The sequence below is a fragment of the Cupressus sempervirens genome, chromosome 1 (assembly GCF_028749045.1).
Source record: "Cupressus sempervirens isolate cs-2001-9-10 chromosome 1, ASM2874904v1, whole genome shotgun sequence".
Taxonomy (NCBI): domain Eukaryota; kingdom Viridiplantae; phylum Streptophyta; class Pinopsida; order Cupressales; family Cupressaceae; genus Cupressus; species Cupressus sempervirens.
Genome location: NC_143118.1, coordinates 796,919,759 through 796,991,847, shown reverse-complemented (window position 1 = coordinate 796,991,847; position 72,089 = coordinate 796,919,759). Strand labels below are relative to the sequence as shown.

The following is a 72,089-nucleotide window of genomic DNA, read 5'->3' as shown; positions in this document are numbered from 1 at the left end:
GACTTTTTATTTTTGATCTTGATGATGGAACAAAGTCATCATGAGTTGAATCTCAAAATCATGTCCCCTCTTATGCAAACCACAAATGGTATAGACTAAAACAATTCTTCTGTGGTTTGGGCATTATGTAAAACAATTGGCACATATGTCATGAACACCATCACTATGTGGAGTCAAAGCAGACAAATGGCATTTCATCGAGATAGCTGATTAAAAGGCCGGAGAAAGTTCCTTCTTCATGTTTGAAATTAATTACCAATTTGGGTTTGAGCCAACTATCTCATTTATCACCTACACAATTAAGGTCATGATAGATTGTTTGGTGGTGACACTTGTAGCCATGGGCCTCCATTGATGGCTAGGCCACTATGCTTTATCAAGATGGTCATGGCATGTTTGAATATATGTTCACTTGAGCATCCATTGGATTTTTTGCTTGAACCTATAGATATGAAGATGACCACACATTTGATGTTGGGAGGTTTACATTGGTCATGATTCAAATGTTTGAACTAACCAAATAGTCTCTTTCTCATACCAAACCAAGTCAACTCTGAACTATTTCTTCTAATCATCACTGACACTATGAGAAAGAGAGTCTTTACATGCTCATGAGCCTCCCAACTATCATAAAAAATTTTGAATACATCACATGCATTCTTCATTCATCTCTCCTTTTATTTGTGGTGGTCTATAATTTCTATGACATGGGGACCAAAATGACATTTGATTTGTCCATCCATATGGACTATGTAGATGCTTCATAAGTCAATTGGACTCAGTATGAGTATCTGTAACTCATATTGTTACTAGGGCCAAATTGGAATGTTACATTCAACATGGGTGTTTGAGTATTCAGGGGAATTCTCTATACTTTTAGCATGACGTTAATCTTTTCTAGCATGAACTATGATATGTCTCTGAAGTTGAGATCTTGATTTATGAAAGGATTGTTTCATTGAACTCTTCTCAAGACATCAACATTTACCTTAAAGATGAGCATGTTCTAGTGATTTGAATGTAATGTAATTCATGGGAGACATCTCAAATTGATCACTGAACTTATTAAAGGCACCATGATTTAGTACTCATTGATGATGCTTGAGATGGAACATGTCAAAATATCTCTTTAGATTCACGTCTTCCACATGAGTCACTCTAGATTTCTGCCTTGATGACTTTGAATCTAGGGTACTTAAATCAATTTGATCCAAAATACACATGCATATACCTAGAAAGATTCACATAAGATAATCTAAACCACATCATTTGGTTATGAGATACTATACTTAATTCAACTCAACCAGCTACAATACTAGTTCAAACTGGCCTTGAGGCTTCAAATTCACTATGTTGAGCCTCTATTCTCAAACTAATTCATATCTTCAACCCATGACCTTTGAGTTTTGAATTTGAGCTTCAATGTTGCAGATAATGACTAGCTTAATGAATTCTGAAACATGAACTTGAACCTATCACGTATTTAAAGTTTCATCTCTAAACGATGAATCTTATGAAAGCAATATGAACTAGTGAATTTTTGAACTTTGACCTAAAATTATTTCAATCTTTGGGCCATCTGAAACTCTAGATCTACACACATTTGTAATAGTGAATCTAAACTTTGCTTGTACATTTCAATCTTTGAACTTTGAACCACTAAACTTCTAAATCATTAAAATTGAGCTTCCAGAATTGGTCTCAAATAGTTCTAAAGTCTTTTGCAACTTGGTTCAAAGTAGGCCCACTAAACTTTGAACCACTTGTAATTAGTACCATTTTGAAACTATTTACTTGATCTTTCACTTTGGCGCATGCGTCCTTTGGTTCACTATTATGACAATTAATCTAAACATTGCCTTCATAAAATAAGACTTCACAAAGTGCTTTTCAATATAAATCAAAGCAGAATCATTAGGAAGACTGAAAATTCTATCAAGGGGACCAAGTTTCAAAATTTTAAAATTGGGGTTCAAAACATTGACTAACATTGGCTCTGACTAGGGAGTATGTGCATGAAGGCACATAAAGAATCCATCATTTCTGATCAAAAGACCAGTGCCTAATCTATTGGGTAGAAGAGTCAAAGGATTTGACAAGAAAAAGGTGTTTCTTGTGGGGAGAGTAGGGAAACAACCAAAACAAATGAAAAGAAAAACAAACTAAATAAATGAAAGCTAAACTATGCACCACAAAAACTTCATTTACAAAAGGATAGGCTAGCAGCTCGTACCTTTGAGAATACATCCATCTACTCATGGAAATCAATTGACTAGCTCAGAGAAATACATGTCAATGTAGAAAAGTGGTTACTATGCAAGATGCACCACCATTAGTAGACATTTTGCAACAACTGCAATGAGAGATTCAACAACTATGTGCTACAAAAATTCTTCCTCTTTGGGAATACCAATCAAGCCATTAATCAAAGAAAGATTCTGAGATTGCCCTATAAGGGTGTTCATATCAAAATCTGAAATCAAATTTTCTAGTAGCCTATCTTCTACTTATACATCACCAAATTCTTCATTACAATAGAATGCCTCCAAATCAAAGGGACCACTAATCAGTTCATCTTTTTTATCAAATGAGAAGACCCTCAATTCCACTTGTATTTTCTGCGACATGGCAGGGATGAAAGGCTTTACCATAGTTTGCAGTTCTACCCTATCAAGATTCATGGATGCTTTAACCTATGGAGACTCTTTGCCATCTGTGATGTTGACAAAATTGAAGATTGTATAGTCTGATCAGCCACATCTTTTGAAAGGTTTCCTTGCTTCATAACTATTTCAAATCGCAAGCATCCCCCTAGATGATATATATAATCAAATTGAAAATATTTGTAGAGGGGAATTTCACATTCTTCTTCACCATTCATCAACTTTAACTCTTTCTAACACACCACATTACATTGATTAGAATCAATAACCCAGAAGATATTAACAACTTCAAAAGAAAAGAATCCATGTTCTGGAAAAGAATAGTTGTTGATAACTATTCATTTGACTCATATACAAAAAGTCCTTCCCTTACAACTAGCACACTTAGGCTAGTCATTAGCTCATCTAGTTGAGCGACACAATATTTGTCATTTTCAGTATCTGAAAATTAAAATCCTATCATCTTTAAAGCATTATCTTTAGTTCTTGGAAATCTTCATCATTAAAAATAGTTAGATTCTAAGAAAGAGAGATACTGGGAGTGGATTTGGTTACTTTTAGAACATACCTCTTTTGTGTAGGTTTCTCTTCAATGTAATTTTGTTGTCCACAAAGGTAGTCTTTCATTTGTGGAGCCTTTGTAGACTTTAGACCACTAAGAACCAAGTCATCATCCACATTGATTTCTTATTTTTTTGCATCTACCAAATCTTGCACTCTAAGACATTTAAACCAAAACCTAACTTCAACCTCCATGATAGTAGTAAAGATGCCTAACTAATGACTTTCATTAGGTTGGTGAACTAGAGGAATTTTACTAACACTCAGTTGAATCTGTCAACAAACACCCTTACAGATTAAACTTCTTTGATCTAAATTTGAAAAAGATTTTCCAACAATTGATAGGCATCAATTGTGGGTTGAAACCTCAAAGGGAATCTTTCCTTAAGATCATCCCAGGAGGTGATAAATCCATCTTGTAGATTATGAAACCATTATGTGGCATTTCCCACAAGGATTTAAACAAACAGTCTAATGAATACATTTTCTTCCTACATGCCAAGAACCCTGCATGCAACAATGACTTCTTTGATATGGTCAATTGGATTCTCAGCCTTATCACCAAGAAACTTGGGAAGTTATTCCCATGATCTTTTAGGTAGGGTTGAATACTAGACCAAGGAAAATGGTCCAATCCAATCCCCCCATGGTTGACTAGCAACCACAACCATCATACATAGTAGAACTCCAAAATCAAAGATTCAATGGGTTTGAAACACATAGTCACCAATCTCTATTTACCAAGATAAAAAAAATTGCCAACGAAAGAAAAAAAATGATCTATTATTTTTGAGTCCCTAGTGGATTCGACAAAACAGTTTTGGTAAAAAAAATTGTCTTCACATGAAAATTTTTCAAGATGACTCAAAAATGTCCAAACTCGAAGACAAAAGTTCACCAATTCTTGGGTTGCGTTGCAATGAGATTATGTAAGCACCCTCTAAATTTTACATAGTATAGCTCCCCAATTGGATATACAAAGAGTGAAATTAAGAAAGCATGGTAATGGAAATATATAGTCTTTCCACATGTACTTGCATTTGGAATGATTGAGAAACAATTAAACAAACAAGAACTCTGTCCAATGTACAAACCCAGAAATACAAGATGACCCCATAACCCAATCTTGATTCAAATATAAAACACATACAAGAATTCAAAGTATACAATCTTTGAATAAGATATGGAGCTTTTCATTCATTTAAAATTCATTTGAACAAGTTAAACGACTGAACATTCTAAATACTTGCAGAGATACTAATTTTAAAATTTGTAGTATGATAATAATCAAAACTTGCTAACCTATATAATCTGATATGCAGCATACAATCTTCTTTTTCCCTTATCATGCAACATATAATCTATAGAAAAGTGGAACCTCAACTCTACCTTTTTCTAGCCTATTTAACACTTGGTTATTCCTGATAACCTACTTTTTAGTTGCGAGAACTAATTTCCTTTTTCTTTAGATTTATTTACCTTCTCAATATGTTGGGTATAGTGGTAGGCACGTGCCGTACATATATTGCTTCAAAGATTATGTGGAGTTTCTAGAGAACTCCCCATTAAATGAGGATCAATTACACTTGTGACTTCAATATTTCTATATTCATCTCTTGATGTCATGCCCAAGATGTATGCTTGACATGCTATGACATGGACACCATTTGTTTCCATTCCTCATTCATTAGGATCTACATCGAGTGGAGGCTCGAAACTTTGAAGTTCAGTGTCATCTTGTTAATACAATTTCCTTCAATTATGCATCAAGTTCATATGTGATCCAACATACTTCAGTTATGACTTGGGTGCTTCAAATTCACAAGTTTTTCCTACTTTGAAAGAAACTATCTAAAGCTCCCCCTCATCCAAGTATATTTACATTGACTCATCATTGGCAATTAATCATGGTGTAATAGATGCCATGTATAACATTCCTACACAAAATAACACTATCAATATCTCAACTTATGATGGACATCTACCAATCCATGTGTTCAATGTCTCCCATGTGATGGACCATGGTATATCATTTGAGAATCTATAGTTTTGTAGATTGGGTTTATTGATGAATACCTCAGATCTCTATTTTTATCTTTAATTAGGGTCTCGATCGACAATAAAGAGCTCTTTCCTTTTTCTATTGGGACCTTTTACCTTCAATCCTAATGATAGAACAGAGTCATCATGAGTTGAATCTCAAAATCATGTCCCCTCTTATGTAAACCACGAATGGTATACACTAAAACAATTCTTTCATGGTTTGGGCATTATCTCAAACAATTGTCACATATGTCATGAACACCATCACTACATGGAGTCAAAGCAAACACGTGGCATTTTATTGAGACAGCTGATTAAAACACTGGAGGAAGTTCCTTCTTCATGTTTGAGATTAATTACCAATTAGGGTTTGAGTTAACTATCTCATTTATCACCTACACAATTGAGGTCATGATAGATTGTTCGGTGGTGACACTTGTAGCCATGCACCTCCATTGATGTATATGCCACTATGCTTTACCCAGATGGTCATGGTATGTTTGAAGATGTGTTCGCTTGAGGGTCCATTGGCTTTATTGCTTGAACCTATGGCTATGAAGATGACCGACCATTTCATGTTGGGAGGTTTATATTTGTCATGATTCAAATGTTCAAACTGGCCAAATAGTCTCTTTCTCATATTAAACCAAGCCAACTCTAAACTATTTCTTCTAGTCATCACCAACACCATGAAAAAGAGAGTCTTTATTTTCTCGTAGGCCTCCCAACTATCATGAATTTTGTCAAATACATCACATGCATTCTTCATTCATCTCTCCTTTTATTTGTGATGGTCTATAATTTCTATGACATGGGGACCAAAATGACATTTGATTAGCCCATCCTTATGGACTATGTAGATGCTTCATAAGTCAATTGGACTCAGTATGAGTATATGTGACTTACAGTGTTACCAGGGTCGCATTGGAATGTTGCATTCAACGTGGGTGTTTGAGTGTTCAAGGGCATTCTCTATACTTTTGCATGAGGTTAATATCATCTATCATGAACTATTATATCTCTTAAAAGTTCAGATTTTCATTTAGAGAAGGATTGTTTCATTGAACTCTTCTCAATACATCAACATTTAACTAAAATATGAGTGTGTTCTAATGATTTGGATACAATGTATTTCATGGGAGACATCTCAAATTAATTGCTAAACTTATTAAAATCACCATCATTTAGTAATCATTATTGATGCTTGATATGGCACATGTAAAATTATTTCTCTTTAGATTGACATCTTCCACATGAGTCACTCTAGATTTGTGCCTTGATAACTTTGAATCATGGGTACTTGAATCACTATGATCCAAAATACACATACATATACCTAGAAACATTCACATAAGCTAATTTTAACCACGTCATCTAGGTACAAGATATTGTACTAAATTCAACTCAGCCATCTACAATATTGGTTCGAACTGGCCTTGAGGCTTCAACTTCACTATGTTGAACCTCTATTCTCAAACTAATTCATAGCTTCAACCCATGACCTATGAAATTTGAATATGAGCTGGAATGTTTCGGATAATTACCAGCTTAATGAATTCTGAAACATGAACTTGACCTCATCATGCATTTGAAGCTTCATCTGTGCATGATGAATCTTATGAAAGCAATCTAAACTTGTGAACCTTTAAACTTTGACCTAAAATTATTTCAATCTTTGGGCCACTTGAAACTCTAGATCTGCACACATTTGCAAAAGTGAATCTATATTTCAAACCATGAAACTAAACTTTGCTTGTACATTGCAATCTTTGAACTTCAAACCACTAAACTTTTGAATCAGTAAATCTAAGCTTCTAGAATGGGTTCCACATAGTTCTAAAGTCTTTAACAATTTGGTTCGAAGAAGACCCACTGAAATTTTGAACCACTTGTAATTAGTTCAATGGGTACAAACTGTTTCAAAAACACTTTGCATCATTGGAAACTATTTACTTGATCTTCCACTTTGGCGCATGTGTCCTTTGGTTCATTGTTATGATAATTAATTTGAACATTGCCATCATAAAATAAGACTTCACAAAGAATTTTTCAATATAAATTAGAGGAGAATCATTAGGAAGACTAAAAATGTTTTCAAGGGGACCAAGTTTCAAAGTGTTAAAATTGGGGTTTAAAACACCAACTAACATTGGCTCTAACTGGGGAATATGTGGACAAAAATGCATAAAGAATCTATTATTTTTGGTCAAAAGACCAATGCCTAATCCATTGGGTAGCAGAGTCAAAGCATATGATAAGAAAAAGGGGTTTCCTATGGGGAGGGAAAGACAACAACCAAAACAAACGAAAAGAAAAACAAACTAAATAAAGGAAAGCTAAACTATGTACACCACAAAAACTTCATATACAAAAGATAGGCTAATAGCCTATACCTTTGAGAATGTATTCATCCACCCATGGAAATCCATTGACTGGCTCAAAGAAATAAATGTCAGTGCAGAAAAGTGGTTGATATGAAGGATGCACCATCATTAGTAGACATCTTGTGACAACTGCAATGAGAGATTCAACAACTATGTGCTACAAAAACTCTTCCTATTTGGGAATACCAATCGATCCATTAATAAGAAAAAGATTTGGAGATTTCCCTTTAAGGGTCTTCATATCAAAATCTAAAATCAAATTTGCTAGGAACTTGTCTTCCACTTGTACATCTCCAAATTCATCATTACAATAGAATACCTCCAAATCAGGGGGGCCATTAATCAGTTTGACTTTGTAATCAAATGAGAAAAACCCCAATTCTACTTGTGCTTTTTCCAACATGGCAGGGATGAAAGGCTTTATCATAGTTTGCAGTTCCACCCTATCAAGATTTTTGGATGTTTTAACCTATGGAGACTCTTTACCATCAATGAATGTTGACAAAACTAAAGATTGTATAGTCTGATCAGCCACATCTTTCGAAAGGTTTCCTTGCTTCATAACTACTTTAAATCATAAGCATCCCCCTAGCTGATATATATATATATATATATATATATATATATATAATCAAATGAAAAAAATTTAGAGAGCGAAATGTCACACACTTCTTCACCATTCATCAGCTTTCATTCTTGCTAATACACCACATTATGTTGACCAAAATCAATAACCAGGAAGGTATTAGCAACATCAAAAGAAAAGCATTCATGTTCTAGAAAAAGAATAGTTGCTGATAACTCTTCATTTGACTCATATGCAACAAGTCCTCCCTTACGATTGGCACACTCAGGCTAGTCATTAGCTCACCTAGTTGAGTGACATAATCTTTTCCATTTTCAGTATGTGAACAGCAAAATCTTATCATTTGTAATGCATTATCTTTAGCTAACAAGGGTTCTTAGAAATCTTTGTCATTAAAAGTAGTTAGATTCTGAGAAAGAGAAATACTGGAAATGGATTTGGTTACTTTTAGAACATGTCTCTTTTGTGTAGGTTTCTCTTTAATTTAATTTTTTTGTTCACAAAGGTAGTCTTTCATTTGTGGGAGTCTTTGCAGACTTTAGACCACTAAGAACCAAGTTGTCATCCAGCTCGATTGCTTCCTTTTGCACATCTACGAAATTTTGCACTCCAAGACGTTTTAACCAAAACTTGATTTCAACCTCCATGATAGTGGTAAAGATGCCTAACTAATTACATTCATTAGGCTAGTAAGCTAGAGGAGATTTGGCAACACTCTAGTTGAATCTGTCAACAAACTCCCTTACAAATTCACCTTCTTTGATCTAAATTTCAAAAAGATTTTCCAACAATTGATAGGAATTAATTGTGGGTTGAAATATCAAAAGGAATCTTTCCTAAAGATCATCCCAAATGGTGATACATTCATCTTGTAGATTCTGAAACCATTCTGCGACATTTCCCACAAGGATTTGAACAAACAATCTAATGAATACATTTTCTTCCTGCACATCAAGAACACTACATGCAACAATGACTACTTTGATGTGGTCAATTGGATCCTAATCCTTATCTCCGGGAAACATTAGAAGATATTCCTATGATCTTTTAGGTAGGGCTGAATATTGGACCAAGGAGAATGGTCCAATCCGAGCCCCCCATGGCTGAGTGGCAACCATAGTCATTATACACACTAGAACTCCAAAATCAAAGATTCAATGGGTTTGAAACATAGAGTCATCAATCTCAATTTACCAAGATAAAAAGTTTTCCTAAGGAAAGAAAAACATTGATCTATCTTTTTCGAGTCCCCAACAGAGTCGCCAAAAATTTGTTGGTAAATAGATTTGTCTTCACAAAAAAAGCTTACAAGATAACTCAAAAATGCCCAAACTCAAAAAGAAAACATCACCAGCAGTTAAGTCATGTCGCAATGAGATTATGCAAGTGCCCTCTAAATTTTACAAAGTACTTCTCCCTGATTGGATTTAGAAAGAGTGAGATTAAGAAAGGCTTTTAACCTAAAAGTGAAAGCTACCTTCACTATTCTTCGATAGCAGGAAAATGATTAAAACATTAATGAAATAAAACAACTTTCATATATGAAAATGGAAATATAAAGTCCTTCCACCCATACATGCATTTTGAAAAATGAAACTTTGTCCAATATACAGACCCAACAATACAAGATGACCCCACAACACAATCTTGTTTCAAATATAAATCACATAAAATAATTCAAAGTGTACAATTTTTGAATAAGATATGGAGCTTTTCATTCATTCAAAATTCATTTGAACGAGTTACACTATTGAACATTCTAAACACTTGCAAAGATACTAATTTTGAAGTTTGCAGTATGATAACAATCAAAAACTACTAACCTATACAATCTACTATGCAGCATACAATCTACTTTTTCCCCTATCATGCAACATACAATCTACAAAAAAGTGGAACCCCGACTCTACCTTTCTCTAGCCTATTTAACACTTGGTTGTTCCTGATAGCTTAATTTTCAGTTCTGAGAATTGATTTCCTTATTCTTTGGATTTATTTCACTTATGAATATGTTGGGTATAGTGGTAGGCATGTGTTGTACATATCTTCAAAGATTATGTGGAGTTTCTAGAGAACTCCCCATCAAATGAGAATCAATTAAACTTGTGACTTAAATATTTCTATATTCAGCTCTTGATGTCATGCCTGAGGTAGATTCTTGACATGCCATGACATTGACACCATTTGTGTACATTCCTCATTCACCAGGATCTTCATGGAGAGGAGGCCTGAAACTTTTAAGTTCAATGCCATCCCATGAATAGAATTTCCTTCAATTATGCATTCAGTTCATATGTGATCCAACATACTTCAATTATGAATTGGGTCCTTCAAATTCACAAGTTTTTCCTTCTTTGAAAGAAACTATATGAACTTCCCCCTCATCCAATTATATCTAAATTGGCTCACCGTTGGCAATTACCCGCAGTGTGATAGATTCCATGTCCGACATCTCAACTTATGATGAACATCTACCAATCCATGGGTTCAATGTCTCCCATGTGATGGATCATGGTATATCACTTGAGAATATATAGTTTTGCAAATTGGGCCTGCTGTTGAATACCTCGTATCTTTGTTTTTATCTTTCATGAGGGTCTTGATCGACAATGAGGAGCTCTTTCTTCCTTCTATTGGGACTTTTTACCTTTGAGCTTGACGATGGAATAGAGTCATCACAAGTTGAATCTCAAAATCATGTCCCCTCTTATGTAAACCACCAATGGTATACATTAAGACAATGCTTTCATGGTTTGGGCATTATGTCAAACAATTGGCACATATGTCATAAATACCACCACTACATGGAGTCAAAGAAGGTACATGGCATTTCATCAAGACAATTGATTAAAACAATGGAGGAAGTTCATCATGTTTGAGATTAATTACCCATTCAGGTTTGAGCTAACTATCTCATTTAGTACCTACACAATTGAGATAATGATAGATTTTTTGGTGGTGACACTTGTAGTCACATGCCTCCATTGATGGCTTTGCCATTATGCTTTAATGTGATGGTCATGACATATTTGAAGATATGTTCAATTGAGGGTCCATTGGCTCCGTTGCTTAAACTTGCGGCAATGAAGATGAGCAAGCATTTTATGTTGGGAGATTTACATTTATCATGATTCAAATGTTTGAACTAACCAAGTCAACTCTGAACTATTTCTTCAAGTCATCACCAACGCCATGAAAAAGAGATTCTTTACATGCTCATGGGCCTCTCAAATACCAGGCAGCTTTTCAAATACATCACATGCATTCTTTGTTCATCTCTTATTTTATTTGTGATGGTATGTAATTTCTATGACACAGAGACCAAAATGATGTTTTGTAATTCCATCTATATGGGTTGTGTAGATGCTTCATATGTCAATTGGACTCAGTATGAGAATTTGTGACTCACAGCTTTACCATGGTTGAATTTGAATGTCGGGTTCAACATGAGTGTTTGAGTGTTCAGGTGTATTCTCTATACTTTTGCATAAGGTTAATCTTGTCTATCATGAACTATGATATCTCTTAGAAGTTGAGATCTTGATTTAGGGAAGGATTGTTCCATTGAACTCTTCTCAAGACATCAACTTTTACCTGAAAGATGAGCATGTTCTAGTGATTTGGATACAATGTAATTCATGGGAGACATCTCAAATTAATTACTGAACTTATTAAATTCACCATCATTCAGTACTCATGATGATGCTTGAGATGGCACATGTCAAAATATTTCTCTTTAGATTGACATCTTCCACGAGTCACTCTAGATCTATGGCTTGATGACTTCGAATCTGGGATACTTGAATCACTATGATCCAAAGTACACATGCACATACATGCACATACCCAAAAAAATTCACATGAGCTGATCTGAACCACATCATCTAGGTATGACATATTGTACTGAATTCAACTCAACCATCTACAATACTAGTTTGAATTGGCCTTGAGGCTTCAAATTCACTATGTTGAACCTCTATTCTCAAACTAATTCATATCTTCAACCCATGACCTCTGATTTTTGAATCTAAGCTTGAATATTGTAGATAATGACTGGCTTAATGAATCTTATGAAAGCAATATGAACTAGTGAACCTTTGAACTTTGACCTGAAATTATTTCAATCTTTGGGCCATATGAAATTCTAGATCTGCACACTTTTGCAAAAGTGAATCTGTATCTCAAACCATGTATCTAAACTTTGCTTTTACATTTCAATCTTTTAACTTTGAACCACTAAAATTCTAAATCATTAAAATTGAGCTTCTAGAATGGGTCCCGCATAGTTCTGAAGTCTTTTACAACTTGGTCTAAAGTAGACCCGCTGAACTTTTGAACTACTTGTAAGTAGTTCGACAAGTACAAAGTGTTTTAAAAACACTTTGTACCATTTGAAAACTATTTACTTGATCTTGCACTTTGGCACATGTGTCCTTTGGTTTTTTGTTATGACAATTAATCTTAACATTGCCTCCATAAAATAAGACTTCAGTAATCACTTTTTAATATAAATCAAAGGAGAATCGTTAGGAAGACTAAAACTGTTGTCAAGGGGACCAAGTTTCTAAGTTTTAAAATTGGGGTTCAAAAAACCGATTAACATTGGCTCCAACTAGGGAGTATGTGCATGAAAGGCTCATAAATAATCCAAAATTTATGGTAAAAAAACCAGTGCCTAATCCTTTGGGTAGCAAAGTCAAATGCATGTATGGGCGGAAGGACTATATATTTCCATTTTCATATATGAAAGTTATTTTATTTCATTAATGTTGCAATCATTTTCCCCTATCCAAGAATAGTGAGGGTAGCCCTCGCTTTCAGGTTAAAAGCCTTTCTTAATTTCACTCTTTGTATATCCGATCGAGGAGTTGTACCCTATAAAATTTAGAGGGTGCTTGAATAATTTCGTTGCAATGTAACCCAACTATTGGTGATGTTTTGTCTTTGAGTTTGGGCATTTTTGAGTCATCTTGTAAGATTTTTGTGTGAAGAAAAATCTATTTACCAACAGTAAGCAAGTTTAATGATGTTGGAGTCCAGGGAATATTTTTCCATGGTGGTTGCAAGATGACTAGGGGTTCTATTGATTTAGCTAAGTGTGAACACATTGGAACACTATATAAGTTAAATTCCAAACCTGTATGCTATAATAGTGTCTCTGTAAAGTCTTGTAAAACCAATATCGCAACACATGGTGTAAATGATGTGGAAGTTAAACTTCCCGCTGAGAAAAAAATGTGGTGGCAATATAGGCTTGGCCATATTGGTGAGAAAGGTTTAAAAACCTTGAAGAATAAATATCTGGTTGAGGGGTTGGTTGATTGTAATCTTGAATTTGATTTCTGTGAATATTGCATCTATGGAAAGAAAAATTGTGCTTGGTTTTATTCCATCTCTCAAAAATATTATGTTTTGTTGTACTATATTCACTCTAATGTATTTGGTCCTGTGGATGTCCCTTCTTTGTCTAAGACAAGATATTATGTGTCATTTATTGACAATTATTCAATAAGAAAAATTGTTTGCTTTTAATGAGTAAATTAGAAATGTTTAGTCGGTTTAAGGAATTTAAAAGCCTCTTCAAGAAAATCAAACTGGGAGAAAGATTAATTTTTTAAAGATAGACAATGATGGTGAATTTTGCAATACAGACTTTGACAAATTCTTTTTCGATCATGGCATTAGGAGGCATAAGACAACACCTTATACTCTACAACATAACAGTGTAGCAGAAAGGATGAATCAATCATTGATGGAGACAACAAGGACCATGTTGGCAAGTGTCAGACTAGAGTAGAAATTTTAGGCTGAAGTGGTGGCTACAGGGTGTTACTTGTTGAATCATTATTCTATGAAAACAGTAATCAATCAAACACGTATGGAAGCATGGTTTGGTCAGAAACCCTAGTTAAGACATTTGTGTGTCTTAGGTTGTGAGGTGTACACTCATGTAACTAAATTGAGTAGGCCCAAGTTGTATAACAAAGAAATAAAATGTATTTTCATTAGGTATGACATTAGTGTGAAGGGATACAAATTGTGGAATCCTCTCACTAAAAAAGTGTTGTACAACAAGAGTGTTATCTTCTATGAGATGAAACATGTCTCACTAAATCAAATAGAGAAGAGAAAAAAGAAAGAGGAAGCTATTGAGATCCCTTTTAGCTTCTAGAAGGGGAGTATTTTAATCTCCAAATGGACATGAGAATGACAATCTAGAATTTCTCGAGAATGACAATCTAGAATTGCCTGAGAATGAGGTTAGGGAGAACCTGAGCATTCATACAAGTGATGAAGAATATGATCATGAACCCCATATTGAACCTCAAGAAGCTTCACCACAAGAAGGATATCTACTCTAGAGAGGGGAAAACTTGATAGGTATGATTATTCACTAGAGAGGTTTAATTACTCCATGTTGAATATTAATTGTGTCTATTCTTTTCTTACTGATGTTGATGGGCCTAGGACTATAAATGAAGCAATTAATATGTTAGATTCAGATTACTAGTTGGAAGCAATGAAGAATGAGATGAAGCTCTTTGAAAAGAATTAAACTTGTAACCTTGCCTCAAGGTAGAAAGACTATGGGATGCAAGTGGGTATTTAAGAAGTACAATCCAAATGGAAGAATTGACACTTGTAGAAGGCAAGATTGGTTGTGAAGTGGTATTCTCATAAGGAAGAGATTGGTTATGGAGAAATATTTTCTCTTGTAGCCAAACTAACATCTATCATATTTATATTGCCACTAGTAGCGGCACATGACTTTGAAATTGAGCAGATGGATGTGATGACAACATTTCTTCATGGTGATCTTGAAGAAGAAATATATATATCTTAACATGAGAAATTTGTAGGAAAAGGTAAAGAGTATCTAGTATGTAAGCTAAAGAAGTCTCTTTATGGTTTGAAGTAGTCATCCAGAATGTGGTATCAAAAGTATGATATATATATGTATTATCTTTAGGTTTTACGAGATCTAAATTTGATCGCTATGTGTACCATAAAATTGAAGGTGATCAGATACTTATTATTTCTCTATATGTAGACGATATCATTTTTATAGACAATAATAAGAAAATAATTTCAGATTTAAAATCTTCATTGTCCTTGAAATTTGAAATGAAAGATTTATGGCTACCAAAAAAAAGTTGGGGATGGAAATTAGAAGGGACACGTGTGTTTACTAGAAAGATTTGGCTTAGCCAGAGAAAATACATTACAAATATTCTAGAATGATTTAATATGACTGACTAGAAGAAACAAGTAGTTCCAATGCTACATGGAAAAAAGCTCTTGGTTACTGGAAGTCAAAAATCTCCTAAAAAAGTTGAAGACATGAAATGGGTACCTTATGCAAGTGATGTTAGAAGCCTCATGTATGCAATGGTCAATACAAGGCCATACATTGCCTAAGAAGTGGGAGTATTGAGTTGCTTTAGGGAAAATCTGGGCAAGCCACATTAGGATGTTGTGAAGAGAGTTCTAAGATATTTGTAGGGTACGTCACAATTCACATTATGCTATCAAGGTAAATCTTTAGGATCAAATCAATCGATTTTCATTCAAAGCAATGTGGATGCTGACTAGGCTAGAGACATTGACAGAAGGAGATCCACTACTAGTGGATATGTATTCATGATGAATGGTGATGCAATCAATTGGATGAGAAAATGACAAAGTGTAGTTGCATTGTTGACAATTGAGGTAGAGTACATGGCATCTACTCATGCATGTCAAGAAGTAGTGTGGCTTAAATACTCATGTTCTCATGTTGGCTATGATGTGGGAAGAATTACAATTTTCTATGATAGTTTGAGTGCAATATGTTTGGCAAAGTGATGTAGGAGCATCCTAGGTGTAAAGGCAATCTTGCATCACCCAAAAATATTTATATCTCTAGTTTTCTAGTTTTTGTGTTTTTAATAAGGAGTAATTCTGAATAGAGTTTCTATTTAAAGGAGCTTGCCAATTTTAGTGAGTTGGTATTATGTGCTCTGATTGTTCTAATCTCATATATGGAGGTTCCTCTTTGACATATCAGCTTGCTAGATGAGTTTTGTTGTCATATCATATGTATTGGTGTAGTTATTACAGATTTTCGATATGAATTTTGGCTATCCAAACTTTAGGTCCAGTAATGAAGACCTAAATGGCTCCAAAACAAGGTGAAACCTCAACTAATAAAAGCTTGTTTAATCAATTGTTGTAGATCACTAGCTGAGGATTCCATAATGGGGTTATAATAGCCCATCAGGTCAATGATTTGCTAATTATAATCTCCAAAAGTGGATCCATCTAAAAATATAATTTGTAAATTATTTTGAGTCAATCATATGTAATAAAGTGTAATGGAATAATATAATATGAGGTTGGTTGGCCTCAAGGGTTAGGGCTTAGTGTCTAGAATCTTCTTGGTGGTTAAAAGTGCCTATATAAGGAAGGCTCGTAGGTTGTCTAGGACAATTCTGGGTAATAGTTGTAGCTTTGTCTTGTAGACTTTTGTAAGGAAGGTGCTCATGTGGGTTTGCATATTATAATTCTGTAATCTTGCATTTGCGGTGATAATAAGAAGCTCATATTTTGTTCTCTCAATTTGTGTTGTTTATTTGTTTATGTTATGTGTTGTAGTATTAAGGGGATCACCTTTCAACACAAAGAATCCTACTTTCCATGCAACAATAAAACACATTGACATACAATATCATTTTGTACTTGACATGGTCAAAGATGGGAAGGTAAATTTAGAAAAGGTTGGCACTCAAGAGAATGTTGCAAATGCATTGACAAAGATGGTGAGTAGAGCTAAGTTTAAATGGGGCACAAGCTCTATGGGGCTTAAAGCCCTTGAATCTTGTTAGCCATGTTGAGTAACTTCGTACTCTATTAAGTGAGAGATTGGTAAAGTGACAGTGTACTGATTTTTGTATTGTGAACTATAGTATGGATGTGTTTGAGGCATTGTACAATGTGGTGTGTCCACCTACATGTGTGTACAACATATGGAGTAGATTTAGAGTGAATTTTGACGAGCATGACAAGTATGCCATATTGTACATTAAAACACAACTCTGAGGTGAATCACTTCGGTGTATGGTCATATTTTGTGTACAATGAAGATGGTAACCGATACAGTGAAGAGGTATGATGATGAGGTACGAAGAGCATGAGTATTGTAAATACAAGATCATACAGTGAAGGCATCTACATGATCGAAGGCATTTGAGTGACTGATGACGTCTGAATGATCAAAGGCATCCAAGTGACTGAAGGCATCTGAGTGATCAAAGGTAGTGATGATGCTCTCAACTATGATGGGTGCTTCGGTTGGCAAACTGTTTCCATTGTGACTGACAGTTGCTACACTGTTCTATATTGTAACTATTTCTTTACCAAATTCTACAACGAATTGGAGTGTGCATAAATGGCTGCAAGATTTCCGAAGAATGAATGATGAATGTTAAGTTGATTATAAGGCAACCTAGGCCTGTGAATAATCCAGAGTGTTGTATGCAATTTTTGTTTGCTATAAGACAAAAGTTTGCTTGGGGTTTTGAGTGGTGGGTTTTTTCGCAAAATGGTTTCCCACTTTAAATCTTGTTTTCTCTAGTGTCATGTGTCTAGTATTTTTTCTATCTTATTTACTTGTGCATCTCTGAAATTTAATTGTTTCTCATTTCAGTATATATTTGAAATTTGGAAAGCATCTCCCCACCATTGCTTTCCTAATAGAAAATGAGGATGGTGGTGAAGGCGAAAGAGATGGTAGAAGTGAAGATTTACAATAATATAGCGGAGGAGATGGAAATGGAGGTGTGGGTGGAGAAGACTTGTATAACACAAAGGAGGTAAAGAAGAGGGATGTGGTGCTGATTTATAATAATGAAGAGGCGGAGATGGTGTAAGAAGTAAGGGAGATGGAGGGGGCAGCTTATAATATTAAGTATAAGAGGGGGAGATTGATAATAATGATTGTACTCAGCTGCAACAAAGGCCATCATTGAAGTGGCAAAGCAATTAAGCACATCACACACTAAGGGAAGAATTGAGCTTGGGAAAAAATAGTCAACTTTGACTATTTAACACTTTTGGTCTAAGAATTATGCTTAGTGTGTGATGTTTAAGCCATTCCAATTAGACATGCCATACTATCCAAATGTTATGTTCTGCCATTGCAATGCCCTGCATTCCACCTTTTTCATGAGGTTATAGTTCAGTTTATTTATATATGATAATCTGTAAATACAAGGCCGTAGTTTTTGGCTTACAGGCTCAGTCAGTTGACAGCTATCCAAACAGAGATGCTACTCTTACATCAGATATAATTCTTCTTTGATCAGTCATCCGCATATTTGAACAATTCATAGAGAAAAAGGGACATTTTTTTCACACTAAAGAATAAGTCTTCAAGCATTAGCTATTTGCATTGACTTTAATAGATTTTATATGGTGCAAATCACATAAATTTTGATTCGGATAACTTATGTCTTTCAATTCACACTACAAAGAAAGATAAAACAGTTGTTTAGATAGGATTTTTTTTTGAATCAGGTCAAGGAACTTTCGAGCTAAATATTCGAATTGTGTGTAGCAGATTTGATTAAGCATACAGGTTTTTAAAATGTGTTTTTATTACTAAGGAATTAGAAATGTTGTTCAAAGATGGATACCCACATGTTGCTATTATCTTGCAAGACCGACCAATATTTCGGAAAAACTTTTAAATATAACTTTGCGCATATCAGTGTAAGGAAATTATAAAAACTTGATGAAATATTCAATGAACGGACAATTCCAATTCATAGACATAAATAACCAAATTATAAAAACTTCATTAGATATTCAGACACCATTTTATATTACACACCCAGGAAAAATGCAGTTGTGAATAGAAGTCTCCAACTTTAATAGACTCTTGTTATTTTCTTTCATGAAACTGAAAACATTGATAACATTTGAATAATATATGAATCTTAAATTATATCTGGGATTTGATGAATTAATTGGATCATCAAAGGCCTCAGAGAACATACTCCAATGGGGTTTCTCTCTGAGACGAGAGAGAAGCATCAACAATGGTGTTCTCCTTATAAGCACACAGAACACTCACATATCTCAGAATATATAATATGGCTTATTTCAAAGCTAATTTTGATGGTTTAATTTTAAAATCTTTGTTTGAAGATGGTCTTGTCATTGCTGAGAAGACAATGGCTGAATGAGTGGAGAGCTACAAACCGTACCAGTTCTGCCTACACACAAACACAAAAAAGAAAAGGAGCTTTTAATAACATATTCTTGTGTTAAGTTCATTTTGAATTGAAAGACTGCAGATCGGATATTACAGATTTCTATAAAACATTGTATAGCATAAACTATTGGCAGAGAATAGGATGTGTTAGAATGTTACCTTTTAGCATTGATTGGTGGACAGAATCAACCAATCAATCAATATGTGGGTGATGGAGGTGGAGGAGATTTGTAGTAGTATGGCAATGGTGGTGATAGGAATGGTAGTGGAGGAGACCTGTAGTAATATGTTGGAGGTGGAGATGGAGATGGAGATGGTGGTGGTGGAGATCTGTAGTAATATGATGGAGGAGGAGATAGAGATGGTGGAGGAGATTTATAGTAATATGGTGGCAGAGGAGATGGAGATGGAGGAGGTGGGGATTTATAATAGTATGTTGGTGGAGGTAGAGGGGATGGCGGTGGAGGAGACTTGTAATAGTATGGGGGAGGAGGTGAAGGGGATGGTTGTGGTGGGGATTTGTAATAGTATGGTGGTGGAGGTGAAGGGGATGGTGGTGGAGGGGATTTGTAATAGTATGGAGGAGGAGGTGGGGACTTATAATAATATGGAGGAGGAGGTGAGGGAGATGGTGGAGGTGGGGACTCGTAGTAGTATGGAGGGGCCGGGGATGGAGATGGTGGAGGTGGAGATTTATAGTAGTATGGTGGAGAAGGATATGGGGAAGGTAGTGATGGAGACTTATAGTAATATGAGGGTGGTGGAGAGGGGGATGGTGGTGGTGGTGATGGAGACTTATAGTAATACAGTGGTGGAGGAAAGGGTGATGGTGGTGGTGAAGATTTGTAGTAGTATGGGGGTGGTGGAGAGGGAGATGGTGGTGGTGGAGATTTGTAGTAGTATGGGGGTGGTGGAGAGGGAGATGATGGTGGTGTGGACTTGTAATAATATGGAGGTGGAGGAGATGGAGATGGTGGTGGTGGGGATTTATAGTAGTATACTGGAGAAGGAGATGGGGAAGGTGGTGGCGGAGACTTGTAGTAATATGGTGGTGGTGGAGAGGGAGATGCTGGTGGAGGAGACTTGTAGTAGTATGATAGAGGAGATGGAAATGGTAGTGGTGGAGATTTATAGTAGTATGGTGAAGGAGGAGATTGGGGAGGTAGAAGTGGAGACTTGTAATAATATGGAGGTGGTAGAGAGTGTGGTGGTGGTGGTGGAGGGAATTTATAATAATATGGAGGAGGAGGAATGGGCGATGGAGGTGGAGGTGATTTATAATAATATGGAGGAGGGGGAGAGGGGGATGGAGGTGGAGGTGATTTATAATAATATGGCGGAGGAGGTGAAGGAGATGGTGGAGGTGGAGACTTATAATAATTCGAAAAAGGTGGAAATAGAGATAGAGGTGGAGATCCATAATAATGTGAAGGTGGAGGAGATGAATATTGCTCATATTCAGCTGCAGAGAGGGTTGCCATAGAGAAAAACAAAACAAATAAAAATGTCATATTATCCAAACAATGTGCCCTTCTCTCCACCATTGTTGCTGCTGCAATGGATTGAAGTGATTTCATGATCAGGTGGTGGTGTTTTTATAAGTAGTGATGTATTTAAAAAAGGCTTACTTTTCCTCATGAACGTCCAAGTCAAGAGGAAGGCGTCCAAATGGTCTGTTGTTTTGAACAGTTCCTAATTGATCAGACGTCAGCCTTGTGGAACAATTCTCTGAAACTGAGTGGTGCAGTTGGGAGTGAGGCATCAAAGAATGAGGTATAGACATTGACTTAGTTACCAAATCAAATATCTATGTCAAATGTATCAAAACATGATCATCTATATAAAATGTATCTAAACATGATCATCTATATAAAATGGATACAGTGACCAAATCAAATCTTCTAATTTACACTACCAAGTAGATAAACTGCTCTAGTTTTGTTAGGCTTATGTCACAACACCGTGAGATGGCTTTGCACAATCCGTACCCACTATTTTGTTGACTATATTTAGACTTGGTCTGCAGAATGTGGACAATGCCAAACTGGAGGGAAGTGGGAAGGCAGTATGGAAGATTCTTAGGTTTAACTATTATAACTGCTCCACTTCTAATAATAATAATACATATGTTTTAAATCTTTGCAATGAAATCTAAAACATGTTTCTAGATTTCATATTTTTTATTCTTAATGTTGGAGTTTGATGTTGAAAAATTAAAATGAAATTTGGTAGGTTTTATTGTGTGTGAAATATTGTTATAGCAAGTCAAATTGATTGCTATTATTATAATCTAAGGGTCAAAGTCACTCTCTATAGTATGATGTTATTTGGATGGATATATTGTTTTTAAGTTAAAATTTGTATGAACATTTGAAAAGAAAATTGCAAGTTGAATAATAAAATAGTATAGTTAAAATTTTAGTATTAATATTCTTAATATGTTTTCCTCCCATTAAATTTCAAATAAATAATTAAAAAATAGTTATTATTTAAAGATTTTGAAGTAAAATGAAATAACCTTTAAATTCTTATAAAAAATAAAATAAATAAATAAATAATTCTTAAATAAAATTATTATAATAATAAGAATATAAATAATAAAATTAAATAGTTTCATATGATTCTACAGATTTCTCTCATTTAATTTAAAAGTTTGAATTATTGTATTTTTTCAAAATGTATTTTCAATTTCATTTTAACAAATTTAATTGAATTTATAAATTAATTAACAATTTCCTTTATATCTCTTCTAATAAGCATTTTCCTCTGTGTTGGGATTCTTTTGTATTTCCAGTTTCCCATGTAAGGGATTGCCTTTGTAACAGAAGTTTCTAATTAGATCAATGTGGCTATACAAGAGAGGCTTCCCACCATGTAGTTGATTTTCATAAATTTGTCATTCCATTTCCACCAATGATATGTTGATTAGACAAATTTGAATCATTTGCTAACCTTATTATGGCTTAATATAATGACTTATTAAGATTGTTGAAAACTGCAATTAAACTTATTCATTTGGTTCCCACACAAACTTTTTGAAAAGTTCTTTGTAATCTTGCCCAAAAACATTGTGGCAACACAAGTGTGCTGATTGTCAGTTACATAGCTTGAGATATCACAAAGAATTTAACATGATATCACAAACAGAATTCTAATACTTTTATTGTTATTATTTATCTAGTTCTTTTTTTTCTTTTTTTTGATGGGTAAGAGGCCGAAGCCATGATTAATTATTATGTGTATTATTATTTGTTAAGCGTGAGTAGCTTTGAACCCAAGACCTCTTCAATAAGAGGCTCACAATTTACCATTGTGTTGTAGGCTCTTGCCTTGTCTAGTTCTAATTTTAATAATGTTAATAACGATCATTGTTTAGTTTTTATAAACATGATTATTATTTATTTTTGTAACTTAAATAGATTTGAACCTAAGACCTTCCAGATAAGGGGCTCATAATTTATCATTGTGTTATAGGCTCTTGCCTTATAGTACATAACATATTGTTTGTTTAAATTATTATATTTAATATTATAGTGACTATTAATTTCAAAAGAAAAGTATTCATCGAAAATTATTTAGATATTTTTTATAATGAATTAGTTTTCCATTAATATTTTTTAAATTAAATATTAATTTTACCAAAATAAATAAAATTCTAATAATAATTACAATTAGTACTATAATGGCAAGTACATGCCACTATGTGGCACTTGTTTATTAATGTCTAGTTTTCCTATCATAATAGATAAATCCAAAGTCCTCGACTTTTTTTATCATCATTAACCTTGGGAAAAACTTATGCACAAGAGTTGAAGAACAATTTTGAATATATTGTGGTTGTAACATCCCTACTAGGTGTGCATCAAAAACTAGGTGCAATCTACCCTGCCACCAAAATGAACCAGTTAACAACGAAAATATAATTTACTTAGACTATTTAACACGGCATAAGGATAACTTACCAAAAGCCATCTTCTCATGAGATTCAAAAAATGGGTGACATTCAAAACTCAATTCCTACCAAACCTTGCAAATAATTACAGTATAATGTTGATTGCATTTCTTCCATGCATGTAGATGTAAGGCCAAATGCTTCTTCAAATAAAGAACTTGTGTTGATTGATTTCTCTTTGTTTGCATCTACAATGTCTTGAAATTTCATTGTAAGACCCTACCTATAATTGTAGCGGTAGTAGGTCCATTTGATTCCATTGTTTGATTACTACTTCCAGGCCCTAATGATCTAGATCTATTTTCCCTTTGCAATCTATTTTAGGTAAACTTGTCCATGAGGATTTTTTTTTTTAAATCAGCTCAAAAGAGGGTGTGGAAGATTTATAGTGGATTTCCTAAGCTATACCTACACCAAATAGGGTGCCCTCCCCTATTATAATATCTGCTCATGTGGGTTCTTCCAAAGATAATGCTAACCCCTCGATTGTGTAGGATGTCACTAAGGAGCAGGTGGATGACTACCATTGCGACAAACAGGAGGTCACCGTGGAGGTCTAGAAGATGACTAGGAATGAAATGTGGGAAAGAATGTGTCTCTTGACCAAATTTACTATCAAGGTGACACATGTTGCTACTACCACTCTACACCTACTTAAAAACCAGCAGGGTGATTTTCTAGAGGAGGACTCCAAGATGTTTTTTGACTTCCTTGCGAAAGACTAGGCTAATATCCTCCTAGGGAGGAAGGATTCCAAGAAGCCTTAGGGCTCTTTCCTTTTGGTTGTTGAACTTTGATGGGTTTAAGGCCTTTGTTTTTATGTTTCCTTAGCTTATTTAGTTCTAGTACAAGAAGTAGTTATGTTATGCCTGTTGATACTCTTTTAGTTATTTTCGAACAATGTTTTTGTGTTACAAGTGGTAGGGGGTAATTTTGGTTGATGGTAATCTGCTAGTGTTTCACCAGTTTGACTATTTAATGGGTTAGCCCCCTAGTTTTTTGCTGTTTTTAATTCAAAAACAAACATAAAAGCCTAAAATGCTTGAAAAAGTGAAAATAAAATAATGGGTATTTAGAATACCAAAAAAGGGAAAAACAAGCCACCTACTACCTACGCATAAATAGATGCTCTAAAAAATGTTTATGAACTCATTTTATGGAATATCAAAAAGGAGAAAATGTCTCATGAGTTGTGATGACCACTTGAAATCCTTGGATTACGTCTGGAGGAAAGAACTAATAGTATTTGGGCCAAATCAAGTAGTACAGTCAGGTAAAGGAGTTGAAAGCACAGGCATGTGCCATGTGCCTCACTAACTTCAAGGAGCCCAAGATGCTTCAACTGCTTCCCAACAACATCCAAACCTTACATCCAGAGTGCTTGAAGTTATTTATTTATTTATTTTGCCTCTATCATGATTTTCCCTGTCACTCTATTGCCAATTTTAGAGACTTCAAGAATAAAAAGAGGAAATACAATGAGACTTCTAGAATAATGAATTCGATATCCTAGAAAATATTGGACAATAGTTTTAGTTTTTTTATATTTGTCTAGTTTTTGAATTGAAATTTTAATTTCTACTGTGTCTTTTTCTACCACAACCAATAGCATTTGAAATAACTTATAATTTTTTTTAATTAGAAATATCTCAAAAAGTTAAAACTATAGAAAAAGTTATAAGATAGAAAAATACTTGATTCTCATTGATTATTGGTCATTGGTCAAAATAATATAATAATAGTTTTTAAATGCACTAAATGATGGCATAGGTATCCTACATTTTCTTTGACATGAACTAATAACAAGTGCCACATAGTGGCATGTACTTGCCATTTAGTTATAGTTAATAGAATAAATAGATAATATATGTAGTAATAGTTTATAGAATACATATGTATATGTATTATATATAGTTATAGTTAATACAATAGATTTTTATTCTTTTACATTTTATGGAGTTATTAGTGAGCTATTGTTTGAAATTTTTTAACTTCATTAATTAAAAAATTTATATTTTAAATTTGATTTTGTATATTATAGGTAGGTAAATTAATGAAATAGAATTAAGATAAAAAGGTTCATAGATATATTACATAAATTAATTAGAATTAAGATGTAAAGGTTCTTCAATAATTACGTAAAATTATAGTAATTTACTATTTGTAAAAAATTAATATTTTAAATTTTTTATAGTAAAAGTTTCAATAAATAATAAATATTTTAATTTTTATTAGAATGAATAATAGATTAATTTAAATTTTTTTTTATTACAATCTCTATATAATGAAAATTTTGCCACAAAAAAATGCAATATGGAGAAATCCAAAAAAAAAGGGCTCCTATAACACCAAAAGTATTGCGCCAATCATATAATTTCTATAGTATATAAAATATATAATTAAATAACAAAACTTTAGAAACATTTTTTTTATTCAAAAATAAATATATTTGATTGGTTAAAACTAATAGTATTTGCAGACAAACTGATTACAATAGTAATTGCCTATGGCAACTACAATAATATATTTTAGTTAAAATGAATTATATAAATATTTCATAAATAAGTATTTTATAATATAATATGTGGATAGTAAGCATGGAATATAACATGTGGATATGTAATGCCTCGTTCGGATATCCTTGGAACACAAGGATAAAAAAAATGTATTGAATAATTTTTTTCTTAAGATAAGTTAGTTAACAACAACATAATATAACCAAGTGCAATAATGAAACATCTAATCATGATAATAAAATAGGGAACATGGCTAAACTCACACGTTCACTAACACAAGAAGAAGTCTTACAAACACTTCCAAAGATCCCCAAGCACTAAACCATAACTTTCAAATCAAAGATCACACAAACCATGAGAATGAACAAAGGGGATGTTCTTTGTAAGCCCAAAGTAAAAGATACTGGCATGATTAAACATACAAGTCCATTTCCAACTAAAAATAATATAATTAAGAATTATAAGAAGAGACCCTCAAATGGTCATGCATAAGACGAGGGGTCAAGGTTACATTCACTCATCTACAGGACACCATGCTGAAAGACAAATGTTGAATCCTAAAATTGTCTAAGTCTAAAATCCTAAAGCCTTGAAATATTACTAAGTTTAAAATCCTAAAGCCCTAAAATTTTCTAAAATCATTATCTTAACCCTAGGAGGGCTAGAACCTATCTCAAATGAATTTTCACATATTTAAATATATCATTTAAGTATAAGTTGGCATTCTTATACTTAAGATATATTTTATACACCTTGTAGTTGATCTATTCTAATCCAAGAAGATGTAGGACCCGAAAGAGTGTCCAAAAGCATAAGATAAATGTGTGGAAACACTCACTATTTCCCATATGAATAAACAAATTAAATTCTCATTCTTGTGCCAGACAAGATTGGATATGAGGTGAGTATTCTCCATGAACTAGATGAAACACCCAAACAAGCTTGTGTGAGGCTTTACTCTACCATGCAAGTATGTACACACTCACACAAGACTTCCATCTTCCATGCAAGTATATACATACATGTGTGAAAATTTGCCTAGTTACATGAGAGAATTCCCTTCCCAAGTGACAGAAAATCAATAGCAAGAAAAGAAATCAAGAAAGAACACATGAAAACATTTAACCTCTACATCAAGGAGTACCAGATCTATTAAAATAAAGGAATTATCACTCGAGAGAATAGAAGTAAATCCAAGAACTTAAATAAATATAAAATACACATTTCAATAATATAAAACCATCTAATCAACACCATCAATCTACGAAATGAGCATAAGCAACATCACAGTGAAAAAGGAAGAACACACATGTGAGATAACCAAATCAATTCAATTGTACTTGTTTCCTCCCTACCATAATGGCATAATGAGATCTCAAGGATCCTAACCATAGCCTCGAGCATGAATCTCAATTTACCAACAAGATCATTGGAGTTGTCTCATGATAGTTTTCTTAACAATATGGTAATCTACCAATAGGAAAGGAAAGGAAAGGAAAGGGGGTTTTATATTCCACGAGAGTATGCCATTATTTTTTATGTATACATATTGTGAGAGTGATATGGAACTATGTTGTACTCTTATTCAAGAGGCACTTGGTGCTACAAATGAGACATACATACCCTACCCCCCAAGTGGTATTTGAACTTGTGACCTCTCTTTCAAGAGTACAAGTTCTCCACCACTAGGCCAACTCAAGTTATACTAACATCACTAATATTACACTAATCCAAAGAATCACTAATCCAAAGCAGTGGTAAGAAACATCATCAACCAATAAGATCTAACATTATGATAAGGGAATGCAATAAGTAAACATATTAAACATCATCTAAAACATGATATTCATGCATCCCAGAGTAAAACATAAATCACAAGGAAACATACTCCAGACACACTGAAGTATCGAGTGAACATCTAACACTAGCCTCAAATAAGAAGTAGACCATCTTTATGCACTGATCCCTAGTAGTGGTATAGGTGACTATGCCTCCCAATCACATGGTACCCAAAGGTCAACTCCTGTCATGTTGATGAATATAATAACCTGAACACAATCATAGAAGATAATCATCCATGGCTAACACATACACCAATCAAGGATATGATACCAACATCTATATGCTCATGAAGACAATAGAGTACATCAGGTCACTAGTCAAACCTACTATAGGATAACTATTTAGGGACCCCAGTGGAGTGTAATTTTCTTGGCATTAGAAATCCTAAGCTATAGGTGACATGGTAACATGCTCCTCCTGGGGGGGCCAATACCCAGTGTGGCAACATGCTCCCGTAGGAGGCCCAACACTACACCCTTGCACTAGCTCACTTATGGCACTCAAAGAATGTATAGGTGCTCACTTATCTTATCATTAAGTTTCATTCCCAAAAATTAATTTTGGTTATCACTTGTTTGAACCTCTTTAGGACACAAGATAAGCCACTCCACACGTCTACTCTACATACCCATGCTCATTACATGATGAGTACCCAAAGGAAATGCAAGTTACCAATCCAACCCCCAAATGAACAATCCCTCAACCGACCTATATCAAATAGTTTGGGTCTTGCAAGATCCTGTCATACACATGCACATGTGCTCATGTATTGGCACAACCAACTTCACGAATATAATCACATAATACTAATGCAGGGGTTGGATATGAGAAATACAACAATGATACTAGCATAACAAGCTCATTCAACCAATCTATATGTGAGAGTATGGATTTGACATAAATCCCAAGAAGGTAGCAAATCACCAAGAATCATGAACTAACTCAACCAATCTAAATTTGAGAGTACAACTTCTACATGAATCCCAATTATGATATATTAAAACTATGGTCAGATTGGAAACCTAAAATACATTCCAGATCCATGACCAAAACAAATGCCAAGAAAACTTGGTGGCACACAAAATGAGGCAATGTGAAAATTGCCTAAAAATCAACATTGTTGAAAATTAATGAAAATAATGGTTTCCAAACTCCCAAAAATCAAATAAAAATTGAGTTTCAAGCTTGTATGCAAAACATCCAACATAATGACATAAAACTTAAAATTAAAACCCCAAAAAAAAAAAACAAATGTACATACATGCCCAACTGAGTAGAACTAGAATACCAAAACAAAGGGGAACATTTGTTCTCAACCTCCAACAAATTTACCACCAAAAATAATAACTAAAATGAAGGAAAAACAATAAAATGAGAGAACGCTACCTCAGAACCAAAGAGGCTAAAACAAGAAAGAACACCATAAAATAATGGGGTCACTAACAATGATGAAACACTCAGAAAAGAAGGCATTTCCACCTCTAAATCCAATGAGTCTATCCTCACAATGATCCCATGACCATAGCTCTCACAATGAACAAATTTCCAAATGGTCGAAGAGGATTTTGGAGGATTTACTCCAAATCCTTAATTTCAAAAGTGAGAAGTGAGAATAAACTCACTTTTAGCCAATTTATGCACTTTTACAAAGTGAAATATAAATCATATTATTAAAATAAAATAATCTAATTAGCTCCCTTAACCCAAATAAAATCATACAATGCCAATTAAATTGGAATTCAATTATGAATTGTATTAGTCAAGAAATAAAATAAATCAAAAAATTAAATAAAATCCCTCTAACCCATTGAATAAACATATTCCATGGCAACTACAGATTCCTATATGCACAAACACACTTAGAGGTCTAATCACTTAACGAATTATTAATATGAATTTACCAATTACTAGAGGATTAAACTAACAATATAAAGATACAACACCCATATAGGGAAGATATTGGCTCAACATGAAAGTTTTGATCACTAACTCCATGTGCCATTGTTGGGGATATAAGCCCTTCACAATAAATGAACACAATCAAGTGTAGATGTACAATAATAATAGCCGAAGTAACAATTACACGAAATCTCATAATCAAAGCATCTAATTAATTTTATTTAAATAACCCATTTGCATAAATTACTGAAATAGACAAGGTAAATATCTATAGCACGTTATTCCATGAATCTAATATGGATATCTCATTTTCTAATTATTTAATAATTTAATAATGGAAGTAATAACAATTACCCAACAACATAAATGACATTATAAGTATATAAGTCAACATGGGCAAACACATGAGTAAACAATATTGTAGGAACATTGTCAAGTGCAACTTAACAATAATATTATTGGCAATATGGCTGAGTAGATAAGTTGTAGTTATCATTTATGGAAATATATATAGTATTAAGAAGGCAGATCTTGAAGATGAATATTCACCAATTAAACTTAAAAATTTGTCTAAGTATCAACTAAGTTACGTAGCAAAGCAGATACAGTTTTGGTATGTATAGTTGATTGAGGTATTATGGGTGTGTATGTAGTTAGGTATGGACAATACAAGATGTTAGGATGACATTTCCAAGTGCATGAGTCAGTACAATTAGTATGAAATAAGATATGATAGTTTTACCAGTTGTGACAGTATGCAGATAGGAATCGAGCATAACAGATAATGGGTAATTATGAGTTAAGGAATTATTTTGTTTACAAAATAATTACTTAACCATTTAGGGATGAAATCCTAAATGTTAACCCTAAGAGGGAAAGAGTTAATTGTGTATTTTTTCAAGCATGTGAAAACTTGAAGATCGACTAGACAATGTTTTGTAAATTAAAAAGGTATAAAAGAATATTAGAATAAGCGAAGTTAAGTGTGTTTCTGACAAAGACTATGTGAACTTTATGTGATCAAATTTTGATTTATGATCATTGGATTGTGATTTTTGTGATGAGTAGCAAAGGAAAAGATCAAATATTGAAGATATCAACATTGTAAAGAGGTTTTGTAATTATCTCTTGTATTGAAGAACTTTAGTGTACATTGCATGTTAGGGTAGTGGGCTCTTCTTGCATACATTATGTATTTGTATATAACAACTCCAAACAAGATTGAGGCTTCTAACAAGGGTTAAGTCCTATAAAAAGGACCAAGACACTATAAAGATGTAATAGACTCCTAACAAGGTCAATACCTTTAACCAGATACTTTTGATTAGTGGATCATTTTGTGGGTACCATCCCCACCGAGATTGTCCCTTGGCTAGGTTTTCCCTAGTTAAAAAAATATGGTTTTATGAGTTCTCTTATTGTATGGTTATGTTTTCTATTCAGTATAATTAAGTTGCTTTCACATGCAAGTTATAAGGCAATTAATAATATCCAATTTGAGGTTAAATTTTGTAGAATATTGATTTACCCCCCTTCTCAGTATTCCCTATTTATAACAATGGGTATCAAAGTAGAGTTACTCAGAAGAGGCTTAACATCTTGAGTAAGATCCCTATGGATATGGAACAATTACAAAAGAACCTAGAAGAAGCTCTTGAGAAGATTGATATTCTCACTAAAGAAAGAGACAACCTAAAAGGAAGATATGAAGATGCAAAAGACTACATTGGGAAATTAAAAGATAAGTTTGATCATCTCAAATCTAGAAAGGAACCTAAAAATCAAACAAAATATAGTGATGTAGTATCAAGATTGATGAAATAAAATGAAATTTTGAAACATGAATTGAAGATCATTGAACTAAAGATGAGCTTGAAGAAAGATGATAGAAAAGTTGAGTCAGATCTGAAATCTGAAAATGAAGATCTAAGATTCCATCTTACAAAAGTGAGAACTTGAGAAATACAACACAATTGTGAAAGGAGAGCTAACCCAGACAAAGTAAGAATTAGAGAAGCTATATTCCAATAGTGAACAAATTGATGAGAAACTATATTTCTAGAGACCTTCCTATGATAAGAATGGTTTTGGATATTTTATTGGAGAGAAGTGAACCAAGAAATATGAAGAAAGAAAGGAACCAAATCCAATTATTAAGAATCCTGAACATAAGAAAGATGACTAGAATAAGATTGAATCTAGTAAATCTAAAGATTTATTGAAGGAAGTTGAGCTAGCAAATCAACCTAAAAAAATTGATGGAACTAACAAAATGAGAAAGTTGAATCACCCAAGGAAGTGAGGTGTGAATTTAAAGGTAGACGCTTTGCATGCAATGAAGTTGGTCATATAAAAAGAGACTGTACAAGTCACTCAAACCTATCTCTAATTTTTACTATTATAATTTTCATGATTTTTGTCATAAAGGAGTTGAAATATTTGATCTTAGGGTGATCACAACATAAAAAGGAATGAGAATTTGGGCAAGAAGGGTGGGTGAATAAATGCATAAATCCTTGCACCCATTCAACTCCACAAGGTGATTTTTCTTCTCCTCATTTTCCTGTGGATAAATGTGAATTTTTCAAGGCAATAACCACCACATGAAATTATTTTTCTACCTTGGGAATGAATCATCCGACTCCAACTAAAGGGTCTAAGGCTTTTTCCACTAAAATGGCCAAACATCATGCTAACCATATTCTAGAACAATATCCTTCTAAACGAAGAAATTTAAGGAATCACTCCTCTATTATCACAAATTTTGGCTAGAGACACCCCTCAAATATGGAATAAGGACTAGCTAGAAACAAGAGTCTCCGGGTGATTTCTACACCTATCCCCTCAATGGATACATGGGATGATTCTATTTGTCTTGGTCATCGGGTGAGTAAAAACACACCTCTAGCCTTTCAACCCACGAAAAGAATTTACAAGGATTCCCTAAAATGATATCCTTGGAAACCCTCATCATAATCATCAACTCTCAATTTAATGGGATGTGGAATCTCTGTAGTTCTCAAGGCATCTTCACAAAATGATGTGGATTTATCCACTACCAAAAAAAAATTGTCTAAATGATCTCAATGTTGGGTGAACATGTAAGTATCACTAACTTATTAAATAATACGCTTTTCATTAACTACAAAAAAATTGAACTAAGAAATAGTCTATTGTATGGCGCTCCATTATTTTTAGAAGACCAACATGTTAATTTCTTTGAAATGAAAATGGAATTCTAACCCTCAATCCCTAAATGACCAAACAATTATGAAATGGGTCTCTTTCAAAACATTGCCTGTGGAACTTATCAATGAAAATATTCTCTAAAAAATTGGGGAATCCCTAGGGGGATTTCATGCTATGATTGAAGATTATGCAGCCTCTGTGGAGGTCAAAATATTGGTTGATCTCAAGATTGGGGAAATAACCCTAAGACCTATGAAAATAATAACTAATAAATCTATTTACTATATCAACCCTAAAAGTTTCTCAAGCATTTTTGAGGGATGTCTACTATGGCTCCCTTCTAAGGAAACCCCTAATGCTTTGCTTTAAAAAATTAATTTTCTTGGACTTTTTGGAAAAACTTTGGTCATCCAGCCCCTATAGAGAAATCACTTATTAATCTTTCTCCCCTAATAATAGACAATCTAAACATCAAACTATTGAGGCTCCCTTCCAAGGTTCTCATAAAAATGATAAATCCTTGAACTATTAGAGAAAGCCTTATCCTACCCCAATTTTGAAAATCTCCTTCAATCCAAAAGGAGAAGGCTTTATTATTTTGGATGGACCATCTTCCCCTACAGAGGATATGCTTGCAACCCTTACACAAGTTACTACTGAGAAGAGGGATTTAGGGAAGAATCTTGAGATAGGGGAAGTTGATCCCCCCATCCCACTAGCAAAAAACTAGTGAGGAATTAAGGAAGACAATCATCTGGATTGAATAGACAGGAAATAATGTTATTAAAATAGCTCTAGATAGCCCCCTATTCCTCTTAAACCAAGCTTAAGGCATGGAGTCACATCTTCAAAAATAGTGGAGGAGGATGCTCTATTTCAAGATAATAAAGTATCATATAGTTCAAGGATGAGTGGGGATAACAAAGAAGCCTTATGTTCCCAACTTACCAAAAAATGTATTAATATGTGCACATAAGAGTCATTTTTAGAAGGTTTAACAACTAAAAAAGAAATAATTATTTATCAACTTTTGGAACTTGGGAGTAAAGGCTACACCCATGAAGACTTGAGAAATGATTTAATAAGTATGGAACATGAGGATAATTTTCAAGGGTAGGAACAATCTCAAGAACCTAGTTTTTCTCCAAACCTTAGTAGGATTCCAAAAAAAGAGAGAGGAAATCTTTGAATGAACTTAGGTCTCAAGATGCAGAAGCCAATGGTCAAACCAAACTTACTATTTTGTTTGATGCAGCGAAGGGGAAGTTCCTTCCCACAACAAAATCAAGATCATTACATGGAATGTTAGGGGATAAAATGCTCCTAACAAGCAACAATTATTGAAGTGTTTCCTTACTCAATATAAACCTAACACTATTATGATGTAAGAGACAAAAATGAATCAAAATGAACTCAATATTTTTGGTAAGAAACTAGGTTTTAGAAAAATCTTTGGAATTCTACCCTAGGGGCCTTAGGAGGGATGGCTATAATTTGGAATCCCCAATCAACTATTATTACCCCTCTAAGAGGGGAAAGACATTGGATGTCAACCCATGTTAGGATTCAAAGTTTGCAATTTACTATATTTACTATTTATGGCTCAACCCCTATAACTAATTAAAGAGCCTTTTGAATGGAGCTAGACTTATCTTTGCAATCTTCAATATCTCTTTCATATTGGGGGGGAGATTTCAATGCAATTACTTTCTACTATGAAAAAGGAGGAGGCCTCTCAAAATTGACCCAAGCATCACTTGACTTTAATAACTAGCTGCATCAATTTTCACTATTAGACATTAAATCCAAGGGTAACTCCTTTATGTAGAATAATAGAAAAAAAAAGGTTTTAGCTAAATAGAAGAAAAAATTGATAGATTCTTGATCTCAGGCAATCCGCCTAAAGAGGTAGTTATCATGTTATCTAAAACTCTCCCCTTCTCTGGATCTAACCACTACCCAGTCCTCTTATTAGTTGATATTGAAGTTACCTCAGCTAGAAATCCATTTAAGTTTGAATTAATATGGTTTAAGGATGGTACTCTGATTCCAACTTTGGAACAATGGTGGGTTAATGTAAAAGTAGAGGGGTCAAGACTTTATAAGATTGTTTAGAAACTTAAAATAACAAAATAAAACTTTATTTATTGGAATAAGACTAACTTTAGTAACATCTTTGAAACTAAAAGGGCAATTGAAGTTGATCTAGCTTATATTAATTTAGAAGTTATGATAAGTGGTATGGATGCAGAATTATACGTCAAAGAAAGAGACCTTGGATTGAAATTAGAAGACATTTTGGCCAAAGAATAGAATATTGGAAACAAAAATCAAGGGAAACTTGGTTCAGTGAGGGTGACACAAATACCAAATTATTTCATAATAGCACCAAATAAGGAAGATTTATCTATAAAATAACTTAAAATTAACAATAAAGACAACAACCAAGTGGAACTACCCTCTGATATTGCTAATGGAGTAGTTACTTACTTCAAAGATATGTTAAACAACTTGGAAGGATCTCCCTTGAACTCTCAAAATGTTTTTCTTAGTAATATTCCTAAAATCATCTTAGAGGAGTAGAATAAAGTATTATTATAGAAAATATCAAAGGAAAGAGGTCACAAAAGCCCTTTTTCAAATGGCCACAAATAAATCACCAAGGATGGATGTTTTCCCTACATGTTTTTTTCATAAATGTTGGAATTCTATTGGAGATGAAGTTACAGATACCCTAGAAAGTTTTAGACACTTAGGTGGCCTCCTTAAAGAAGTAAACCCTACTTTCCTTACTTTGATTGCAAAAAAGGATTCAACAGAAAGCTTTAAGGATTTTTGGCTTATTTCCCTTTGCAAGACTCTATCTAAGTTACTGTAAAAAATACTATCCAACCACTTGACTAAACTCCTTCTAGCACTAATTAGTGAAGAACAAACTGGCTTTGTTCTAAGAAGATCCATCTACGATGGAATTGCAATCACACAAGAAGCAATTCACTCACTTATCAACAACAATGTTCCAAATATGATGATAAAACTAGACATTACTAAAGCTTATGACAAGGTTGACTAGAGATTCCTTTGTAGATGTCTCCTAACCTTTGGTTTTTCTAAATAATCAATAAAATAGATTTATGAATGTACCTCAACTCCCAAATTTTTAGTCTTCGTTAATGGCTCCCTTGAAGGTTTCTTCTCTCCATCTAGAGGATTAAGACAAGGAGATCCCTTCCCCTTCTCTATTCATTATTATGTCTAAAGCTCTAGGAAGAGCCTTAAGAAACTTCAAAAATAACCAATCCCTTAAAGATATCCAGATATCCCAAGAGGAAGAGGTATCAACACATCAAATATTTGTTGATAACACCATGTTATATGGGGAAGCTAGAATTAGATAAGAAAAATCCTTTTAAAAAAGTGTTCTTCACTTTTACATGGTAGCTTCTAGCCAAGAAATCAACCTATCCAAATATGAGATCTTCTTTTTTAACACTTCTCCTACCTAGGAACAAGATATTAACAAGATCCTAAATATCAACAAGGGCACCTTGCTATACAAGTATCTAGGTTATCACCTTGAATAGGGAAAGAAAAATTCTTCCAACTGGGATGACCTAACTAGTAAGATTAAGACAAGAATTCAGTCATGGAAAGGAAAATCTCTATACCTAGCTAGGAGAATCACTATGCTCAAGTCAGTTCTCTCTAGCATCCTAATTTACCAGTTATTGGTACTAGAGCTACTAGCATAGAAAATATATTACCTCAACAAAATTTTAAAAGATTATTTATGGTAGGGATTAGAAGATAAAAAGAAAATCGCTCTCCTAGTGTGGGCTACAGTATGTCTCCTTAGGAAAGGAGGGGGCTTTGGCATCAAGAACATGAAATATCAAGCTATGGCTCTAGGAGCTAAGTTGATTTGGAGAATAATCTAAGGTCCTCACCTAAAATTGGAAAGAACATTATTTAACAAATATTTACAATCTAATGACAATTTAAACATCCTACAAACAAAGAACCCCCTGAGAGGCTCTAACTTATGGAACTTCATGTTACCATGTAGACCAATAATATCAAATAAGGTCACATGAAAAATTGGGAAAGGTGACCAAGTGAGCTTCTATACTAATTCTTGGGAAGGCTAGCCAATTATTAGTAGACTTATAGATATCCACTCAACTAGATCTATCCTAGAGGAAATATTAGGACCTTTCCTAATAAATTATGTAGAAATGAATAATGATTCCTCACTCAGATGTAAATGGAAATCATTCTCTATCTTTCATTTTTCCTCATAAGAAGAAAAAAATCTTATGAATATATTGAAAGATATAAATATTACCCTTACAAGACTATAAGACATACTCATAAGGGATAGATCCAAAACTGGTGAATATAATACGAAGGATGGCTACAATTATATATCTACTATAAAACACCATCCTAAGGTGGAATTAACATGATCCTTGTACTGGGACCCCCTATGTTGTAATGTCCCCTCTTCTTAGTATTACTTTAATTATTCAATAGAGATTATTAAAGTCTATTCTAATGATTTATATCTGGGAATTCCACTATTTCTACACATCCTTAAATATTTCTTCAATCTAGCTTTCTAATCCACTAGGAGGATCCCATGTGTCCTAAGGAATGATCCTTGATTATTTGGTAGTATTCCTTGAAACTACCTTTCAATTTAGATCTAATAATCCCCTATGAAGACCCCCTTTTCCCTTAGAAAAACCCTTGATTAGTTAGCCATCATCTTTGAAGATCATCGTAAGGATCTACAAGATTTGTTTAACAACTATCCTATATTTCCTTCGAATAGACTCATACTACAATTATAAATTAATGCTATAGTTAGAATGTTCTACATTTATTATTATTTCCATTTATTTCTATTATAGATCTTAATTGTTATTATATCCATTTATCTCTACTATATTCTAATTGGAGTCCTTAAGAATCCTCATATAAATCATATAAACTAAATTTAAAATACTATTGTTTCATAATAAGTATGATTATCCTTATACTAAGGTACTTGTACAAATCAAATAACTAAAAATACCATGACCTTTCAATATTTAGACTTACCTTTATATATTTTACTTTCTTATCAATGATGTGGCCTTGATCTCATTGTCCAGCTCACTTTCTATGGAAAATGACATCCTCAATAGGGTGCATAGGCTCACATGAAAATCTTATGTACTAGTTGATCTCTTCTTACCCTGTTCTGACTGGTCACCTTGTGATGGCGTAGTTTGTTGGAAATATTATGATAGGCTAAGTTACTAAGATGGGAGGGATGAATCAATAACCAATAAAAATTAATCCTTAATTAGCAATTAATCCTTCATGTATATTTTGATCTAATTGCATGCATGAGAAACTGAAAACATTAAAGCATGAATAACACTTTTAACACACAATTTGGCAACCTAGAAACCTTCCAAATAGAAAGTAAAATTGGGGTGGGGATAATACCCATAATCTTTAGTACTGCAATACAAATCTGTCCTGTTAAGGCTTACAATGATCACTTTTGATGAGCTACCATATTAGGAGCAATAAGGACTACTAGGTCCACTTGAAAAAGGATTTACAAACATAAAATAAAGTATGCACTTGGTAAAGAGATTTACACAAGACTGTTAGGTCTACCTTGTTAAAAGATTTGACTAATCCACTTGTTAGGATGAAATAGTAGCTAATCTCTGATCTACAACTTGGTTTGCTGAATGAGATTCCTCTGAGTGTAGAAATCACCTTGTTGTGATAGATAAATCTTTGCCGATCCTTATACTATTGTAGCCTTTATAATTCACTCTTCTACTTTTCTTTTCTTGTTTCATTACATTATTCCATCATCTTGTCATATTGGATGTGATACAATACGTTACACATATACCAATCTAATTTATAAATTATAAAGTCAGCCACAATACAAGTTTACACAAAATACACAAAGTCGGCCCAAATGAAGAAACTTGGGTTCTAAAGACTAACTCAGTGAGGTTCTAATACTTAGGATCCATTGTCAATACTCAGCATCATCATGCACTTAGTAGATGTAGAAGCTCAATCCATATTGATCACTTCCAAGTAGTTTTGAACTTAGTTTGCACTTGTCACTTAGTGAATACTGTGAAACTTGGCATATAAACTAAATCACTCAATTCACATTGCATAGCTCGATCAATGCTATCACTATGACCTCGGTATAAACCGAGTCACTTAGTTAACACTGAGTAGCTCGGTTAACACTAGACTCACATCACATCAACTGCAAACTCGATAAGCACTACACAACTCAATTTGCATTGATAAACTCGGCATACACTATGATGCTTAGTTTACACTACTGATCAATAACTTTGTAGTAACTACTTGACACAAACTAAATACTATCTAAAGGACTTAGTAGCAATAGTAGAATTCAATAGCAACTAAAATTCTTGGTTAACACTATTTACTATACAATATGCTTGGTAGATACTTACAATCTAAATAAGTGTATGTCACTAATAACAAACATGACTAAAATTTCAACAATCTCCCCCTTTGGCATTAGTGAAAAAAACACTTATTAGTCAAAACTAAATTCAAAAATGTTTAAGAACACCTTTATTCATGACCTAATGTCTCCAACTTGGTAGAGTATACTATTTTTGAGATTTTTCAAAATCGGTTTTGTAAGAGATGTATTTTTGTACATGAATAATATAGTAATGCTCCCCCATACATAATACACAATATACTTTACATATTTTCACGTCTGATAGATACATTTTCTCCTCTTTTATGTATATCTTTTTTTTCACAAATAAATCTTCTCCCCCTTTATACAATATACATCTTTTCTACAATCTTCAATCTTCTCCCCCTTTTTGACATTAACGCCAAAGATTTATGCTATATATACTATATAGTAATGTCAAAATGTGACAAGAAATCTAAATGTACCTTTAAGATAAGTGCCAAAGTCTTGTCCCAATTTTCTTACAACACCTTGCATTTGTGCAATGCTATCTGCACTTCTATTGATAGTTCTATCATATGATTTGCAATGAGAAGTTGTAATGGATGAGATTTTTAGCATGTGTAATGTGTTTCTATAAAGCATCCATGTTTGGGAGAATCATATTTTGTATATCTATCAATGTAGCTCTTATTCTTGCCTCTTCTCTCAGCAATTCTGCTTGCATATCAATCAGGAATCTGATCTTGGTGTTATGGGTAGAGTTGTAGCTCGAGTCAAGTTGCAACTGCTATGCCCTTGCTTTCAAATCCTCATCAATTTTTAATATTTTATCCTTTATTTCCTTAGTGAAAATTGATATATCACAGAGTTTACCAAATAGCAAAGATACATTGTTGCAAGAGGTCTCCAGTGAGCCTAGAATAGTGGACAATTCTACTTGATGGATGGCAATTTGTTGAGCAATAAGTTCTAAACTTTATTTTCAATTTTTTTCTCAGTTCTTTGCAACAATTTTTCGTGTCCATTCAAATCATTATTGAAATTTTGGACTACCTCTACTAACTGGTTCAAAATTGGTTGAGAAGTTTCAACCTCTATGCTTATAGCCTCTGCTAGAATATTCTTATCATCCTTAATTATCAAGAATTACTTATTCTTCTCTTCTCTAAACCTCTACTGCTTAGCTTTCTTCTAAAGAATTTCTCCAAAAAATTGCATCTGATTAGGATTGAGGTTTGAGATGTCCCAATTAGGAATGACAATCTCCTCATCAAGATCTATGTCTTCTTCCTTCTCTTTCCCTTTACCCAAAAATCTTGTTCTCAGTTGAGGCTTGGTCTCAACTCTCTTTGCACTTATTAATTGCATGCTAGGAATGGAAACAATTGTAGAAGTAGTAGGACTCACTGAAAATGTAAATATTGCACTTATTGTCAAAATATCAATAGTAGAAATACCTATAGTTACCAAAACTGATGTAGAGGGATGTGCTAGTTTCTTAGTAGATGAAGTGCTTGTCACTTCTATCAATGCAGTGCTGAGTTGGATGGGTGCATAAATCAATTGAGTGCTTGTGCCAATTATCTTTGTCACAATCAATCTTGTTGAAGCTTTCTTCTGGCTTGATGATTTCAATGTTTTTCTTGGAGAATGAGGAAGTGAGGCTATGACTGCTGAAGCAATTTTTACTGGGTCATTCTCCTCAGTATCTTGTACATCTTCCTCGGTAGCTTCCTACCTCTATTCTTCTTCCTCATCATCTACATTATCAAAATGTGTAACTTCTTCAGCATCAATTTCTTCATCCTTTTCTGGTTCATCATCATCACCATCATCTTTCTCATTGACACTAACTAAAAAATCACTCGGCTTGTGAAGAAGATAAACCTTCTTCCATATTTTTGTAGAATTCTTCATTGCATACTCAATGTCTTTCAATAGTACAAGACAAACATTGAATCTTAAAGTGAGCTTTTCTTCATTTTTCTTTAGAGATTCCTTTATCTCCTTGTCATCCAAATTTGACATGAGTTTCCTTAGGGTCTTCTTATATATGTCTTTTTCTATCTTCATGGCATTCTCCCATCTTGGCTTTACCTTCTCCATTAGAACATTTGGAATCTATTGAGCAAGCTAGTTCAGGGAGTATTTCCACTTACCCATTTTGGTTTTTAACATATCTTATATTTTCTTTTTCTCTTTGGTAGTCCTGCATACTTTAGTGCCTTGAAATTTGTTGTACCAGATCCTAATTCTAATTCATTCTTTCTTTCTTCAAAAGTAGGTGGAGGCCTCTTGAAGATTACATCTCCTCATTCTTTATCTTCTTTCTTCCTAGATGATCTTTTGGTAAACATAGCAGTTAATGTCTTGGCAGGCTTGGTAATAATTACCTTATCTTTCTTCTTTAGTGGCTCTTCATCCTCTAATTTCTCTTCATCTTTTGCTTCTTCATCTTATCCTTTTCCTTCAGTCAATAGAAGAGTGGTGCTAGTTATTAGTTTGGCAATTCTCTTCTTTCCTTTGTTGACTACCTGAGGGAGTTTAATTTCTAATTCAATCCTAGCCTTTGCCTCACTATAAGTGCCAAAGTATGTAGCTTTAGGGTCAACAGGCTCATTAATCAATGCCTTAGTAATGTCCTTAGTTTCATGTATGTTTACTTCATATCCAAGAGGTTTTACCCATATTATCCTTGGTCTACATGCCTAAATGTATACTTTGTCACTATCAACCATGAAACAAACATCATCTTTGTAGTCTTCAACTAGTTTCTTAGGAATCCTAAATGTGTTATTCATCTTCTCTTTGAATGCATAAAATTAGTTATCCATAATACTTAGTTTTCTCCCATTTCAGCAATATACCCATTAATCTGATAAAGAACAAGTACATATTTCCTCCAAACTATTGTACCTTTTGATGGAAAAAACTTTTGCACATAGAAAAATGAATAGGTCAAAAGTGAACTGAACTTACATGGATTGTTCTTGGAAGTTCTTATACTTTCCACTTTCTTATTGAACTAGTTTATTATCAACTCAGCAAGGACAAGTGATAGGTTATTCTTTACCACCTTGTAAGCCAAGTCCACTGCTTCACATGATACATTGTTTAATCTGCTCAAATTGTATATCTTGTGAGCAATGACATGTATCCCAAACTTGAGTTCCATGTTAGTAACACAGCTAATCTCCATTCCACTTCCATGCCACTTGGCAAGGGTTTTCTTCTCTAGTTCAACCTAACTTAGGATTTTAGTCATTATTACTTTTGTCAACATGAGAAGACTAGTGATCATGTGGATCATTTTCTTAGTTATCAAAATGGGTTGTTCCAACCATAGCTAACCATTGTACACAAAATTGAGAATATATTCTTATCCATTTTACTTGAAATTCATGTGGCATATGCGGAATGTGAGTTAAACCTTTAGTTTCAAGATGTTGGTGCTCGGGTTTTAGCACACCATTAACACATAAATCCTTCGATGATTCATCCATCTCTAGTGTTCCAATGTCTTCAATAGCACATTTTAAATGTGAACAAATATCAATTATTAATAGTATCTTTGGTGGAATTTGTGACTGAGCTCCACTCAGATCTGGGGTTTTTGCAATGGCAGGATTCAACTTAAAGTCTAGTTCCCTCCATTCCATGCCTCAAACTAACATGTCTAAAACTTTCTTTCATTTACTACTAGTGGATGCCATCTTTGCTTGATAGGGTTTGAGAAAATATAAAAATCTTCAATACCAATTCACTCAAATAGCTTGGATGCTTAGAAAATTGCTTTATGCAAATAGCTCTCAAAAATTTGTTGTGAGAAATGACTTTGATTTCACCCTTTTTCATCAAATTTTGTCAAAAATGCTTGGTATGATTGTTCACTTAAATAACAGACTATCGTCTACTATGCTTGCATTGAATGCTTGGTAACCACATAGAACTTAGTTACTCCTAGCCTTGCTTGACAAGGTCTACAACCTGACCTCACTCAATAATAATTAGCATCTTTTACCCACTGATCCCTATGCATCTTGAATGCTGATTTGGATCATTCAACCTACTAGCTAGAACTAATGTGAGATGTTTTTTTTTCAGAATCCTAGTTCCAGTTCTCCTATGAGAGATCAAGTGGAAATGGTGGAGTCACCCAATTCTTGAGTAACATCTTCATTAGTGCTCAGACTTGTATTTTTAGAAGATTTTGGAACCCATTGTTATCTCATCTGCTTTCTGATGTTGTTAGCTTTTGCCTTCTTTTCATCTTTAATTCTTCTAGTATTCATGTAATTCTTGGCAAGATGACCAAGTTCTATACAATTAAAACATCTTCTAGTAGTATCTCTTTTCCTCATATGATTTTTTACACAATTCATTCCAATATGTCCAAATTCTCCACAGTAATGATATTTACACCAAGTGTTATAGTCTTGACCAAATATAGCTTTTACAATTTTCTTTGTTTAGTTCAATATCTTAGTTTTGCATCCTAATGACTTGTGCCCATGCTTCTTACATTTATGACATTTTCCTTCAAATTTAGTTTCCTCTTTGCATTCATTTGCCCTATAGCCATGCCAATTACAATTGTAGCATTTTCCATTGAATTTTGCTTTTCCATTGCTCCAACATTTGTTTGATGTATGACCTATCTTACCACATTGACTGCAAGTAGGTCTTTGCTTCTTTTCAACTCCTTGCTCGGATGATTCACCTTCTTCAGTGTATCCAATTCCTACTTTTCTTTTTTGTTTGTAATGACTTTTCTCATTCAACTTATTCATGTCTACTTGAGATTTCATCATTCTCTTATTGGTTTTCCGTTCAGTGTTTAGATCATTCTACAATCTTTCATTCTCTAATCTTAGATTCATGATTTCTTCATTTACATTGGTGAGCTAATCAATGAAGTTTTTATGCTAAAGGGATAGGTGTTGAATTTCATTGTTCTTTCCTTTTATCTCTTATTTTATCTTTCTTTTCTCTTCCATGACTTCACACAATCTTACTGACTAAATTTCTTGCTCTCTTCTTAGTTTTCTTACTTCTTCTTGAAGAGTATTATTCTTTTCAAGTAGTTCTTTTATTTCTTCAATAGCTTCATCTAAATTTCTTGAATGGGTGTCTTCAATTCTTTCTTCAATGTAGAGTTGATCATTCATCTGGATTACAAGATCTTTTCTTCTTTTCATGGATTAAGAGAGTTGCTATTTTACTTGCTTGAGTTGTCCAATAGCCAATTCCAAATCTAGCTTTTCACTGTCAATAGCCTTGTCAAATCTGAATACCTCCATTGCTTTGGTCTTTTCTTGAGTGGTTAAACTTTTCTCTGAGAACCACAAAGCTCTGATATCAATTTTTGGAAATATTATGACAGGCTAATTTACTGAGAGGGGAGGGGTGAATCAGTAACCAATAAAACTCAATCCTTAATTAGCAATTGATCCTTTGTGTATATTTTGATCTAATTGCATGTATGAGAAACTAAAAACATTAAAGCATACATAAAACTTCTAACACACAATTTGGTTACCTAGAAACCTTCCAAATAAAAAGTAAAATAGGGGTGGGGATAATACCCACAAGCTTTAGTACTAGAGTATAAGGATGGCTTGTTAAGGCTTACAATGCTCACTTCTAATGATTTTCCTTGTTAGGAGAAATAAGGACCTGTTAGGTCCACCTTGCAAAAGGATTTACAAACATATAATGAAGTATACACTCAGTAAAGAGATTTACACAAGACTATTAGGTCTACATTATTAAAGGATTTAACCAATCCACCTATCAGGATGAAACAGTAGTTAATCTCTGATCTACAACTTGGTCTGCTGAATGAGATTCCTCTAGGTGTAGAAATCACCTTACTGTGATAGATAAATCTTTGTTACTCCTTATACTACTATAGCCTTTGTAATTCGCTATGTTGCTTTCCTCTGCTTGTTTCATTACATTATTCCATCATCTCATCATATTGGATGTGATATAATACATTACATATATACCAATCCAATTTACAAATTAAAAATTCGGCCACAATACAAGTTTACACAAAATACACAAAGTCAGCCCAAATGAAGAAACTCAGGTTTTAAAGACTAGCTCTATGAGGTTCTGATACTCAGCATCCACTATCAATGCTCGACATAATCATGCACTTGGTAGACATAGAATCTTGGTCCATACTAATCACTTCCAAGTAGTCTTGAACTTGGTCAACACTGGTGACTCAGTCAATACTGTGAAACTCAACATTTAAACTAAATCACTCAATTCACGCTACATAGCTCGGTATAAACTAAGTCACTTGGTTAACATTGAGTAGCTTGTTAGCACTAGACTTACATCACATCAACTACCAACTCAGTAAGCACTATACAACTCAGTTTGCACTAATAAACTCAACATACAATGTGATGCTTGGTTTACACTACTAATCAATAACTTTGTAGTAACTGCTTGACGTAAACTAAATACTATCCAAAGGACTCGGTAGCAAATGTAGAACTCGATAGCAACTGAAATGCTTGGTTAACACTGTTAATTTTATAATATGCTTGGTAGATACTTACAATCTAAATAATTATATGTCACTAATAGGAAACATGACTAAAATGTCAACAGTGGCTATAGTGTATGTGGAATACCACCCTTTGGAGGTATCGATTGGTTGGTGTAGCCTTATTAATAATATAGTTTTTATATATATTTGGTAAATAAAGTATTTATATGTTGAAAATTAATACATCATTACTCATAAGATTTAGTGTCAAAACAATTAATAGATTTCTCTAATATATTATTATTATCTACCATTTTATCTAATCTCTTATATTTATTAATTTACACATAATTTATATCTTATGTATGTTTTATTTAATATTTTAATTAATTAATTTAAATATCAAAAGTAGAGTATATATTTAAAACAGATTGTATTGTTTATACATAAATTTGGCTCAGAACATATGCCTACCAAAAGTTGGGGCCTTCTCATGGTTGGCCATTCAAAAAAGAAGCTTGACAACAGATATAATAAGAAGGATTAGTTTTGATGGCCCACCTAGTTATCTCCTATGTAACTCCTCTGAGGAAGATGTAGATTACATCCTTCTTAACAACCCTTATGCATCAAAATTTTGTTACTAGCTCTATAGAAAATTAAATTTCAAGGTTGTTTTTCCTAATACGATCTTGTCCCTCATGCTCTCTTGGCCAAAGTTGTATTCAAGAAGAATTTACCATGGCTTGTGGATAATTTTAAGGATTTTAGAAATGCGTAATACAAATCCAGAAACTCCAAAGTATTCTTGCATGTAAAAACCTATCATAGAGAAGAAAGAGTCAAGAAGAGGCAAGAGTTTGCTCTGAAAATATGCAAATTGTATTCTCAAAAATGAAAAAGATGTAAGATAATTACAAAAGGTCAATCCTTATAGAAGGAGATCAAAACCCCAAAAAAGGGTAACCTAAAAGGAAAAATTCATTTAATAATTACTAATTAATTATTAAATGTGAATGAAAAAGTGCATAATGGAGAAATCTTAAGAAGGGAGTAAAGGTAATTTAATAAATGATATTAAATTAACGCTTTACTCTAACATCCCCCCTTAAGATGAGCAACAATGTAGCTGTAAACAATGTAGAAAGAGCAAGGAAACTACAATGCAATGTGGAGAGAAAACTTGGGTCCCAAAAACAAGGCCTCATGAGGTACCCAATCACAATCAAATCTCTATGAAATAGAGAAATAGAGAAATAGAGAAAACCTAGTGGGAAAAACCCTACTCCAAAAAGAGATAGAAAAGGATGCATAAATCAAACATCTCAAGAGAATCTCTAAAGACCATAAGTACAATGAAAGCCTCCATAAGCCCCCTAGAATGGAAAAACTCCTGTATCGATGAACATACCAATGTGGCTCCAATCTAAAGGAAAAAAGGCAACAAACAAGGATGATAAAACCCATGTATGTAAGGTAAAACTAGAAGTCCTATTTGATGCTCAAAGGAGAAAGCATGAGAATACTAAAATGCAATCTCCAATGGAGGTGGGATAACAGTTGTGTTGAATCTGTCATCTGAGAGGAGATGTGTGTCCTTTGATATATCCTCAACAACTGCAATTGGTGGCTCAATAACTATAGCTACAATAGTAGGCAATGCTAAAGAGTGATCCTATGTAAGAGATAAAATTTGAATACGAGGTGGAGGTGTAGAAGTCACAACACTGGTCTATAAGTTCAAGCAACCTCACTTCACCTCAGTAGACTCTTTTGTAAAAAGAGAGTGAGTCTCTGATAGTAGAGATAGTGGACCAAAATGTGAGAATGAATATAGACAAGAAGCATGATCAACAGTCCCTATGACAATAATATTGCATGTCTCATTATCTTTGATATGCACTGAATCTTGTGAACACTCAATTTTCTTCCTTGTCCCACTATGTGTAATCTGATAAATAGAGAGAAGGTTAGAGGACAAAGATGAAGCACAAAGTACATCATGAAATGTACCATCATCAATGCCAATATAACCTTTTACCACATATAGTCATAATAGTGTTGTTTCCCATGAAAATGTGTGCAGTGGGAGAAGCGTCAAAAGAAGAGAACAAATCCTAAAAAGATGCCATATTGTGTGAAGCACCTAAATCTAGTAGCCATCTAGAAAAATAAGGAATAGTAGTTTCACATAGTGCATGAACCTTTCATGTATCTTTATCGACAGACTGAAGTGATGATGATGATGAAGATCTATGAGAAGTCAATGTTGCTCTTCTGAAGGAGAGCTATCAAATCTAAAACATGCTTGGCATAGCCATCTAACTTCTTCTCATAGAAATGTGAATCATCATGATTAAGATTATTACAATAAGTCCACTTCAGTCCTTCTAACTTTGATTTATTTCCCTTAGGAGGAGGTGGCCTTGATGAGATGTGAATGCTAGAATCAATCTAAGAATCTATAGAATGAGCTTTCTGAGTCTTCTCCTTCATCCCTGAAGATGGCCAAGTTGCCAATGCATAAGTTTGTGATCTTGTAAGAGAATCCAACTAAGAGAGCTTATCTTTCTTTCGATTCAAATGATCACAAAAAATGACAAAGGATGGCATAGAAAATCTATTACCCAAAGCATCTTTCACTAGTACATTATAGGTCAATTTTGACCAAGCCCTTAATGGGCTTTTTGAATTATTATTATTTTGTTTTTTATGTCTGCATTCGTCAAAATTTGACCAAATTAGAGTTTAACAATTTGATCAAAATTTTGACCAAATTGAATTCATAATGAAGAAAATAAAATCAAGATTCATTATTTCTTATTTTGTGGTATTTTTTTTTGTCAATGGTTTATGTGCACGCAAGAGGTATTTTATGGCTATTTGAATTCCTTGGGAGCTATTTCATGGCAATTTGACTTTCTCACTTACGTGATGTTAAATGCCTCAAAAAGGATACTATGTCAAATTGTTTTGATATGGTGGTGTTGTGTTATGCTTAAAAAGAAATTTACCTACCAATTTACTCTTTCCAAGTAGGCTACGAAGATCTTTGTCTCGCCTAGTAGTCTATGTACATTCCTATCATCCATATCCACATTGATGCATATTATTTTTCACAATAAATTCAAAATGACAAAAATAAAAGGGAGAAACATGATAGAAAATCATTCCAACCTCATTTATTCGGTTGTGCATGGAAGGAAATAAGAGCTACTAATTTTTATGTTCTTGCAGTCCTATGTATAGCTATAGAATGAGGAACACACACATAATTAGGGGGAGGCATGAAATGACTACTCCACGCAAATACTTTTTGTATCTTTCTTTTATAAAAATTCATGATTAGGGTTCCCCTAATTCCAAATTTTAGATCAAGTGCAGGCTCCAAAAACTTTGCAAAAAATAGAGGCTTGACCATGTTGCATCCCACATTTTTTATCATGACACAACAAAGGATGCTGCCCTAATTTATGACCACACTTCATCATAGTAGGGAAACATCCTCTTCTATGTTGATCAGGTAGTCCATGTACTATGTCACATGTTTGGGCCTATTGGCATCAGTGCTAGCAAATTCCTCATCATTACCTTTGTCTAGATTTTTGAAATTACAATATTGGGAGGAAATGGAGTGTTTGAATGCTTGTCAAAATTGTCTCTATCAAATCTAGCTTTGAATTGAATTCTAGCCTTAATGAACTCTCCCAGTGTAATTTTCCTAAAACATAAGGTGAGGTTGATCTTTTTTGGAAAGGTTTACATTTGTGAATGTGATGAGAGAGAAATCAGTGGGGAAATACTCATGCACCCCATATGTGATTTCTCTCTTTAATTATTTAATTTATACTTGGCATGGAACGTCTATTGTAAGTAAAGGGTGGGAAAACATTCTTGTTTCCACTATCAATGGCACTGGCATTATTCTTGAATGATTTTCAATTTGCACATACTAAGCCTTTTCTCCTCCCAAGGACAAGGTATGCACTATTTTCCCTTCAATTATTACAAGGATATCACTATAGTTGATTCTATGTATTTCTCATATGCCAAAATTTATTTTGTGCCACTTTTAGCTTAAAGTAGGGAGGATGGTTATAGTTGTTGTAATGATGTTCACAATAATGGCAATGGTGTCTACTTTTGGTCTTCATGAGCATAAGACTTGAAAGTTCTTAGTGGGTATTGTGGGATCATTGCAACCATTGCACTCTTTGGTTCTCCACTTCTCACTATGGTATGTAAACTAACTATTTTACCTTTTTTTTACTTGTTTTACATACTAGATGTGTTTAAGCTTCAATTATATTATTTTTTGTTTTGATGTTTAAGCCTTAGCATTTATTGTTTTGATATATTGTAGAAGGTGGTGATTAAAAAAAAAATGTGGAATTCATGCCATTCCACTTATCATTCTTTGGCTTCCTCACCAGTACTTTGTAGATGACCTACAACGTCCTAAGCAAAAACTTCTTAATTGTTGTAATACCACATTATTAGTCCATTGATTTCTCATAGTTTAAAAAGAGATTCCTTTCCTTGGTGTATTTCCAATTTGAACATTTTTGTGCTTGCAGACTCTTAGTGTTATAGGTTGCATATTTGGAATCATGTACCAAAAGAAATGGATATGGTAGCCAAATGGTTGTATCATTCCTAGGTAAAATTTTCATAATTGGTTTGTATTCTTTATTCAATTCAGATGCCTATTGATGGGAAACTTCTTCTTAGTTTCTTATTATATATCTAGTTTGAATGTAGTTCTCATGAATCCATTTTATTTTCAATAGTTTAGGCCAATTTCATAAAAATGAACTTTTGATCAATGATAAGTAAATGGGTTCCCTCTTAATTTGATGTATGATAGATATATTTTGACAGGTACTGGGATTTTGAATTGGAACCTGATAGATAGATGGAGTTTGATGCAATTTGAACCTAGCATTTTGACAAGTACTAGGATTTTTAATTTTCATTCTTGTTGGTACTCTCACAATGGTAAATGGTTTGAATAGTAAAATTTGCAAGCTTAGACTTAGTAAGCCCATGAACATAAGCAACAAGGCACTACTATCCTTCCCATTGACGAGTTGCAAGATTTTCTTCAACCCCTCCAAACCATAACATTTATCCTCCACAACATACACTATGCAAGCTAATTTCTAGAGAACAGTGATATTCACCTACACGTGTACAAAAACCACAATAATTAGCTATAAATCAAATAATCCCTTATAATCTATGTGGCATGTAATTTTCTCCTCACTTTCCTTTAGAGGTCAAAGATACCAAACCCCAATCAAGAAAATATGATGGATTCTTTGTCTATTGTGATAAGTCCTTGTAAGTAAGTGCACTCATAGTATAAATCTAGTTGACTTCTCTGGAGCAAGAAAAGCCCTCTTGTCATGATTCATTGAATCCAAGCTTTGTTGAGATCACCAAGATCAATCTTAGGCTTAATCAACTAGGAAAGAATCTTCTTTTCTTTGGAATCAATCACTCTCTTTGGAATCAAGATCTGAAGTTGTGAGCAAACCATCTTTATTTTTCATTGAAATGATATGTGAGAATATGGAAACTACAAAAGGTTTAATGTAATCAAAAGTTGTTGTAAATTAACATTATATTTATTCTATTTTAAGTTAAATATGATTATAATCTTGAGGCTGAGGAGTGATGGAGACACAAGCCAACAACCAGAATAGACACAATAGAAAGGGGAAATTATATTAACTGAGAAAATAAGCTGGTACAAACAGTGCAGAGAAAATAAAATCAAAACATGCCCTGCGGGCTTACAATAGCATAAATCTGGAGAATATTTCTCCTTTTAGCACCTCCTCTCAAGCTCCAATCCGAACTGCCTTTTACAATGCCAGAAATCTCCTTAAATAGACCCCGGAGGGTTAAGGACTAGGAGTACATTCTAGAAAGTGCTAGTAGGCGTCCACCGACAAAATGGAAGGTTCCGGAAGCTGCGTTAGAAGTCGGTGCAATTCTAGAAGAATCCAGAAACGGTAGCCGAACTTCCGGGAGGCATAACTTTTGAACCGTAACTCCGATTGACGAACCGTTTACATTTTCGGAAAGCTCTCGAAGCGCTCTATAGCCCTATGGACAAGCTTCGCTCGTCCCCCATTTTTCGACCCTTTTCGAGGTCATTTAATGCCCCAAATCTGACTCTGAAGCATTCTTAGGGGGTCTCCAAAACTCGAAAAACTGCAATAACTTTCAAACCGTGGGGCCTTTTGACCTGATTCTTTTTCTGGAATGCTCTAAATCTTGATTACATTCATCTGGCCAAGTCACACCTTCTAGGTCACCAAAATGATGGTCAAATTGCATGCTCCTATTTTTTCGGGATTTTTAAATGCACTGATAGTTGAACTATGAGAGTTGGAACCTTTATTTGAGCCAAATGGGTATCCAAAAATATAAAGACATAAAATAGAAACTAAGTCTAAGTACATTTTTTTTGGGTGACACAGGATTGCCCTTATACCTCTGGATGCTCCTGCATCAAGGAGAAAAGGAATAAAACTAAAAGTTACATCAGAAAATCATAGTATTTCTCTAAATTGTTTTAAGTTAATAACTGAGATGAATAAAATTTCTAAACATTTATGTGTGCATATCAAGTCTTTTTTTTTTAGAAAGTTGTTGTGTGCAAGTGTAACATGGTTGAGAAGCCTTCAATTATCACTCGCATTGTTGACAGTATGACTGATAATCTAAGACCAACTCATGTTGAAGAAAGTGACTTGGAAAATGTTATCCTTGATGGTATGTATGGGCAAGTACTAGCTTTCAAATATTCCAATTCCATCTTTTGACTTTATTTTTTGGGGAATGTAGTTACATTGTTCACTTTTTTTGTAAGAAGTTTTTTACATTATGTTTTTAAGGTAATCAAATTCTTTCTATTTTTATATTTGGTTAATGTTATCTCTAGAAGTTGTGCCTAGACTAGATTCTAACTCAGTCAACTTTGAGTAACATGGAAACACTCCTAGGTAGTGGGTGTACCAAGGTCAAGAGTGAATCTCTAGATTACAGATCAGTTCCTTATGATGTTCACCTATTTATTTCTTCAAACTAGAATTAAACTTGAAGGAAAAGGGATAGAAAGATTTCTTGAAAGTAAATGCTAAAAGTAAAAGAGGTGATGCACCAAACATTAATGTGAGGATATTGTTGGAATAACATGATGAAACACTTCTGAATAGTTGAAACAAGCACAATATTGATCAATGGGAACCCATACATAAGTATTTCATAAGAAGGAGAGCACTTCAAACAAGAGTTTAAGAGGAATGATAGAATTCATAATTAACTATTTGAGATAAAGTACAGACTCACAACTTATGACCTACATGAATAGAACCCAAAACTCTCCTTGCAAATAAGATTGAGAAACAAACTTAGGGATTCAGAATAAATCACAAAAGTTATATCAAACCATTAATTCAAGCAGTAGAGATACGATAAGGACTCATTAACTATTCCTTTATTCAGATTTCAAAGGTAGTTCCACAACATTCCTCCAGACTGACTATAAGAAAAATTTAGAAAAAGCTATGAATGACTCAAAAGATATCATGACAACATCAATTTTGCATAGAACTTCTAAGAATTCAACCAGCTAGCCAACTTTTTTTCCACATCTTGGAAATCCTTATAAAGAGAAGGATTACAACAAGCTTCAAATGGGAGGGGAAAATGTCCAAAAACTATTGAAAGAATACAAATATTTTCCAGAAAAGTACATCTTAAATTTACCATTTTTGTATTTGAGTAAAACCAAAAAGATTATCATGACACATCTGCTGATATTTTGCTGCCGGAACTCCCTAACTAATTATGTTTCTTCCACTTCCTTTTATCATGAAATTCATCTAACTATATTAGCTAGTAGAACTATGGCATCTTCAACTACTCATGCCACATCCATTTCTCATCTTGAGCCATTTGGAAATATCTAGTTCTTCCTTTCAATCCCTTGGCTATACTTAATCTAGGATTATATCTCCTCTTTTATTCTAGCTCCACAACCTAGTCCTATCATTTTCTGCCACCTTTGGTTGATTTCATAATCGAGTGTCTAGTGAGGTCATATAATAATTGAAAAAATCAATTTTAGAATTTGATCCCCAATCTTGTGACACTATGACCTTACGACACACTGGAATGAAATTTCCCTTCATAACATCTTTCCGTGAGAATCCTGGCTTCACAATCTTATGGCATCATAAGATTGCGGTCCTTTTTCTTCTTTCATTCGATCTTATGACATGAGGCATTTTCATAAGGTCATAGCCATCTCTTTTCAACTACATGACATCAAATAAATAAGTCAGTTCTTTATTTGATCAAACTCATTTGATCAATTGAAATTGGCGCACCTTGCAACTCTATGATAGCACAAAGCTACGACAGGCTATAAGAGATCACACCATCACAACTTATTATTTGACTGCTTTGTTGCATAGAAATGTTGAATGAATTAAACCTTAGCTTTATCGATGATCTTATTCATTTGATATCTTAAAAGATCATCTATGTGATTGTGCAAAGCTTTGATGTTGTAATCAAACTAGAGATGCACCTTCACAATTGTTAAGCTCTTGATCTTAACATTTAATCCTGTGATCATGTGACTAACTATCTGGTTGAAAGCTTCATACACCAGCACATTGTCACAACTTAAAACTTAACTAGATATTTAACTCTTGTGACTGAGAAACGAGGAAAATGCAACATCACTACATTAACATGTGATTAACCTTAACTTAGTGTGAAGCTACAAACAAGGCCTTCACAACATCATTGCAATAACCCTAGGATTTTATTTAATTGTTGCGATCATGTGAACATGAAATATCTAACCACCTGATGGATGTGTCACACCATCACCACTATTTAGGGGCAAAAAAATTTTGATTTCCCATGATCATATAATTAGACATTTCTTCTCATGGTTGCAACTTAAGAAAGAAATTGAATGAGACTTGAGGCATAAATATAAAACATTAGAATACAAGGGGTTAGACCAACTTAGGGGTATATGAAATAAATGCATGGCCTTATGTACCCCTCTAATTTGCATGGCATTTAATGAGTCAAAAGAAGAATGTGAAATATATTATAGCCACCACCCTAAAGGAAAAAGACTAATCAACCTCTCCACCATTTTAAACAGTGATAAAAAATGGTAACAATAACTAGTCGGAGACCCTGATTGTCATAGGCATAGATGAAATATTGTTAGGAGCAAAAACTTTTTGGGTTTTGTACCCTATTGGAACCATAACAAAAGTGGGTAGAATTTGTGCAAAAGTAAGTTATCATACTTATCAATTATTAACTATTATGGATTCCTTTGGACAGAAATAACTTAATGATTTTGTGGAGAATGACTCAAAAACCAAGATGTTATCTAAGAGAGTGTAAAATTTAAAAGAAACCCATAAAAAAAATTAGAATGAAAGAGAATAAATTTGTGGTTTGTCATAATGAAAATTTGAACCTGTATTCTTTTATGTTACAAAAAAAGTCCATTAAATGTCTTTTAATGAATTGTAGACTTATTTGACTTTTCAAATGAATACAAGCGGAGAAAGTTTAGAACCAAGCTATTTATTTTTTAAAAACATCAAATATATTGTTGAATCAATGACTCATTTGGAATCTATAGCATCATCAATGGTATGCCTTTGTTCCATTATTATTGAATTTTCCATCATCAAGTTGTCTATTAGAGTGCAATGAGTTTTGGTTTTACGAAAATTATGGTGTGGCAGGCTATTTGTTCTTAGTATTTTGGTTCTTGTTATCTTCCAGACCTTAATGACTAATCCAAGGATATGAATGCTGGAATATATGATTTGCAAGTATGTGTAGCAATCAAAGTGAAGGCATTTGTTATTGTAGTTTCCACATCATTAGGATGGGCTGCAAGGTACCCATAATTTTCTACTTTTTGAATGATTGTTATAAATTTTTCTTAGAAATTGGGTATAATTTCAATAGTATGTCTCCTTTTCTTTGTATATCAAACAAAATTTTGACTTTCATTTTTTTTTAGGCTGATTGCAAAATACAAGTCATCCATGCATATTTTGGTTGTTTGTCATTCCATGGCTTATGACTAATTTTCTAAGGTGGTCTTTTACTAGGGCATTTCAAGTTAGTTCACTAGTGCCTTAACTTTTATTGCTTGTAGATGTTCTTATCAGTATAGTAAAATCAAATCAATGTTCGGTGTTAATGATATGATTATGTTTGGTTTTATTATTTTTGTCTTTGCATTGTAGACACCTAAATCTGATTACACCATTAGATAATCTTATTTAGCCATCTTCTAGGACATTATTGATTAAATATTTTATATTTAATTAATCATCATCCCCTAGTTTATTTATTTATTTTAATTAATTATAGTCCAATTGATAAAATCAAATGATAACCCAAAACCAATTTATCAATTAAATCCCATTCCTCTATTAAATTAAATAAAGTGCAAAAATTTATTTAATTTAATCCCACATCCCCCATTTATTAAATAAAATATTTAATAAACCATCCCAAACCCCTAAAACATCTCCAAACCCTATCATTACCCCTAATCTGACCCATTCACCCATACTAACCTCACTTAGCCAACTAACTAACCCATCCTATCAAAGTTAAGTCACTTACCTCCTAACCCCCTTTCTAAGCTAATCCTAATCCCCCTCCTAAATATGTACACAACTTTAAGCAAGGGTTAAGACATGTTAAACCAAGCCAAGGTCAACAACCTCCCCTATCCTCTTTCATTCCTATCCAAGAACATTAATGACTCTTACATGCCATAAATACCCTTAAATTCCTCTTATATCCCTCTTACATAGTCCTCTTCCCTCGTAACTCCCTTTGGTCATCCATTTTTCCCATCCCCTCACACTCATCCTCTTGGTAACAAGTGTCACTTCCTAATTGGCTCCAAACAACCACAATCCATGTGCTTCCCTTTGAGAGAATCCAAGCCCTCCCTCACCATTATACATCCTTGTATACTGACCCTCCATCTCACCTCCCCTTAGCCTATAAATCAAACCCTCTCCCCTCAGAATCCATATCATCTCTTAATGCAAACTTATAATGCCATATTGACCACTACAACACAATTATGTCACACCCTTACCATGTTAAAATCCATCTTCACCTCCATTGTTGAATCTTTTACCCATCCCCATGCTTAACTACTTACCACTTGAAGCTTGAACCTATTGGAGCATAATCCATTTGTATCAGGACACATCAACATCATCATAGGCTACATATTCGAGGAGATTACCATTCTTGGTCTACTTTCCTCCATGATGTTTGCTTCTGTCTTATCATAAATGTTAGTTTATTTTGTATTGTGAATTATTTTCTAATCTTAGTATTCCATTTGCAATTACTAAAATAGGTGATACATGCATATTCACTATATACACAGAAAATGACAAGTTATACATCATCTAAAATCTTCCCTTCTTGCTTTGATTAGTATCCAATAAGATTTCACTTGACCATTATTGTTTCAAGTGGGTTTAGACTATTATTCTTCATTGTTTGATCCATCACATGGAGTTGATTCCTTTATGCATTTCATGCACACTATGGATGATCCCATCCCTTGTGAGAATCTTCTTTGGGTTGTCAATTTTTATACTATTTCAAGTTGAGATGGATCATTTTATTTTGTTTACTAAGAGGATTTGTCATCTTGTTTCCTTCTAGTAGATAGATACGAAATAATATTATAATATTTTATCTAATGTGTCCTAGACTTTTATGAGATTTATGGGAGGAATTGTTTTGTTCAAACCCTGTGGAATTTCCCTTTATACTTTCCATTATTAACCCATGTTCAAAGGTGTCTGGTATGTTTTGTCCAAGAAGTTGTCACTTTTAAGTGATATTACATAGGACCTCTACAACTACCTAGTTGATTACTACCTTCTAGAAGGTGGTAACTAATATTGAATTTTGAAGGCATTAAGCACCCTTGACATAGTTTTGATTGACACAAATAGGGAGAGGTCATAAGACTACCTACGTAACTAATAGGGCATCCTAACTTGCTCACTGTAATACTAGTCTTTGTGGATTTATGTCCTCTTGACATTGGTGTCTAACCTGCTTTGCCTGGTAGTTCAAGACTTTTAAAAAAAATCTCAGCCTTCAGAGGCCAATTAGTTCTTGGTGACATAAGACATTCTAAGTGAAGTGCTTTGCATCTCCCTTTCCTCCTAAAATTTTTCAGTCTATCTCCCTTTGCTGTAGATATTCCCCTTAATAACTTTCTAGGTAGTATGTGTTTTCCCATTCGACATAGTAGATGACATTTTTATTTATTCTCATTGTCACCTTTCCTTGATGTTTGAGAGTGGTAGTTTCTTTTCTTGAGATTTTTCTTTGATTTTCATCAAGTTGATGTTTCATTGTGGGATCCATTCTCTTCTGGATAATAAGATTTTATTGAATTGCCTTTTAAATTGCAATTAGTGATCATTTTTTAATAATTCTCTTGATTTTTTAAATTGCTTTAGTGATCAATGTTTAGTTACTTTTTAAGTTTTCAGCATATGAGGTTCTCTTAACCCTATATCTTTTGTATTGTCCTACTTGGATCATTTATGGATATAGATGTAGTTTTATGTCATTCTTCTCAAGTTTTTAGGGATATAATACATCTTTTTAGGATATAACGCACAAATATTCCTTTTACCATTTAGATAAGCTTTACAAAGATAATTTTTTGTAGCATGATAAGATATGATAACATTTGAATTTCAAATATAAAATATCGTATAGAGGCAAATTTTTGTTCACACTTGTATTTTAACATTTTGTATGATTTCATTTCATTTTTTTTAATATTTTTAACTTATAGATGTGATTATTGAAACTCACTAATTATTTTTCTCTTATTTTTAGTTATCAGTATACATACATGAAAATATGATACTCTTTGTTATGTTATAACTGTGTTTTTTGGAGTGGTGTTTCTAAAACTTCTATCTATTTTGGAGACTCTCCCCATTTCCTTAGTATAATGTGACTTAAATTGGAGGTTAATTAGTAGGCGTTTCATGCAAACTAGTTGAGTGGACATTTGAGGTTTAATGTGGTTGATACAATTTATTGATAGTGTCAAGGACATGATGGATACCTATTATTGTGTACTTTTTTTATGATGGAGAAGTTGAATCTAAGGCTAAATCAAATGGGACAAAGTCAAAAAAAAAAAATCAAAAACTAAAACTGGTTGAAAAAGCAAGACAACATTCTCTTTTGAAAGTTATAAACATTAGTGATTACACATAAACCAAAGAAAAATTTGTACAATGATGTGCAACCATGTTCAATTAGAGAGAATATTAAGATCTAAAGCTATATTGGAATTATGGCAATTACATCCACTTAGAACCACACCTTGACTTTCTCCACATGCTTGATGGTTCAAACAACATCATTTTTTAGTACCATACCTAGAACCATAGTGAAGTCATGAAGTCCTCCCCCTAGCAGTTTAGCAACTCACACATTATCCACATTGAAATTTATTGGATTTGTGGGAAAAACTTGAATACAGGCCTGCAAAAAAGATCTCATTAGAATGATGTAATTGTTACTATAAACAATAATTAGAAATGTTGAAATAGATCTCATACATCTAGAACAAGGGAACACAAAATTCTTTCTAGTCCAAATTGTTTACTAGCAACATGAGCTTTCATCCTGAGGGTCACTTGCGCTTTATTCTTAACATCCATCTTTTCTAAACGTGGTTGTACCAATTAGTCTAAAAGCCCAATTTCTTGAACAAAAAAGAAAGATTTTTATTTTAAAGAAAAAGTGGACATGCCACTATATATATTATTATATAATAAAATGGTTCAAAAACTCAATCAGGAAAGAACTATAAAGAAAATCCAACATCATTGTTTAATACAAATCATATAAGCAAGAGAATGAGGTCAAAAAGATAATGTAGCTGTCATCTTGAGACATCCATCTTGAGAAAGATTATTACAAACAAAAATACTAGAAACAAAGTAAACAGGTATTATTATTTTTTGACAAAAAGAAAATCCAAAGAAATAAAATATCTTCTAATTTTATTTGTTATCTATTTGCATGCAAGAAAAATATTTACCTTGCTTATGGCTTTTGTGTAGCCACTGATTATCTCACTAGAATGCAATCTCATTCTAATGAGCTATTCAACTCCTTGAAGAAGCTCTCCTACAAATGGTATTATCTCTAATCTCTTCATTTTGCTAGTTTATTCTATGTACAAAGTACAAACCCCATATTTTGATGGTTGTAATTTTGCCTTCTTTTGATTGTTTTGGGTTTAATTTCCATTTTGTCATGCAGATTTTGAAAATGGTTAATTATGTGCTACCAAGGTTGAATGAGATGTTGATTCGCCACTATCTTTATTGGAAGATGAGATGAAGATTTTTTTATTTTATTTTTTTTTTCTTATTTTAGAAGAATTATTGTAGTTTATGCATGGTATAAATGTGTTTTGCAAGCTTAGGGTGCTTCAATGAAATTGAAAGAGAGTCATTCAATTTGATTTTGTTTGTCTTTAATTGTAGTTTGTTGTTTATTATCATGTAGTTGTATCTTGTTGTAAAACTCAAAGATTTTTGGCTTTTGATGTTTGAACTGAAATATTAATTAAGATTATTCTATCTTGATTGAAATATCATTTTACTTCCTCTTAACAAGGAAATTTTGGAAGTGATCTACATATTAATTTGGAGGAAAATGCATTCCCATGTGATGGGGAAGTACTGCAAGTTCTAGAAGACCTAGTCATAGAAGAGAAACGTCTAGAGGAAGAATGAGCAAAATTGGAGAAGAACAAAAAATAAGAAAATAATGGAATTCAACAAATTGGTGATTTGGTCTTTAGCAGAATGGAGGCACTTCTTAACTTGACTCAACTTTATTCAAAGTTTTTGCTTGAGCAAATGGAAGATGCTAAATTTGTAACTCTGAGAGGTTGTACTTATAACCTATGTTTTATATGCAAATCAAATCTAGTTAGTTTTTTTTCTTATTGCTATTTGTTTTTTTTATTATCTAGAAGAGGAAGTGGAAAGATTTTTTTCTATTAACTGTGCTAGTTTTATTTTTAGTTGTATATTCTACGTTAGAAAAATCAGTGTCTTTTCTTCTACTTGTTGAAAGTCTCTACTAGTATAAGCAAATGTATTATCTCCTTATAGTTGATGAATATTGTTTTCAGTTGTATTGTTTTACAATTAACAATTTTTTTTTAATTTTATAAATATGTAAAGTTCATTTCTTCTATATTTTCTCTATCAAAATAAGTAATTTTGTTTTCTTTACCAAGTGTTCAAACTAATATTTATTTGTTTATTAAAGTTTACAATAGTATGTACATAATGCTAGCGAATGGTGGTAGAGCCCAAAAGAAGGTAACAATGTGCAATATAGTAAGTTCCTAAATTTGAGGTGTTTATTAAAGTTTGCAATAGTATCTGCATGATGCTTGATTAAATATGCATTTGGTCACTAGCCACAAGTATCTACCCATATAAAAACTATAATGATATAACATAATGTTTTGGCTGAAAATTACTCTAGGCCTAAGATTATAAAATAAAACATTTGCCTAAACTAGGATAGTAAAAATAGAGCTACAAGCTACCTAGTCACACCAAGGTTCTTGAATCTACTAGGTCACCATATTTAGTTCCTATAGTAGAAACCAATGGAATAATTGTTATTTTCTACACTTAGCATCACATTTCAAGAATTATCCATTCCCTTACAACTCTATTAAATATGAATAATTCCCTTAATAATTAATGGTATAAAATGACTTTCAAAAGGATCAAGGATAAATAAAACACATTTAGAAGAGACTAAAAAAGGAGACACAATTGTATGCTCATAATATTACCCCCCAGTTGAAGCATTTTGCATGTCCCCATGCAAAGTAGGTGGAAAATCAGACTTGGAAAAATGAGAAAAGAGATTCTTAGAGATTCCTATGAAATCTATTGTATCTTCTTTTGAAGTAGTGTCTTTCCCTGGATCAGAAAGTCTTTGCAATCGTTTCTACAGTTGTTGATTAGATTGTTGAAGCTCCATGATCATTTTCCACATTTGTGCAGGGGATACTTGTGTCTCTACTAGAAGAGCTTAAAAAGTTTCTAAAGTATTCTAATTTTGTTGGGCCTCTATAAGATGTGTGTGTTACTTAGGAAATTTTTCTATAACAAGGGTTTCTTTAAAAGTATCCTCTGTTGTATCCTCAAGCTATGGGAATCCTATTGCTAATACTGCACTCATGTCTTGAACAACACTTGTTAATATCATATTGGTTTTGAAAAGGTAGTGACAAAATAGTTAGACATTCTTTCACAGAATTTCAACGTAAGTTGAGTAATCAAAGCATGTCAAGTATAAGTTTCCAAACAATACAAGCTAAATAATATACCTAGTTAGTGTTGAGCATCAGTATGTGTCAAGTAGATAGTTAATGTTGAGTCACTCATCAGCCAAGTAGTCTATACATGATGAGTGATTTAAGTGCTAAGTAAATAGAGGATGCTAAGTCATTTAGAAGCTAAGTTACAACATTAAATATATAGTGGATGTCGAGTAGCAGAAACTTCAATTACCAAGTGAACAATTTTGTGCATAGTTATTTGTAATGGCACAAACTTCTATGTAAAGTATTTGTGTGTTGACTTAATGATTATTTCATGATTTTAGAAGATAAGGATGGATGTATATTATGAATCCCTATGTATTACATGCAACTAAACAAATTGAGGGATGTTCTAAGTGGAAATATGGATTACCCTCAATCATTGATTCCTACCTAACCATAGCCCACCTATGTTTACTTAAGGAGAAAAACCCTAAACAATTTGTATGCATAAAGATAGAGAAGTAGACGTAAGAGAGATGAATCCTAAGTGTAGAGAAGGCATTCATGGTGGCTATGCCTTCTCGATAGATATGGTTAATGGTGTCATTTTAGATGCTTTTGGTCAATTCTAGAGCCTTAGATAAAAGGGAATTTATTCTCCAATTGGGTATTGACTGACTTGTGAAAGCATTGACCATAATTTTGGAATCCCTTTGATTTCAATTTGGTACAGCTTAATTTTGTTGCATAGCCACAACCCTTCAATAAGGGCCTTTAATCTAACTTCATTGTTAGTGGGCTTGCCTATTGGTTTCATGCATTGAGCCAAAAGTTACACTTTATGATTTATTATGCAACATCTTATTCTGACTATTCTTAAGTTACCTTTTGAAGCCCCATCAAAGTTGTGTTTCACCTAACTATCAGCCAAAGGTATCCAACTACATAGAGCTCTACAAATTTTGTTGTCCCCACCACCTTTTCCATAGAAATATGTCACTTTAAGACTTGGCCATTTCTTCCTCAGTTTTTCATTAGAAATTGTCATTGATTTTGATGTTCCATTGAGGCATGGTAATTTTTTGTTAAGGGTTTCTATGATAAGAGCCTCTATTTTTAGGGTAAGGTGATCCATAAAATACTAGAGTTTACAAGTAATAGAAGGAAAATGAGCTCTGCAACTTGTATAGCAGCCAGACACTTATGTGCCTCAGCTTTCATACCCTATTATGTGTTCTCTACAACTTTTTCACCTTTAGTGCCCTGGTTTTTATTAATTTTATTATTTTTGGCTCTTATTTTTTCATTATGGGTGTTAGTTACTAAGTTTCCTTTGTGCGTTTGTGAGTGTCATTTGGGATTCCCTATTTATGATTTCTTTTTCCTAGCCTATCCTACAATCATTTTCCCACCCTAGATCACTCGTGAGGAATTTAGGAATGGTAATCATAGTTGATGTTGGAGGAGAGGCATCTAGAGATATGATGAAATTTGATGAGGTTTGCACCAATGAACATGATAAATCTAATGTCCAATAGAAGGAAGTTTTGGAGAAATTTTCATATAAAGTAGTGGTGGAAGAGTCTTCAACCTCTTGCATGTCAACTGCTTTCTTCTCTAATAAAATTTGTAGTTCCATTCCAAATGGAATTCAAAGTGACAAATACATAGCCACAACTAATGGAGATAGACTTGGGGATGGAGGAAAGTCTAATTCTGGTGTCGGTGGAGGAAAAGAGGAAGGTAAGATCCCACCCCATGAACTAAAGACCCTTTCTCCTTCACTGAATGAGGATATGATAAGAGCTATTATGTCAAAACAATATCAATTAAAAAATGTTGCAATTTTCTTTGCATGCTTAGATAAAGGGTTCTTACCCTCTTGGAAATTGGGTGGTCAGTGTTTGAGGTAAGAAACTTGGAATTCATGTGATCTTATGGAGAATGGTTCAAAGAGGGATTTTGTTGTATTTGTCAAGACTCTTAGTATGCAAAAAGAATACTTAATATGATGTTTTGTAATGTGGGTAAATCTCTTTTCAAAGCCTTCCCATGGTCATCAATTAGGAATGCAGAAGAAGTGTCTACTGGGGATTCACCAAATTGGGTAGAAATTGAGAGTTTGAATGTTAAATTTTGGCCCTTTATCCATCAGCTTCTAAAGCTTATTGGATCATTTATGCAAATTGAGAAATCTAAGACCATCCTCCCATATTTAAATGTTAGGGTTTTGGTTACTCTCGAACCAAGAATTGTATTCCCTGATAATATCTCTCTTAATTTTGATGTTGAATCTTTTTCATGGAAAGCCTCTCATCTTGGTAATTTAGTTTCTTGTTTCACTGCAAAAAGAATGGACATGCAAGAAAGGTTTGTCCAGAGTTATTTATACCCCAAACTACTAACTTTGTGGTTTCAAAAGATAATGCTAATAAAGTTTCTAGTTCTAATTTTGAGAATCCCTTGACACCTTCCTCAAAGAAGGATAAAAGCATCTTAGGGATAGAGAAGCCTATGGAAGTTGATACTAATAAAACTGCTAATGATGTTCTAGGAGAGGATTTTAAGACTATTGTCAATCCCTTGTATGACATTGAGCTAACTCTTGATTTCTACTTCTAAGATCATCCCAAGTGGTTGTACCTAGTTAAAATATATTATTTTCCCTAAAGATAGTGTTCTTGTTGTCCCTCTAGTAGAAACCCCAACCTAACTTAATGCTTAGCAACTTGCTCTTAATTCTCTAGCTGAGAGGGCAGAGCTAGTTAAGATTGTCAATCATACTTTGATTGATAAGAATATGCGCTTGAATGGATTGAAGTCTTCAAGGATGGAAATTTCTCCAAATAAGAATAAAACCAAACCCCCTTTTGTTGATTTCACCAATAAAATGAATAAGAAAAGAAAGGGCAATGATAATCAGATATTAACCAATTATAGTGGTTATAAAAGTAAACAAGGAGATATCACTAGTTTTTTTAACAGATTGTATAACAATGGTAAGAGTAGCCCTAAAAACCATGAACATGATCAACATCCATAGCTAGAATGTTAGAGGGTTGGAGATGAATGATAGAAAGTACATTATCAAAAGATGGTGCAGTAACCTTAAAACAAAATATTTTATTTGTTTACAAGAAATTAAAGTAGTTGGATTTCAAGCTGATGCTATTCTAAAAATGCTCCAGGATCATGCTACTACATTCTACTCCAACCATGAAAGGGGAAAAGAGGGAGTTTTTATTCTTGTGGGATCTGATTGGGTAGATTATATTGTGAAAGGAGGTGTCTCTACTTGACATAGGGCTCTATGGATTTTTATTTGTAAAGATGGTGAAAGCTTTGGATTGTGTAACTTTTATGCACCTAATGATTATAGAGACTAAGCTAAATTGTGGGATTGGGCCTCAAATAACTTGCCTAAGACCAAGTGGATTTTTATTGGTGATTGTAATATGGTGGAGCATAGGGAGGATATAGTTGGAGGTAACACTTTCAATTGGAAAGGTAATGAATTATTCTTTGGGAACAAATTTAAAAGGAAATTTTATGTTTTAGATCCATTTGAGGATAGGAAATTAGAATTTAAAAATATTTGGTATACTTGGTACAATAATCAAAAGGATTCTCAAAGGGTCTACTGTAGGTTGGATAGAGTTTATGCAAATTATGCTCTTTTATTTTTTTTCTCTGATACTGGCCACTCACCTATCACAGCTACTCCTACTTCTCTTTTTGACCATTCTCCTATCTCTACAAGGATTATGTTGCAAGATGATACTCTAGTTTCTAGAGTTAAGGTTAACAAGCCACTCAAACTTAATCTATCTCTTCTTAAGGATTAGGATACTCTTAGTACTCTCAAGCAGGTCATTGATATTGTTAAAATGGTTAGTGCTGATGTGTTACCAAGAGTAATGTTGGACAAACTAGTTGATGTCTAGCAAAAGATTTTTTAGATTATTAGTAAAAAAAAAGTATGGATTTAAATGTTGAGGAAAATAGGTACAGCATAAACTCAATCAGATTGAGAAATATTTGCATATCAGAATTCAAGATTTGGAATTAGAAGCTAAGTTGATTAAGACTAAGCACTCTTTGAGGAAGATCCAAAACTATAAGATTTAAGGGCACAGAGTCAGATCCAAATTGAATTGGAATTTGGAAAGTGATAGAGGGTCTAAATATTTCTTCAACATTATTAAGGAAAAGAATAGCAGAGAGTTTATTGAACACATTAATGTTAATGGTAATAAATCATCAGATCTAGAACTAATCTAGTCATCCTTCTTTCAATATTATTCTCAAGATTTTTCATCTAAAATGTTGGATACTAATTATGAGGCACTTGATAAATGCCTGCAACTGATTCCCAGAAAAGTTTCAAAAGAAGATAGTAATAGACTAAGCACTCCTATTACTTCACTACCAATTGGACTGATGCAATCTTTGCATCAACCACTCTGAAGTAAGTTGGGGCATAACCCCAAGCATACATCTCAAGTACTCAAAAGTGTCCTTAGCCAAAGGTTTTGTGAATATATTTGTTATCTGCTCCTTTGTGCTAACATATTCCAATCTGATCTCCTTTTCTTTAAATTTTTCTCTCAAAAAGTGATACTTAATAGATATGTGCTTTGTTTTTTAATGTAAAACTAGATTTTTTGACATACTTACAATACTTGTGTTATGACAATGGTGATGTTTGCTTGTACACTATTGACTCTTAAAGCAAGATTCTCCTTGTAAATGGACATCATCTTAAATTATACAAATGTTGTCTCTCCAAAGAGATGTTATTTCTTGATATAGCAAGAGAATTCACTATTCTTCCTTTCGACTTTCTCCACAAATGATCATAAAAAAATGCTATAAAAAGATCTAGTGGTAAAAACCTTTGACAAATGTTAGCTAGTTGGCCTCTGAAAATTTGGATTCAACAGATGTTAACTACTAAATAACCTAAGGGAGAAAATTAGTCTACTCTTATACCCACCACTGAAGTGAGGGCCTCCTCCCCTCACACTGCTTTATGGGATTAGGCGGCCTCTTTTGTTACATGCAACAAGAAATTTTTGATGCTCCTTTTGCTTCCTCTTTCTAGCTACAAGCTTTGTCATTTTCTCCAACAAGATGAGGCTCTTGTCACCTCTTCTCCTTTGGTGCTCCATTTGTGAGCCAATGATAAATCACTAGGATGTGATGGTCTTCCTACTGAGTTCTATAAAACTAATATTGAGTGGATTTCTAGTGAGTTGTTAGCACTTTATGATGACTCTTTCAATAGAGGATCCCTAGGAAAAATCATTAATAAATGCATGATCAAATTGATCCCAAAGGCTAGTGATAGAGCTAAAGTCAAAAATTGGAGGCCAATAACATTATTGAACATCTCCTATAAGATTATTGCTAAATTGTTGGCTAAAAGAATTGGGAATTTTCTCAATAGATTTATATCAATTACACAGACAGGTTTCATTAAAGGTAGGTATATACGGGAAAATAATGCTACTAGTTGGAAAGAAATGCATTGGGATAAGAAGAGTAAGTACAATGTGGCTATGGTACTACTTGATTTTGAAAAAGCCTATAATAGAATTGAGTGGCCTTTTGTTATTGTTATGCTACAAGCTTTTGGATTTCCTAAGTTTTTTTGCAAATGGATTAAGGTTTTGTTCAAGGGTTCTTCTACTATCATAGATGTGAATGGAAAACATTCCAGCTCTATTTCTCTAGGGAGATCAATTAGACAAGGTTGTCCCATCGCTTTTTCCCTATTTGTGATTGTTGTTGATGCTTTATTCTATGTGCTCAAAGAACCCTCCCTTGTTCCTATGAAAGGTCTCCCCCTTCCTAACAATGACTCTCTTCTCATTTCTTAGTTTGCTGATGTCAGTTCTCTATTCTTGGAACTTGAGGAACTTAATTTTTGTAACACCTTGGATAGACTTCAATATTTTTTCTTAGCCTTTGGTGCTAAAATTGCTCCTCATAAATCTTCAGTTTTAGGCTGATTGAACTCTCTTCCCAATTGGGTTTAGTCAATGTCTTGGCAATGAAAAGGCCCTAATGAGATTGTTAGATACCTTGGTATCCCTTTTACTATTAGTCTTCTACTAAAGCCATGTGGGAGTGGATCTTTGATAAAATTCAAAAAAAAAAAATGGAATGGCAAACTTATTTTTTGTCCTTGGCAGGAAGAGTACAAGTTGTGCAGAAAGTTTTGGTATTGCATCATCTTTTCTTTGCTTCTAATTGGTTAATGACTAACCAACAAATGGATAAAATTGAAATTTTTTTGAGAGATTTTTTATGGTCTAATGTAATGGGTAATAAAAATAAACACTGTGTGAATTGGCAACGGTGTTGTAAACCCAAGCAATATGGTGGACTGGGTTTGAAGGAACTAAAAAAGCATGCTACTACTCTTGCCTCTAAATGGATTCTTAAGGCCATTTATGGTAATGAACCTCAAAAAGTTCTGACTAGAAATAACATTCAATGCTCTATAATTCCCAAAGGAAAAATCTGGATGAACATTTCATTTTGTGATTTTCTTTTAGGAGATTTTAAAATTAGGGTATTTGGTTCTAATGTAATTAGTACTCTATGGAAGGCTTGGACCCAGTCAAGGATACTCTTACCAGTTAAAAGTGTTGTTGGATCTTCTCCATCCTTTGTTGCCATAGATAGATTGATTTGATGGGTATTAGACCTAAATGGAAAACCTTCAGCACTCACACAAAGTTGCTCAGCAAAACACTAGAATGTAATGAGAATCTCATTAATTAGTAACTTAGTGATTGACAATTGGTTGGGTACTTGGGATGATCTTACATCTAGATATGATATCCCACAAACTCAGAAAAAATATACTTTAATTTGCAAGGCTCTTGGTACATGTAACTTCTCCAAAACCATTGACTAGGATAGTTTTCTCAAACAACTATTGTGGAAAGATGTTGCAATTTTTAGTGAAGTATCAGTTAAGTAATTATATACTATGCTTGTTTCTAATCTTGAAGTTTTACAAAGGGTGATCCAAGGGTGAGGTTTGTGTTTTCCCTTTTCCAGAATGGTCTTTTTTTCAATACTTGTCGCAGGCTAAAGTGGAACCCAAAAAAAATTGTTTTAAATGGCTCTTGTTACTTGAAAAACTTTCTTTAGGACCCAACTTGGAGTCTTTAGGTCTTTCCTCTGGTTGTTGTAAAATTTGTGATACAGTTGAGTCTTTTGAGCATGTCTTCTTCCAATGTGATTTTTTCGTTATAATATGGTCAATTCTTTTGGGCAATCCTATTGTATGGAACTCAAAACCAGGTGTCTCATGGAGTGAAAATTTAGTTCGATATGTTGAAGCTTTTGACTCTAAGCTTAATTCTTTTTGGTCTACTCTTACTTGTGAAATTTTATGGCTCCTTTGGAAAGTGAGAAATGAAGAGGTTTTTTAGCAAAAGGATAGAGGACTTACTAAGTTTACTCGTAAACTCACACATTTTTCCATTATGTCATAGGTCTCACTCTCTTTGGAAATCTCTATGGTTAAATTTATGACATTGGTCAGGGATGATATGCTACTTATTCACAAAGATGAAATCAAGGCTTTCAAAAACCTTGATCAATTTAAGGATATGATGGACCTGGATGATATAAAACAAATTTTTAAAATGATGGAGGATCTGCACATTTCTACTAGCACCCAGCAATCTATTGCACAAGCTTCTACTGGTGAAATGGCTTAGATGACAAGTGATTTTGTTCTAGTAGGATGGAATGATGAATTGTTTGATGTTTCTTTTCTACAATCTTTGGATTTTACTGATGGTTGGGGCTTTAATGTTAATCTATAGCATATTTTAGTTTGATAATCAGCAATATGTACAACTGTTGATTATTAGTACAATGTTACTCAATATTTGGTTATTCATACTAACTCTGATACTATTTTGATTAGTTGTAAAGTGATTCATATGGGTTGACCACCTTGTAAGTCATGCCTAGTAGTGATTTGGTAGTCTTTAAATGTTTGTTATTCTGGTAGTTGATGATGAACAATTCACTATGAACCAGATGTAATCAATTTTTAATCTATTCTAATATAATATAATAATGGAGTTTTTAAAGATACTTCTATTTTGTTCCTTCCATATTCCTAGAGAATTAAGGAAGGGTAAATTGTTAAAGTAAAGCATTACTTTAATTTCATTTATTTAAATTACCTTCACTCCCTTCTTAAGATTTGTCTTTATGCACTTTTGTATTCACATTTAATAATTAATTAGTAATTATTAAATGGATTTTTCCTTTTAGGTTATCCTTTTTTGGGTTAGCCAAATCTATTGTAGCTTGTTCAGTATTTGGAGGAAAAGGAGAATGAGGATTTAACTGAATAGATCTGGATTTTTTGAGATATTTTTTTTGTGAAAATATTGGGGTCTCTAATTTTTGGAGCACTTTGAGGCCAAATAGACCTCACGGTTGGATTTAGAAGGAATCAAAACCCCTTTCATATAAAGTTCATCCATTTTGGACAATGTTTATCTACGAGGAAAATATTTTTTCCTAGTAGGGTCGTACAACCTTCTACATGCATTACGATGTGATTTTTAAAAATTAAAAAACTAGCCCACATGCCCTTTTCTGGCCCACAAACCTATTTCTAGTGCCAAAATCTTCCTTTCAACACCTCTAGGCAATCACCATGAAAGCTTTGCTTTGTTCTCAAGATGTTTAAGAGCTTGTTTGTTAGAGTGGGGTTGTCATTGCACCAAAAGACCAATTTGTCAATGCTTGATACAACCAAGGCAGTAAAGCCCTTGACACAAATCCTGAGGGGAGCATAAATAAATGTCTAACAATCTCCCCTTCAATGTTACCCGAGGGTCTGAGGATTCAAACCTATGACCAAGCTCTGATACCACTTGTTAGAGTGGGGTTATTGTTGCACCAAAAGACTAATCTATCAATGCTCGATAAAACCACTCAACTTATAATACATAGGAGGTGGTTAAGCCTTTTTCATAAACCCTAAGGGGAGCACTAGACAAATTTCTAACATTGTTGAGAATGGATTTTCAGAGCTAGGAAATGCAACAACATATAATGAATTAGCTCAAGCAAAGAAGGATCTATTGAAGGATAATAGAGAGGACTTCAAAGCTCTCTTCTACATCTTTCAAGTAGTGCATGAGAGTATTTTTCCAAGGATTGCAGCAGCAACAAAGTCCAAATGGGCATGGGATATTTTTCAAACAACATATGAAGACATGGCAAAGGTTATAACAAAGTTACAAATTTTGAGAAGGTTTTTTTGTTACAATATCCATGAAGGACAATGAATTAGTAAATTCATTCTTCACTCAAATTATTGGACTCCTAAAACAAATCAGATCTCATGGATAAACACTTGAAGATGACAGAGTGCTTAAAAAGATATTGTGTCATGTCCCCATTTTGAGATAGAATTATAATAATAATTAAATAAGATAATATTATTAAATAAATATTGATGATAAAAAATTATATTACAATTAGTATTAATATATAAGAAATAAGAAATAGTGATAAAATATTATTATAATATATAAAAATAAATAATAATACAATCTATTGTCAATAAAATAAGATTTAAAAATAAATAAAATTGAATAATAATAAAATGACAAGGGATTGAATAAATGAATAAAATTGACTACAAGAGATAATATTATAGAAAGTAAATAAGTAAATAATATAATATA

The 72,089-nt window shown here is 33.4% G+C and overlaps 1 protein-coding gene and 1 pseudogene across 1 annotated transcript; both read left to right on the top strand.

The window, feature by feature from the left end:
- The first annotated feature begins 20,059 nt into the window (after nt 1-20,059).
- LOC149580285 (uncharacterized) lies at nt 20,060-21,037 on the top strand. Its single transcript, XM_089813433.1, has one exon. It carries the CDS (start codon nt 20,069-20,071, stop codon nt 20,972-20,974), a length of 906 nt encoding a protein of 301 aa, XP_089669559.1. The 5' UTR covers nt 20,060-20,068; the 3' UTR covers nt 20,975-21,037.
- Nucleotides 21,038-21,159: 122 nt separating this feature from the next.
- On the top strand, nt 21,160-50,390 carry LOC149580284 (bidirectional sugar transporter SWEET3b-like; annotated as a pseudogene).
- Nucleotides 50,391-72,089: the final 21,699 nt, after the last annotated feature.

Excerpts from the sequence above, each read along its gene's own strand:
- LOC149580285 (XM_089813433.1), top strand. The coding sequence starts at position 20,069 with ATGGAGGAGGAGGTGGGGACTTATAATAATATGGAGGAGGAGGTGAGG.